We start from the raw sequence: 59,045 nt of genomic DNA, 5'->3' as shown, positions 1-59,045 counted from the left end.
ACATGTTCGCATTTTTGGGCAAGCAAAAACACAATGGACCGCACGGAGTTAACACCTCCCGTGTAGGTCAACTCATCAAAGTGACTGTAACAGTGAATGTGCAAAACTGAAAGATTTTATTTTACGAATCACCTGTAAAACAGACAAGGAAGAATAGGCTACAATGAAAAGCCGAAGAGTGGCACAGGGACTGAGAATAAAGCATTGCTTCTGAAACTCCAAGGCGAAATCTGGGGATACCAGGTGACCATTTCGTTCGCCTACAGCAGAATACTATTGCACCTGTACTTCGTACTGTTCGTGGGTTTCCTATCAGGCCTACATAGAAGAACCTTGGATTGCTTTGATGAAAAAATATCAGATTGTCGCAGAGGGTGTAATCAACAATACTCCGAGGCCGGTCAAAACTGGCTCTCTGAAACGCATAAGATAGATAGGAAAATATTTATTGAGCAACATCAGCATGTGGCAAATTAGTCATACCTCCGATGACTAGCGGAGTTATAGCCACTCATCCAACTCAACAAAATGAGACACAGGGACTCGTTATGAACGATTGTTACTTCTCTACCGAATCCTACTCTGTCACGAAGAACGGAATCGCAAATCGGCTAACGTTACGCGCCACAGTCGAGATGGTTTTCTCTGCTTTGCCACTACGCGAGGCACGTTAATACTTATGTATATATGATTGTACCTCTGTCTTCTTTTACGATGCCTATTATTATATATTGAGGCTTCCGTATTTCTTTTGTTTTTACTTGGAGAAAGTTATTAAACTTCATTTTATTTCCATCCGAAATACTTTTATGAACAGATATTTTTAGTTAAATTATTAGTGAAACGTTTGGTTTGTTCACTTTCCACTTCGAGCGGAGTAGACGGTACGTCAATTCGTTGCTGAGTATCACACTTCACTGAACTCGTTAACTCTGAACAACGTTGTATGATTGCACGCTCTCCTCTTCAGCACTGTAGTTGCATTTATGACATAGAACAACACACTTGTTGAGAAGCTGTGTATAACAAAGACACAATTTCATACGGCAATGTGACTATGCTAAAACGAAGAATATGTATTTGATATCAGGGAGAAATTGAAGGGGACTTTATTTGTCACATTATCCGGAATTAGAAAATATAGAATATAGGTACAAAGACTATAAAAAAAATAGCATGGTAGCTTAACCCAGCATTACGGTAAGTAAGCATGCCGAAATCGTCACCGCAGTTCGAAAGCTGCAAGAAATGCCCCCGGGCTACCTAAACCACTCTGCGTGCTCCGCCACCACCCTGCCCCCACCCAAAAAAAGAAGGAGTAATCATTGCTTGAGCGACAGGTCACTTTGACTCCAGGCTCCTGTTATCACAACGAAGGTTGGCTCGAAGCTGCAAGGCAATCGCTATCTTAGCTCTCTGACAAATTTGCTGGCACCAGGACGGTGTTGGTCGAAAAGAAATTTGTTTGAAAAGTTGACGCACGGTAATCATTTATTTCAAACGAAAATCGGAAGCAAATATATATATATATATATATATATATATATATATATATATATATATATATATATATATATATATATATATATATATATATATATATATATATATATATATATATATCGACACACTACCACCTGCTGTTCGTAAAAAGCATCTGAGAATCGAGCATTCGTGGCCGCAGTGGCGGCCGCACTTCGCATTTTACATCGGGGTTTTCCTAGCTGCTTAATCGCAAGTTCCCTGTGTGTGTCGGTATGGTTCCCGGCAAAGTTACAGTGGCCACATGTGTGGTGGCTTGACACATAACCTTGCTAAACTTGACCACTTAAAATTCTTCCTACTTTATATACACTTTTATAGCGATAGAAATTGCATGGACACTCCAGGCGCATTTTTACCGTCGTCATCGGTGTAGCCGTCACCGTGATGTTCCCTGTAAAGTCCACGGGCATACACGCCGTCACAGCGCGCCGTATGCTGTATGTGGGAGTGAAAGCGTGCGAGGGTGATCAGACGATCTCGGCTCAATCTCGCGAACGCAAGGGAACAAAGTGGGGAGAAAGCGCTCCGTCTTCCGTCCCCCGGAAGGAACGGGGGAGGAGAGGTGGTTCATTAAAACTTATTTCTGGGCGAGTTGGTGCATACTTTACATAAAAATGGTAACAGCGCAAACACATGCAACCACAAAGTAACAAGGACGAGACACAGCGCTTGTGCCTCGTCCTTGTTAATTTGTGGTTGCATGTGGTTGCGCTGTTACAGTTTTTATGTCAGGGGAGGTAGACAGGGGGGGGGGGGGGGGCGCTGTACTTCGGCGTCCACCACCTATTGTGCGGCCGCGCGCAGTTATGAAGGCATTATTTTGAAAGCGACCTTCTTTGGGGAAAGTATCTGGGTTAGCCGACAGCTCATAGCATTGCGCGTGCTGTGTTCTCACCGCTAAATTTCGGTTAAAGCGATAGACAGCACGAAGGTTAATTCGCTCGCTTCGGCTGCTTCCCTTTCACAAGCCAGCATTTTGACAGCAACTGTCCACGGTCATCGATTGGGATGCTTGCGTATTTGCCATTGCGCGCTTACTCGTTGCTTCTTAATTTGGGAAGCGATAGTTTACAAACTTATATTTCCTTTAACATCGGCTATCTCTATTTATTATGACTGTCTACTAATTTCCTACCGCAACCTTTCGGGCGAAACTGCCACTGTTAATGCAGCTGTAACAAAGAGGGAATTTCACGCTTGCGAAGTACGGTCCAGGAAGATCTGGACCTTAAATCTCACCTAAGAAGGACATGTCCCTGTCGTCGACTAAAGTGAGCCGTCTGTTCATTGAAACGAAAGGCTTCCGTTAGAAACAGCGTCTGTATAAATCGTAAATCTGCCACTGGCGGAGTAAATATACTCGGAAGACTGACACTGTCAAGATTCCATAGCATCCCATCTAAAAGGAACCAAAGTTCACGGTATAGGCTTCGAACATAGGCCACCTTATCGAGCAAGTGACCTGAACAAGTCACTCTCTTTCTGATGCGGTCGGTCACGTTCACATCAAGTGGCGACGATAACAGCCTGCTGCGCTCGTATGTATATGCAGAATTCGAGACAATCACACTCACGTCCACTCCGCCTCTCAAGATACCTTCATTGTCTGTGGCTTCCATTACCCTAGTAAAGAGACTTCACTCAGACTCCCTCATAAATATATTTTGTTGCTTACCACTCACCTAAACTTAGATTCGAGAAAATTCTGCTAAGCCTAGCGTATGTCACTTGGACACAGACTCACCAAAAGTCTACACAGCCGCGTTTACTTCTACTAAGTATCAGGGGTCGGTTCATTACTAAGTGAGACTACTAATGATCGAGTTTACCGAACTGTGGTGCATTGTACTGCGCTCTCAATTGTGTGGTCAAGCATATTCGCAGAACGAATCGGAGGTTGTAGTTCGGGGGGAAAACTGCTGAAAAGCCAGCAAGGCGCACCTTATTCTAAGATGAGTCATCTTAGACATTGGTTTGACGTGTAGATGTCAAGTTCATGCCAATGTGTCAGTTACCATTGAATCTATTTGAGCACGAGCTGCCAATCCGTGTCTATTCTTGCGATGATAAGGAAGGATAAGAGAACCAAGAGCAATTGAAGTCTCGAGTGAAAGAGCATGGTACTTGGTCGCACCTACGGGTGTTGGGCCACAACCTTTATGAAGAGAGTGCGGACTGACGCTTTCATCCCATTCGCACATTTGGCTGTATTCCTTGTACGCTCAAGTCAAGGTGCAGCGGCAACTCGATGTATGAAAGTGAAATTGACATATCAAGTGGCACGTAATAGCGTACCGCGCATAAACAAGAAAGCACTGCGATACACCGCTACATGGACAATATTTACTGTGGCTCTCTCCGACCCCAGAAGTGGCCCAATCCCTGCAACTACGGCAACACCACTTAATTACAATCATCACATTGTAATAGTGCGCATGACTTGGAGTAGACAATTATAACCAAAAGTACACACGCGACGTTTGTTTAGCTTACAATAGAAGCTTGGCAATTAGGACGTACTTGAAAAGCTTTTCAGTAGCCCTGTTCAACCGCACAACAGATGTAACAAATAAACAGCGCAGGAAGAAAACAGGACAAAGAAACAATGCAATATAATATGCTTTTATTTCGGTAACATACCACACAATTTATGGGGGATTTAAGGAAAAAGTTGCTCGCAGCAACTTGACGGGCCTTAAATCCGGTCTGAGGGCAGCAGCAGAAGGAACAGGCACTGATTCAGGACAGACAAATGCAATACATAAGCTAAAAAATGACAAGTTGCCTTAGACATTATGCCAGCAAACAGAAATGCAACGGAAAAAACATTACAAACCATAAAAAACTACGAAATCCACAGTGTACACTAGAGCAACCAAAGCAATGATAGAATCATTAACCAAGTAATCATTGTTAGGAAAGAATAAGACATGATTGAGCCGTTGACAGAGGCTAATATCAAACGGAGATGTGTAACGACAGTCTACCTCAGAAACAGCCACAAACAACAAAATAATTTGTGTTGAAAAATAACTTAAATGCTCATATAAATGCGATATAGGAAAAGAAGTGACATCAATGTTATTACGTTTAGGCGTGTTTAACAGGCGTGGTAAGCGTTGGTGGAACATTTGAAGAGCATAGTTATTTCAAGGGTGCGGCACATACCAGTGTTCAGGGGACCGTGTACTGTATTCTGTTCTGTTTCTAATTAATTGTGCTAACGACATGATGTATGACTGGCTTTGTTTTACTTCTTTACGATAGGCTAGTAACAGCCTGAAATCTAACCGAGAATTCACCGCGAGTAATTTCAACTGTTTGAATAGAGGTGCAGTGTGAGCGTCTACTGGAGCATTACAGACGCTACGTATTACCCTTTTTTTTAAGCAAGAATAACATGTTTATGTTTGTGGCAGACGTCGTACTCCACACGAGACAGCAGTAGTGTTCGTGACTCAGGAAGAGAGCGAGAGCTGGGTTGACCGCCCCTTCTGGAAAGCACCTTGACAGTCAGTGAACAGGTTATGTTTTTCAAGGAAATCTGAAATACGCCGAAATATTATTTTTTCAAGTCCTTTTGAATATACTGGAAGTATAGAAATGGGTCTGTAATTAGATATCACAGTTTTAATGCCTTTTTTAAACACTGGAAGCACTTTACCTGTCCACATTTTCGCAGGAAACACCCCAGATGTCAGGCAGAGGTTGTAAATGTATGCTAAAACAGGCGATATAATGTCTAAGACGTGCTTTACAGGTCTAATCTGTATGCCGTCAATGTCACACGACGTGGTATTACGCAACTCAGAAAATAAATGGACTAGCTCAGATTCAGTAGTAGAATATAAGAAAATACTATCCGGGCACCTGACCTGAAGTAGCGGACGGTAATTCTATGGACACATAAACCAGCTGCATTAACAAAAAATTATTATAACAATCAGAAAGAACCAAATCCGGGATGATAATGCCATCTTTAAATATCTGAATATTTGCAATGGACGACGACGCTCGATTTAGCATAACATTTAGCTTTTTCCAAGTTTTGCGACTATCATTTTGACAAGACATGAAGTATTCATATTCATAAGAGGTCTTGGCTTTCCGAAGCTCATTTGTTAGCTTATTTCGGTAGCGTTTAAATATGTGTAGATCGGCTATATTACGCGACTTAACAAATTTGTTATAGAGCATGTTTTTAAACTTTATGTTGCGAAAGAGGTCGTCCGTGATTTATCGTTTGCGAATGTGCGATGATTGCTTGAGTCTAGTTCGCAGAGGAAAGTTTTCCTGGTAACACGAGCTGAAAATACACAGAAATTCCTCATATGCTAACGACAGGACCATTATTATCCGGGTAGCCTAAACCAGCCATGAGACAATGCACTCATCAGCAGCAGATGGCATACCAGTGAGTTAATAACGGGTGCTCAAGAGTTACGTGATGAAACGACTTGGAGCAGTGGCTGCCAGCGGACATATATTGTGTGTCCGATCACCTATGTCATATGAAACGCAATTCCGACAGTAAAGAAATTCGCTAGCACTGCCAATGTAGACGTAGCATGGTATTTTTCAATTGGTGCACATCAGGAATATTTGTTTACGCTTGGTACTGCTCACAAGCGGCAGCACACACTGGATAATAGAAAATTGGGCCAGTTGGTATAGATTCATGGTTTATTGAAAGCGGAAACACAAACAACGAAGTGTGCGTACCTCGTTCTTCTCCGACGTGTGTTAACGCTGTAGTACGCTGTAGGCGAACAAAATGGTCGCATGGCATCACCAGATTTCGGCTTGGAGTCCAAGAACCAGTCTTTATTCTCAACCCTTGTGCTCGTCTTCCGCTTTTCATTTTATTCTTCTATTCCTACTGCTCTGTTTTACAGGTTATACGTAGAACAAGCTCCTTCAGTTTTACAGATTCATTGTGACAGTCACTTTGGTCAATTGACTTACATGTGAAGTGTACATTCTGCAATGGCCATTGTATCCTTGCTTTCCCTAAAATGTAAATGTGTTGAATTGCTGGAGCTTTCTTGAGGCATCGCTATGTTTTAAAATGAAACAAGAGCTACTCTCGCCATTTCCTTCGTAATATAATCGAATATGTGAAATTTTTCTTCCTACTTGCAGATGAAAGTTCCAAACCTCTTAAATTACTATTGCATTATTGTGTCACAGTATCCTCAAGCAGACATCGTAACGCTACTGTTATTTTACTAGCGTTATCATTTCAATATAGCCATCTTGTTGTCTTCATGCCGTCGTCGTCATACAGCTTTTGTCGTTTTGTTGATGTCACTTCGTCGTCGGCATGTAGTCGGCGACATGCCGTCATGCTCACAGGTGATCTTGCAAAGTGACTGCCATAGCAATGTGGGCCGATGCCAAAGAAAGTGTAGGTCGCACACAGCCAAAGCAACGGAATTCTCAGAATTATCAGTGAACTTCTCAAATAAAGTTGACTTATTTAATGTGGTGTCTCGCTGCATTTCCTGAATGCTAATCGCATTATTATGGAAGGTCATCCTAACAAGGGTTCTTGCGTAATTTATTGCTTAGAATAACTTTGTTTTCTTTCAATAGGCCTAGATATGCGTTTATAGTTCATCGGCACTTACAAGGGATTGCGAACATCATATATGTTGGAACTATTCCGCAATCCTCAAGGTTTTCGTTATATTTTTAAAGCACTTCGTGTGGTCCTGTGTGGCCACCACTCTGCTGCACGTAAGTAACACTAACAACATGGCATAAGTATTCCGCACTGCAGAATAACAAGACTTCAAAGGTCTTCCTACGTGTACACATCATATTCAATTTGAACAAAATCTGCGCCTCGGTTAATTTACGACAATGACCGCTATCGCCTGAAACCACTGCAGTCAGCTTTGAGAAGCAATCACATCACTCACTAATTATTCATCGCACATCTTTACGCAATCTCGAATTCGTGCTGAGTGAATCAGTGAGGAAAAACTTCATTAAAAAGAAATAAAAGGAGGCACGATGGTTGTGGCCCCCATTCCAAGGCTTCATTGGCACGAGCAGTTCTCGGACATTTTAATATACTGATGTTCTTCTTACATGTTTAAGTCTACACGCTATCACCCTCACTCTTCAGCTACATTGTTTTGCGGTATTATATACCTCTTTGAGCTGATACGAATTTTGCTCCTCACACGAGTTAACTCCAGCATGCATTGCTTGCTCAGTGTCGTCCTCGTCAAATTTTATATCGTTTTCACAGTAGTCACACCTAAGTCAAATTTTATTATTTTTCTCCACCTCACACATGATGGTCTTTTCATGCTTCTGTTTCAAATTAAAGTTCCACCGGAAAGGAAAGAACACTCCCGTGCGATCCCACCATTTCTCACACGTAAAAATGAAATGCGTAAGGCTTTCCGCAAATTTATCATATGTGTCCCGGGACACACAGGGGTGGCAGGGAACCAAGAGGTGGACAGGATAGCTCGAGAGTACGCTAATTACCGAGCATCCGACGTTGACAGCCTCGAGGAACCCACGCCTGTACCCGAGAGGGCTCGGTCATTTTAGACAGTTACAGAGATAGCAGGAAACGGTACCCTCCAGAGCTTCTTCCCTTAGCAGGGAAGAAGCTGTCGCATGGAGGAAACTACAAACAGGGTCGTACCCTATTCTTAACGTGCTAAGTAAAATGTACCCCACACTATACAAGGACAAATTCCCATGGTACAATGACAAACCCACATTACACCACATAACATGGGCCTGTCAACAAACTGACGTAGTTCCAATCGTATCCCACCCAAGTGCGGACCAATGGCAAGAACTGGCGTCCAGCGACCGCTGCGTAGACCAGCTAAGTCTAGTCCGCCGCGCGCGAAGGACAGCAGAAACCACCAGAGTCCGGGACTGACGGCAGCCGACCATCGTATTAAAGGATGAAAAAAGTAGTGGGTGAAGACTTCCGGGGAGACACAAGGAGGAAGACTCCCCTGGAGAATCCGCCCTAAACGCAGAAGCACACAATTGCTAGAGCTCAATAAAGTTTTCACTCACTCACTCACTCACTCGTTTTCTACCCGTTATACCTTAACGGTGGTGCGGGTTTGCCCCTCCTTTCTTTTTCCTTTCCTTTTCGACCAAGGGGCCACATAAAGCCACGTAAAAAGGTAGTGTCACATCATCTTAAAATTCTGCACCCCGAAGGTCCCAATGTGCAAAGCACATACGCTCTCACTTGGAGGATTGACCACGCAATGTCAGGCTGGGCTAGAAGGAGAAGAAGAAGAAGAACTGGTGCCAGGCCCTTCTACAACCGCCTCTCTCTTTCTTGGTATTAGTTCCGCTGGCAAGACACGGCCCTTACCACCCATCGGGGGCCACTGGCCTTCTCCAGTCCCGACTGAGTCCAGTACCACGGTGCCACTTCCAAGAGACGTGCCATCAGGACAACGCGCGAATCCCCGGTGCCCACCACCGTGACGGAGTCGGTTCGCCATCCACGCCGCCCGAGTACTACACTCCGGTGACCGCGACTCGCCAACTTCCCAGTGGCACCAGTGGTGCGCAGCAGCTCCCTGCTCTTTCTCAAGACTGCACCGTGAGCACCATGCAGTACTGCATGATCGGCCTCCGGCCCACTAGCTCCTTCGTCAGCGCGGCTCCGGCCGTCATTGACGCGCCTGGATGTCCCCTGTCGCCGCACGACATCCTGTTCGAACAGGTACGCAGCTCTATGCAGTGTAACATCACAATCTTTTTACAGCAAAGCTGTTATGGGCGTGTTCTCCCAGGATCGTGTCCGTGTGTCGTCACATAACTCGAGACTTCTCCTCCGGCGTCCGCGTCAGACGCTGCTTGCGTTCTTGATGTCCAGTACGCGCCGTGATTGAAGCGGTCGTTCTAGAATAAAACGCCATCACATGGGCCAATCCTGAAGTCAGTGAAATGCCGGGCCGACCGGCGGCGGCGGTGAAGCAAGCGTTAAGCACTGCCCGTATGTGGGCCGATCCCAAAGACAGTGCAATGCCAGGCCGGCCTGTGGCGGGGGTCAAGCAGTTCGGCCTGGCATTGGTCAACCGGGCGTTAGGCACTCTCTATACATGGGCCGATCCCGAAGACTGCGCAATGCTGGGGCGACCTGCGGCGGAGGTGAAGCAGGCGTTAGGCACTCCCCATGCCTGGGCCCATCCCGAAGACAGTGCAATGCCAGGCCGGCCCGCGGTGGAGCTCAAGCGGGTCGGCCTGGCATTGGTCAAGCGGGCGTTAGGCACTCTCCATGCACGGGCCGATCCCGAAGATAGTGCAATGCCCGGGCGACCCGTGGTGGAGGTGAAGCAGGCGTTAGGCACTCCCCATACACGGGCCGATCCCGAAGATTGCTCTATGCCATGGCGACCCATGGGGGAGGTGAAGCAGGCTTTAGGCACCCTTCATACGTTGGCCGATCCCGAAGATAGTGCAATGCCGGGCCGACTCACAGTGGAGGTGAGGCTGGCGTTAGGTACTCTCCATACGTGGGCCGATACCGAAGATTGCGCAATGCTGCGCCGACCCGCGGCGGAGGTCAAGGGGGCATTAAACACTCGCCATACGTGCGGCGATGCCGAAGATACTGCGATACCGGCCCGACCCGCTGCAGAGGTAAAGCAGCCGTTAAGCACTCCCCGTACGTCGGCCGATCCCGAAGATTGCGCAATGCCGATGCGACACCCGGCGGAGGTGAAGCAGGCGTTAGGCACTCCCAATATGTGGGCCGATCCCGAAGTTGGTGAAATGCCGCGCTGACCCGCGGAGGAGGTGCAGTTCGCCATTAAGGGTCCCAGAAACACAGCTTTGCTGGTCATCCTTCTTCACGAAGTAGAGGGACACTGAGTTTTTTAAGCAAGAAATGCTTTTAGCTCTCGTTGTCGGCGACCTTCAATTCACCTGAGCCAAATCCTTATCCTGGCGCTCAAACGGGATCATCCAAGCAAGCTGTGAGAACAAAACGAGATCATCCGGGCAACCAGTCAAGACTGTATTACATATGCTAGTTACATCCCAAACAAGTTGCAAAAATGTTGCTTCTGAGTCCTTCCAAACCTTTGTTCACAATATCACTCAAGCTTTAACTGGTAGTACGCTGAAGTTTTAATTGTTATTTCCAATAGCGACATTCAAAAGGCAGATACACGGCACTATACACTTGATTGTCATCTTTCATCGCTGCGCCAAAGTTACCGGTGCTCTATTGGACGCCAGCTGTCCGTGAGCTTCGCGGCGCGTCCGGCCTACAGCCTACAGGCTTAGCGCTTGCATGTAGGCTCCCTACGACCGGCGCCCTAATAGCGCCGGTAGCGCCCCGTCCATAACCGGTAGCGTACAACGCACCGCTGCTGACTCTTTGACCGAGTCGAAGCTGGCAACGAGATTCTGTCTATGACAGGAAACAATTGTGTCCGTATGGACCAGTGTACACTATGGCTTGGCGGGGTGTGGTGGGGCGTTACGAACATGTACTACACATATCTTAAGATTCTGGCTAGTATGATCTCCAACCAATCTAATTTGCCGGTGGACATTTGATGCTTACATCTGCGCTCGATCACGGGAGAAGCAGCTTTGTTTTTTTTTTTTGGCGTAGAGGAGAGGAACAGTCGTTTCTGGCGTTTCTACTCCATGGCTCCAATTGTTCGGCGGCATCAAATTAATGCTTCACCCCAAATGCGTAGACACCATTAGTGACTAGCGCAAAGCAGACGAAATGTCTTGAGGCAATGAAATCACATTTAAGGATTTACACAATTTTTAGAAAATTGCGCATATTCAAGACATACCAAAGCGACATCTTCGGTATCTGACGAAATTATTATGAAGTATGACGTTGACAGTTTCCTCTACGAAGCCGTTTTTTTTTCAGCCAGACTAACGCAAAAAAGGAAGCATGAAATGGCGTAAAACACAAGACCGTGGCTTTCAAGCAATAAGAGTGATCATTTATCGTTTAGACTGTTCAAGTCAACCTGTTGCAGTCGCGAAAGTGAACACCTGTGAACACGAGAATATAAAACTACACTCTCTCGCTATTTTTACTTACGCGAGAAATATCTCACAGTCGCACTATGTTTCAACTGCAGCGCCTCTCCACGGTGGACATTCGCCCACAGAAATTGCCCCAGCAACCGCTGCGGCACCCATAGGACGTTCCATAGACACCCCATTCAGTACCTGAATATCCATGTTCCTCCAAAGCAGACTCGGGACCTCATGGTTCGAGTACCATTACGCAGCCTGGAGCACCGCTCTGTACGACGAATTTGGAATGGCTGCACGGTCGCATGCTCATTAAAATGTGTACATTAAATGTTGTTGTCACAATGAGATGAGTTGTTTGCTCTCCCCTTGAGGATACAATGAAACACTGAGAAGAATATAGAATTCTTCTTCTCTGAGTACGAAATTCCTTTATACCGAGATCAATAATCGGATTTTCAATGTTATCTTTCATTCATGCAATAGACTCTGCCGGCGATTAACGTAAGAACGCAGCATCACAGGTCGTAGCTGTGAAGGCGATGTCATAAAGTAGCTTCCGTTACGCTATCTTTACTCTTAAAACGGGATATTCTAACAACGTTGGGGTTGTGCCACGCGGGATAACCTCACACACAGTACGGTAGCGCAATGCCTACACCACGTTTCTTACGGAAACACGCAGAAAGATCAAATTAACCGAAATCTACTGTGAGGCAAGGAATACCCTTTCCGTGTCACTATTTCGACGCATTTTGCTCTATGTTTCAGTTCGGCCAACTGCCCACATTCCAACATGACATTTGACGAGTCCGCGTATCACACAACAATTTAGTGCAGTTGAACTCGGTATATGGCGGAAATGCAGGATACAAGGTCTGCGGATTACAGCATAACTAATCTGTGCCCTTCGTTCACGAACAGACAAACGTGTGCGCCTGACTCGTTTTGAGCTTTTCATTTCCCGCTGTTTCGCGACAGGTAAATCACTTTTGAATTTCTTGCGGCCTGACTGAACGTTCTTATAGACTGGTTGGGGGAAGCCGGCATTACAATTGTAACAAGGAAAATTTTGGAGATAACGGCCTAAAGTGCATGTTTTCTTTGAAATATTCAGCTCAATGGATCCCATGTATGTAAAGGAGCACGAACAAATTGCGTTTTTTCTTCTTTCTTTGTCCACCCAAAGCAGAGAAAATAAGTTAGGTGTGTTGCATTCATTAAATAAATATAAAACCAACGCCTTTTACAAGATCTTTAGTTTCGTCCACCATTTATGTAAAGTGGTATATTCCAATATAAAAGAAAAAGCTGAGAAGCGACTTTGCTGCTCGTTTTTTCGCGAATTTCGCGAATGTGCCATGAAGGTGCCATTCGCGAATTTCGCGAATGGCACCTTTAAGTCATGAAAAGCGAACCATAATTATGTATATTAGATTACTCCAAAATATATCCCTTAACTTTTATCAGGGTTTCTGCAAAACCCTTATAAATGTAACATTTTCGCCTAAACTGAGAAACTCATTTATCAAATTTGTTTGCTTTAGATTCTCTCAGCAAACAGCACTGTCTATTTCGTCTAGAGGTACATATGTGTGAAGTTGTGCATTAATTTTTTAAAAGTTTCGAAACTATTGTAAGAACCCAAATTAAGGAATGAAGCTTTATATTGCTACTGTTTAAAGAACAAGAACTTTGCTCCTGAATGTCATAAATTTCATTTAAATGTGTTGAGCCGTCTCCTATTGAGAGCATGCATATCTTTGTTTTAATAGAAAAAACGGAGTCAGCCCCAAGATAGAGCTTCCTAGCTCTTCAGTACGTACTTCTGCGGTGCAATACTGCTTCCATGCTGGACACAGCGCATGCTCTTTGGTCACCCTTACATGCCAACGTACTCACCTCGACATGAACAGCAACCTCCTGTATCCTAGGTAACTCCGGTAGGCCCCATTTATTTTGGCAGTGCTGCCCTATCGAATCGAATCATGGAGACATGTAAATAAAACGCTAGCAATGACTTTCAGAGCAAGGCAAAGGGTAGACTTAACAATAAGAAATAGCGCAGTTGTGAGGACAAGGAAACATTGTTATTAAGTAGTTTGTTGCTCGCAATTTGTTATCCTCTATCATGTTTCGCGTTAGCTCGAAGTTTCAGTTGCAAAAAAATTACTCGAATGCGTGTGTTCCTTTTGGGCACAATATACCTGATATTATGTAATGACTTTAAAACGAACCTTTATTTGCCTACCATGCCACTGAGTCAGTCCATCTGTCGATCTCTGGTCGGGTTCTCGCCGAGTAGATTCAACCTTTGCGTAAAAATAATAAGAAGCATGTCGAAGTTCGGCCCACCAGCGCAGCCGGATTTGAACCTGGGCCTAACAACGCAGACGCACCTGCCCAAAAGCGCACGAGTACTTCTTACATGCCAACTCCAACTGTTTCAGATGGTCGCGACATATTGATTATGATGAAAATTTTTGGTACTAAAGTACATTCCCACAACGAGATATTGGTCAAAAAACGAGTGGTACATATCGTGCCCCCAACTTGCTCTTTGAGGTGATGACCGCGTGTTGACGATAATTGTGATTTCCATACTAGGGTATGTACCCACCACAGGCAATCAGCAAAGATGCATGTCCGCTTGCTGAATACAGACTCAGATGGTGATTTTTATATCATGGCACATACCCGCAAGGAGGGATTGTCCAAAGTGGACGGTACATACTGTCATCAACTGGTTCTTTGATATGAACATCGAGTGCTGATGATTATAATTTTCATATTATGGCACAGTCCAAAAGAGGCTATCGGCAAAGAAACGTGATGGCTAATTCATTATGGTAAAGATACAAATATGGCAGGTACCTACGACGGGTGGCTAGCCAAGAAGATAAAACTGCCGCGTGTTGACGGTAACCTTGCTTTCAGGACCCAGGGTCGGGATAATACTATTCCAGTCCCAACTTCATTACAAGTTTCTTTTTCGCGCTTCAGGATACGAACGCCACTCCGCTAAAGTTATTACCAGAATTGGCTGTTTCATAGCAGTGGCAGATAATGAAGGAATATTCCAGTGATCAGAAATCTGTTCATCTTTCCTGCGCACATGCTTGCACGCGTTTCGTCTCATTTTTTTTCTAACTTCTAAACAGTGGAACAGCAATGGAACAACCTACCCGCCAAATCTGTAATGTTAACTGCTCTTGAGAACTCCAAGACCTTCGCCGAATAAGTAGTAACTTATTCCGCACACTCATATAATGCCCGCATATAATATAATGCACTTTCACGTGGCCCCTTTTGGTACTAGTAGATAGATCAAACCAATAAACGACGTCAAGGAAAGTATCCGCTACTTACCTACGTGTTTGATAGTTTGCCACAACACATGGTCTTGGAATACAATTGTTAAATAATGATTTGTAGCGTCACAGTCGGGATACCGTCATCAAAGTGAATTTCACGGTGATACTGCTTCTGCACAGGCCGTTGGTAGTTTTACACGTAAATGGCGACTACGCTCAAAAGTTATCACTTTCCTAGTTCTTTTTAACGACGAGAGCATACGGCAGATACCTGGTGGTCCGTTCGAGTTACAGAACGGGTGCCAAGAAAACGAAGTACAGTCGAGAACGGCAGAAACTACCTGGAGTGATGAAAGTAGGAAATTTGCAGGCGCAAGTTGGAAGCAGCTAGCGCAAGTCAAGGGTGATTGAAGAACGTTGGGAGAAGCCTTGGGAGAAGTCCTGTAGTGAACATAAAAAGTTGACAGTCACTTTAGCATACGCTAAAGAGGATGAAGGCGAAAGCCTTCCCGCTCACAAGACATTAAACTACTTGATATTCTCATTCGAGTCATTTGTCACTTCCTATTACTTGTTTTCTCCCACCAAAGGTCAGGGGTCAGAGTCAGTGAGTTAACTCTATAAATAACTGTGCCTTAATTAATTAACTTCATCCTAATTAACACTGAAGGTCATGGGTTCGACAACGACCAATGGTCGTGAGTTCGATCATGAATTGTGGCATCATACATTTTGGCGCCATTGAACTTTGGTCCCACCAATGGTCCTGGGTTCGAATATGATAATTAACTTTGCAAAAATTAAGCCCAAAGGCGGCGGATTTGCCTTTCACGGAATATGGTGGGCTCAAGGACCCTAATTACCTATGTCTTAATCAACTGCACCTTAATTTCGCCTTAATTAATACCAATGGTTGTGAGTTTGACCAACAATGCCGGCACTACAAATTTTTGTGCCATTGAATTTTGGTTGCATAGATGGTCAAGGGTTCGGCTCCCAGCAAAAGTCGTGGGTTCGGGGTCCTTAAAGTAACTGCTTTATTTACACAAAAGGTCGTTGCTTCCCCTGCCAGCAATGGCGGTGTGCTCGACTCTCATCAATTTTGGCGCCATTAAATTTTCGTTCCATAACGCGGGACGGTCAAGTTTTCGGTAACGCCAGCGAACGGTCTCTTCGACCCATCAGGCACTTAACTCTTCGCCTTAAGATAGGCTGCTGCTGCTGCTATTGATGATGATGACGATGATGATGATGATAATGACGACGACGACGACGACGACGACGACGACGACGATGATGATGATGATGATGATGATGATGATGATGATGATGATGATGATGATGATGATGAAACAGAAGAATAAAAGCTAAAATGAGCATGTCCTGCGTTTGTGTTACAACGGTACCAAGAATTTTCTACGCCCCAGCTACTTCATCGATGATAACTCTCCAGTAGACTGAGCACATGCTGGTGGGCGAGTTGGTTATGCATGATTACAACGAAGGCGCCAAATCAAGCAACGGACGAAGGAAGGAAACACGAGACAGCCACGTAGCCGCCAACGTGGTTGTCTCGTGTCTTCTTCTTTCGAACGTTGTTTTATTTGGCGCCTTCGTTGTAATCTCCGGTAGAGGCGTCTTCCACGCTGAGATGCTCCGAACACATTCTGTTCGCGTGCGCTCTACATAACGCCGTGCTTTCTGCGACCATGGTCATATTAAAGGAGATAAAGATGCAGCTAATAGTCCAAATCACTCTTCAGTTCAAAAAGAACTGGAGTCGTTATTAGGGCGCGCCAGTGGCCTATCTATTGATATTTTGTGAGTTAGAGTTTTTAGCTAGTCAAAACACCTAACGTTATCGTGCAATAGCGACGCTGAGAACTATCCTAAAATTGGACAGATTTTTGTCAAGCCACACCACATTTTGCAGTGTGACTTCGTTCTTCACGTGGGCTGCCGCAGCGCTTAGCCTCGCATGTTCGTACAGTTGCAAACAAATGGCTCAAGTCATTATTCAACGAAATAGTGGAAGGAATTTTTGCAAGTTAGAGTAACAGTTGCCGCGAGCTAAACAATGGCTTTTTAGATGACAGCACACCGCTGTCCGAGGTGGCATTGTTAGGTATCTCACCAGCGCAAAAGGTACCAAAGGTAACGGCACAATACCGATGGTTAGCAGTTTCGTTCCAAGCACGACGGGAAATAGAACTCGGCTACTGTTCGCCATCAGTTCTAGGCCTCAATGACGGTGCGAATGTGCCCAAGGCGAAGGTGTCAACGGCTGCTTGTGAAGCGTCCATCTATTCGTATTTTACTCGAGTTGTTTTTGTCATGCTGCAATCATCAGCATCAACGAGTGCTAACTCACTCGTGTACCAGCGCTCTTTTTCGCGTAATTTCCAAGCTGGATCGCTGTCTACGCAAAAAATGAAATCGCTGGCGCAGCACAAATCAGCTGGCTGCCGCTCAGCTTCCTTATTTCTATGCATTTTTTCTGAGCCCGGAAATAAGCGGTTCTGCAAAAAAAAATGCGAGAACACCTTAACACTGGTTATGGCGTTACATCGCAAAAGCAATGATGTCCATTTGAACGCCTGTGAGCAGTCCATCAACTCATCAACTTCTACCGGGCAAGTGAGCGCGTTGAGGCGCTTGGCCCACGCCTCGTGAATAGCACAAGGCCTGTGCGCTTCGATCCGTGACATCATGCTACCGCGCTCGATTGCCATAGTATCTAATGGGGACGCTCACGAGTAAGCCGCAGTGATTTTGACGTCACCGTTTCGTCACGTAGGGTTTAGCAATGTAAATTTAGGTCCAAGTAGCACGATAGCACCTTCAACAGAAGTGGAGTGATTGTGATGTCGAACACCGTGACGGGTTGGTTGAATGTTGAAGCGGTGTAGCGCATCACATTCCCCTGTCCTGCGGGAAGTGGTACATTGGCCGAATAGGACAGTGTTTGACCAACCGATTAATGGACCACAGCGCTTGCTTGAAAGGGCAGCCGTCGAACCTGTGCCTACATTGCAAAGAATGGAAGTGCCAACCGCTGCGAACACAAACCAAGGTACTGTCAAGAAACAGAGATAGGATAGCCAGGGAGATTGCTGTAGCGTCCTCTATTCATAAATCCGGTGACATGTGCGCAGCAAGGCCATCGGTGAGTCCACACGAACTAGAAATTGATTACTTAACCACTAATCTTTAAGCTGCTAGACGTGTTTATATATGCCAGGGTATATATTTTGCGTGCTTTTTCAAATAAAGCATTGTTGCTAGTCTGCGCTCGTCCGCATTTTCTGTCTCATCCCTGTTAGTTTGTGCCATTCTTTCTTGAGTATGGATTACGAACGCGCGCAACAGTCAATGTATCTAAAGCACGTGTTCGTACCCTTTCACCCACTCTGTTCCGCCGAGGCGCGTACGTGACATGGCGTCGCAGCCATGGGGAGTTTAGGAGCCGTTACGCTGCTCCGGATGACAGAGGCCGACTTTTTCACTCAATGGGTGATTCCAAACCGTCGCATCAAAATCGCAACCTAAACTAGAGTTCTTACGGTGTGGATGCCGCCGCTTGCCGGAACTTCGATGATGTCAACTGCGACGGCAACGCCTCGAATGCTTGCCTCGTACCCATTGCTGTCTTGCATATAACAAAGCCAAAATGAAAACGTAAATGCTTTATGCAGCGATCTCTGTGAAATCCGTATAGCCTCCTACTTGAAGAATACCGCTGCTTGACGACAAGGTCTGCATCCCCCACTGCATTCCATTTGCAGGCGGGCGCCTCCAGCGGACCCAGCACGGTCTGCTTCTTATGCACGGCGATGGTGCACCTCACGGTGGCCGCGGCGGCCACCTTCTACGCTTTCGACATGGCTAAATCATACACGGAGGCGACCACTGCCTCCTCCACGAAGGCAGCGCAACCACAAGTGGTGTTCTACTACAACGTGACGGCGCAGCAGGGAGCTGGCCTCGACATCGCCGAAGAAGGCCACGATGAGGCCACAGACGGTGAAGTCGAGGTGTCGAACACGCAGAGCGCGTGACTGCCAGTCGTCTTGAACGCAGCACTGGCGATTCGAATTACGCCATTTTTCATTCGGTATTACCAAACGACTTGAAAAATCTTTAACCAAAGCTTTTGTCTGTATTCAAATATATGTTGCGTGCTTATGTTCTTTCTGTGGTCGTTTTTACCTTTTTTAGTCCGATGCTTGCAGCGCAGTGTGCTGGCGCATGATTGCCCTTCAATGAAATTTAGTAGTAATGGCTCCACATAACCATTTGATACAGGAGCACCAATTTGGGTATCAGAGGCCCGTATTCACAACAAGTCTCTGGTTGGAATTTGTGCATAGCATCAATTTCGCGAATCGTCATGCTGGAAATATGAATAACAGACGGCTGGCCTATGGCGAGGTGCACTTCTGAATGAAAAGCTTAGGGAATTCTGCATCATGGCTAGAAGTACTTCAAGATAAGTTGAGAGGGAGAACACAGAGCATAAACACGAGTAAGTGATGGTAACACGAAAGAATGCTCGCATACGAAACCAGCAACAGGATTATACGGGCCGGCTGCATTTCTTCTTTTTTTTTGGACCACGCAAGCTTTTTTTTAATCGCCTGTTGCAGATACCATAACTGTAGTCCTTAAGCGGGATTACTCGGAGCACCGGACATTACTCTCACATGAAAGTTAAACGCATAATCAACTAATTACCATAATTCATAAATTACCTTCTTTTTATTATTTTCTCTGCGGCAATCATCCAAATTTACAAATTGCCGCACGTTAGTTTCTAAGCGATATCCGGTTGAAACAAACTCAAAGGATCGCATGGGTTTCGAGATCTGAAGCTTGCGGTGAAAATGCTCTCTTGTTCCGCTTTCTTGAAACCGCAGTTCTATGCAATGAAGAACAAAAGTAACTGGAACACCCATTTATTTCGTCGCGCACTTTGACAATAAATAGCTCGAAACTGGTGCCACTCTGAAAATAACTTCTAATTCTGAAGCTACAACTCGCAAATTGCAATATGCCCCAAAAATAACCTAAATAGTAGGTTAATTAACCTACTATGCATAACAATTTCTCGTGCATGTAATGTGGGCATCTTTGACTAATATAGCTCAATGACTAGAATTATGCTATCTTCGACTAGCGACATTAAAAAATTATGTATGGTCTAAAAAAGCGCCCGGTATGCAATGCTGAAATAGTCGGACAAGTTGTGATAGGCACGTAATGTAAATGGTCGTGTACTGAAGCGTCGGTGAAGCTTATAAAAAGCACCACTAAATCACAATTATTTCGCAGTGTTGATTGGAATGACTGGAATGGCCCATCTCATAACGAGGGTCTCGAATCTGGCAACATTGATCCCTTCAGGTAGCATGTGTGGCTTTTTTGAGCGGTTGCCTTCACCCGAAATAGATCACGTTCTCGTGACGCCTGTGGCAGAAGGAATCTTCCGCGTCCGCCGCCGGGGTCTGTGAGTAGTGGCACTGGCTAACCCTCGCAAGGGTCTACTAGGAAACATAAATACCCAAGAATGTGGGCGGGGAAACGACGCAGCGGTAGCTCAATAGGTAGAGCGTCGCAGGCGAGATGTCGTTGTGGGATCTTCATGCACCTGCGTCCAGTTATTTCTTGATCCACTTTGATTTCCATTAGTTTATCGTTTGTTTATTTAATTTATTAGGCAAAAGTAATTTCCCCTATGTTGTCCTTGGTGCGGAGTTTGATGTTTATTTCTGATAACGGCTTCCAGCCTAAAAGCGGCTGTACCATCCCCAGAGTAGACATCATACCGGTGCTTGGCATGTTCATCGAATACAATGGCAGTAACAATATGACGCGCAACAAGCTCACAGCCAAGACTGAGAACATGATCAGACTTATCAACAGAGTCTCGAATAGGCGTGGAGGAGTGCAACTAGGAGTGCACAACACATTGGACGAGTTAATCGAGGCCCAGGAGTCAGCCCAGCTGGTCCGTCTATCCTGTACCCCGGCTTTATAGAAGATCCTGCCGGTTCTTGGGATCAACCCTATCCTCTTGGAAGAGCGGAAATATGAGATTTCACAAGATCAAAGGAACAACATGTGAGTTGCACGGTTTCCCCGTTATGTTAATCCTCAACACAATGTAGACAGACGCAGGGCAAGAGCCCTCGCCCTACTCAAGCGTGCCAAGCACGATCCCAACATGGCATGTTTTGTCGATGCAGTCCAATATGGACAGTCGTCTAACTTCGCCATTGCCCTCGTTGATCACAACGGACAGATGGTGAATGCGGCTTCCCTGAAGTGCTCAACACCAACCAGAGCGGAGCAGGTCGCAGTTGCTATAGCACTCCTAGACAACAGCAGATCACAAATCTTCACTGATTCGAGATCGACGGTCAGGGCTTTCGCTTCAGGATCCATCGCTGAGGAGGCTCACAAGATTCTCAAGAACAAGATCATCTCTCCGCACACCATCACGTGGTTTCCGGCTCACCTCGAACCCCAGCTTGACTTGTCTCCCAATCTCAATGACATCGCCCACTCCCAAGTGCGCGCACAAACCCACCGCGCGGGAGCAGGATCGAACTCAGACTCCGGGGTTCTCGAGTTTCGGGACACTCTCACTACTTTCAGCAAGATTACTACGCACTATCACCTGGGCAGGAGGAGTTATCCTCCCCCTCACCGCAAACTGGATAGACCTCTGGCGTCCACTTCACGCATGCTTCAGACTAAGTGCTATCCAAACCTCGCCCTTTTCCACACGATCACTCCAGAGGCTTTTAGCTCTACTTGCCCCGACTGTGGGGTTGTTAGCAATCTCGCACACATGCTCTGGCGATGCCCCTCGTTACAGGGACCCAATCGCATCACAGAAGAAGAATGGAGCTCTGCCATCCAGAGCTCAGAACTTTCACGTCAAACCTGGGCTGTCCAGAGAGCCCACGATGCGGCGGTTCGGCTCGGCCTACCAGTCCCCACGTGGGAGCGGCCCGCAGCTCTGTCCTAGGGCAAAGCTTCTCAGGACCTTCTAATTAAAGTTCTTTGTCTGTCTGTCTGTCTGTCTGCCTGTCTGTCCTTGGTGCCAGTGTTTGTTGGCTTCTTTTGATATGGCTAATAAAAATCGGCCATCTCGGTTAACCCCCTTTCTTCCCATCCCCCACAAGGCACTTGTCATTGCTGAGCACCGTAATCATCAGCCGCACATTACTTCTACAAAAACAAAAAGGTAACGTTGTTGGGTTACGGTGTTAAATAAATATTTGCTAGTTCTTCCCTTTCATTCCTCGTCTATTAATTTGTAAACTTCAAGTGCAAAGAAAAAAATAAGAAAAACAAATATTAAACATTGATGATGATCATGATGATGATGATGATCTTAAGGTGTTTGGAACATACCCCCTTACGGGGATTGGCCAAGAGTGGGGTAGATTCTACATATCTTTATTTATTTTTATACAAGAATACTGCAGAGTCTCTTGACTCCACGCAGGAGTAGGCAGAAATGGAAATACATCCGAAATCCAGAACAACAGCAATAAAAAAACAAATACAATAAATCAAGACATAAAACACTGCATATAACACAATGCAGTAGGCACAAATAGAAATACATCAGAAATTCGCCACAACAGCAATAAAAAGCAAATACAATAAATCAAGACACGAAACACTGCATATAACACAATGTAAGCACCCTTTACCCCTGAATTTTCAAGTTTGTAAGTAAACCTTCGACACTTGTTCTGTCTACAATATGTTTCGGTAATTTATTCCACGCACGTATATTTTTTTGGAAAAAATGAATATTTAAAAGTATCGTTTAGAGCATTGTATTCCTGTAACATTTTCCCCATATCAAAACGCGAACTTGTGCGCAGAGTATGAGGAGTAATTAAATTGGAATTGGTGACTTGTGTTATGTTGTTATACATTAAGCACAAGTATTTTAATCTGCATTCGGTACGTCTAGCTTTAAGTGTATCGATACCAAGATAAGCAATCATTTCTGTCACGCTGTCAGTGCGCTTATATCGGTTGCAAATGAATCTAGCCGCGGTTCTCTGAACTCTTTCTAATTTGGCAACGTTGTTTTTTCTGTACAAGGGTCCCATATACACGAAGCATGCTCAAGACATGACCGGACCGACGCTTTGTAGGCTGCTAATTTTACGTTCATAGGGGCTTTTGAAAGCCTTCGTGGAATGAACCAGAAAAGTTAAAAGCTTTAGGGCAGACTGTATGAATATGAAGGTCCCAACTGAGATTTTCTGTAATAGTGACTCCGAGATACTTAACAGCAGGTGATTCCTTAAGTACAATGCCATCCACAGAATGAGAATGTTAAAAAACGATTTTGTTCCTGCATACACGGAGGACTAAGCACTTGTCAGCGCTTAAGAACATGTCCCATTTCTTGCTCCAGCCTGAAACTTCTGCGAGTGTTTTATTAAGCGTAGTTTGGTCGTCTACATATTTAACCAAGGCATAAAGATTGCAGTCGTCCGCAAAAAAGGTTTATCTTAATACCACTGTGTATGACTTTCACAATGTCGTTAACATGAATGAGGAATAAGATCGGTCCCAGAACTGACCCTTGCGGTGTCCTTGATGTCACCTGTAAAGTCTCCGAGCAGTACTTGTCAACTTGGACATACTGATACCGATTTTGTAGATAAGCTCTAATGAATTCAATAAGCCTGTTATTCAATCCGATGGCGTAGAGTTCCTGTAATAGTTTATTATGGGGCACTTTATGAAATGCTTTCGCATAGTATAAAAATATAGCGTCGATCTGTTCTTTATTATTAATCGCGAGGGCAAAATCATGACACGTGCCAAGCAGCTGCGTCACTGTCGACAAACCACGCCTAAACCCGTCTGGCCATCTGATAACAGTTTGTAATCTTCGAGAAATACTGTCAGGTGTCGGCAGGTTATATGCTCTAATATTTTGCAGGTTTCATTATCGAACACTCCAGCATGTAACCAGGTCTCTGTCAGCAACATAACGTGTGGGCCGAGGTCATAAAGGAACACTTCAAATTCGGCTATTTCATTCACGATGTTTTGCACATTAAAAGACAGCAACCGCAAATGACAAGTTTTATTTTCCTGTCACTTCGATGCCCCATTTGCGGCACTTCACCGGGTGATCATTCGATCATTGCTGGGTGCAGCCTGGCATCCATTGTCCTGTGTTGTGCCGCCGCTCAAATCTCTGCCGGACCTCACAAGCCTGCGTCTTTTATTCTTGTCCTCATACCACACGTACGTCACCTTGCTGAAAACTAGCTTATCATATTTCAGATACACTTTATCTTCAGGCGTGCGACAGTCTTTAACAGACAACCATAGCTGCTTCCTTATTTTATGGATTTTGAGTGAATAGTCTTCCGACAGCGAATACTCAGTGTTCTTTAGTTTCTTTGCATTTTTCAGAAGCTGCATTTTTTCGTTGAAATCAAAACAGCGCACTATCACTGGGCGCATTCGATTTCTTCGCTTTCTGCCCAAGCGGTCCATGCGCTCAAGGCTACTTACTTTTATTCCCAATTTCCTTTCAAATATTTCTGCCAAAGCAGCATCCCTGAGCGAATCCTCTGTCTCGGTTTCTTACTCCTCGACTCCATATATAATCAAGTTATTGCGTCGGCATCTATTTTCAAGGTCATCAATCTTTTTAGGAGGAAAGCAGTTTGGCCAGTTAAGTGTGAAACAAGACGTTCACACTCTTCTACCCTAAGTACGGTCTCTGGCTATGCCAGCAATTTCTGCTCAATTGAAGCCAGCCTTTTATTAGTTTCAACAACGTGAAACTAATAAGCTTTCCCGGATAGACTTAAGTTCATTTGAAGATGCCTTTTGATTATCTAGAATCGCTGCCAGTTGCTCAGGAACCGTAGGGCAAGGGTTTATTTCTATGTCTCCACTTAAAAGAAGAATAATAAAGAACAAAGAGTTAAAAAGTTCGCCACACATTCACATAACACCCCTGGGCAAGGGACCACAACCAGCCCCAAGGAATCGCTCTTAAAGTCATTACTACTCGATCTTCTACTAACCTGCGCGAAAAAGACGAGCCAGGTTAGCCGCTTCTGCGTCCTTTGCTTGGTCCCTTGCCCACTGCATCCCTTAATTGGACCCTTCATTCCAGAAATCCATAATTTTGATAATTAAATGGAGCAAAATGCAACACGATTCAGTGAACAGTCAGTATAACAGAACTCACGAAAGAAACAACGTATGTGTATATATATATGTGTGTAAATGAGGCAACAAGGGAAGAATGAAATGAATAATACAATTAACAATTAAATCGGTTTAATTCAACACTGAATTTCTCTGTGGTGAGGCATACATTACTGCGTGAGTGTCCAACCACAGAAGCTCCGATAGACAGAAGCACCGGAGTGTTCAATGGCAGGCCGTGCTTTCGCATTGTAATTTGCAATGTCCTTTTTCTCAGGCAGGACCAATGGCGGCAGTCAATAAGTAATGACCAATTATTGCATGAAATGACACACATGGGAATTTGGCAAATCAGATCGGCGCATGTGTAATTTAGTGGTTAGTCTCGTTAATATCAAATCTGCTTGTCTTCTTTTGCAAAATGTCTTCCTCCAAGGGAATTGTAAGTGGCACAGTTCTGTTGATGACAGATTTGATTCTGAAGTCAAAAGGTTACATCTACAAAACCTGGTTGACTTGATAAAACCTTATAAAAGCGCCGTTGGAGTAAATGAAAACGCTTAGGTCGAAAGTCTGAGTTACCTTAACCTATACGTTTCTCTTAACATTATGTCTAATTACCACTTTAAACTTACTTATTATTTATTTTTGATTATGTAAAACTGACTACTAGATCACGCAGTATTTTATTTCATTTTGTGAATGCTTTTACTCATACCATCATTAGAATTTTTTCTACGATAACACCACCCCGCGCTTGACGCTACAGTGGGTCATTGTTCGAGGGATCATCATCATCATCATCATCATCATCCAGAAGACTGCCAGCGGAGGGAGTGCTTTTGTGTTGCCACTTGTGACCGTTGCCTTGAATTTCGACGCCCGCGTCTTCAAAACAAGAGCCATGGCATCCGCAGTAGCCACTGATAGGTCCGTCATGGCCCCGCCGCCACGACCACCGCCGCATGAATCGCCGCACTTGGCCACGGTACCCGCAGGGGCGCCGCCCGTGGTCCCGGCGTACGTGCCCCCAGCGGAGGACTTCGAGGACGACGAGGACGAGGTCGAGGAGGTCATGAAGCCCCACAGGGCCTCGGCTAAGGTTAGCGTTCTCTTATGGTACTTTCGACTGGTTTCTGCCGCGTTCGTAATCTGTTTCTTTACTCACGGACAACCTTCTACGGCAATGAAGGGGAAACTACGGGGGCGAAGATTCTGCACATGGTTTACCGCGCCAAGTTGTCTGCCAGCGTTTGACAGTGCTTTTGGTTGCTTGGAACAGACGCTGAATCGACGCACCTTCACGTGCGACAGTTTCGCGTTTGCCCAGACGGGGAAGGGTAAAGCCGCAAAATAAGTAAACTTTTACATTCAGTGGTGTGTTTTATTTTATTTAACTGTTGCTGATAAGGTGGTTACGTTTTCTCTTCCCCAGCTTAAACTAACGTGGATGAAAACACAGGATTCTTCTCAGAAGCGCTCTCACTTGTGCGCGCTTTGCCGCTGTAGCTTTCCCTTCATTGCCACAGAATGTTCTCCGCGAGTAGAGTGATGCGCAGGCATCTTCAAGTTAGAGAGAAAGAGAACATGGCCGAGCTGAACTTTTAGCCACTCCCTGAGCAATCGGAGGAAACACGTGACCCGAATTTCTTCGGACGGTGGTTGCGTTCGAAGGGGAGAGCGCCTCTGAGTGTTCTTAGAGGCGATCTGAGTGAAGTAACGTAATCTGTTTCCAGCGCTCTATTCCTACCACCATAACTTAAATATCACCGCTAGAGCCCTATAGAATGCTCAAAAAAGGACAATCTAATATTTTAATAATTTGAGGTCAAATTCACAATGCTTTTCGTTCGTAAGTACTGTTTCCTATCCGGCGACTGCCGTGGCTAGTGATGTGTTCACCATCGAGATTGCCTGGCCTTTGGTCTAGCAGACAAGCTCAGCGTAAGAGTTTTTTTCATGAATGCCAGCCCTGGGGTGCTGTGCATAATTCCCCGGGCTTCTCGCTCCCCTGGGTTTCTTCGACGGCAGCCAGTGAACAAAGACAGCGTGCCTAAGCAACGCTCAATAAAGTGTCCAGATAAAGCCACGTTTGTCAACACGGAGCGGCACCCTGCGCTCGCCGCTTCCTTGTTTCAAACGCAGAATACTGCGCAAGGTTACGCACCAATACCGCGTACGGTTGTCAGTGCAATAAACAGTTTTATAAAAGCGTTTGCAACGGAACGTAGACGCATTACGTACAGCGCCATCCACTCCAGTGTAGAGCACGTGAGCAGCCGGCTTTGCTTCACTTGGCGACACCTTGTGGTGGTTGCGGGGTCTGAGGTAGTGTGCTGAGGAGCATGCATGGCCTACTAGACATGCAGATCTGCTTTGCAAGAGTGTGAACATTAAAAAGTGCCCTTGTTTAACCGAACAGGCGTTCAGCCTCAGGGTACCTATGGCATCGCAATGACAAACAATAACGCGTTTCGGCTGATAACACAGGCCCTGCAATTGCACAACAAACGATGCGTGCTGTCTGGCTGTTCCGAGATATGCGGTTACATGAAAAAATGATAATGCGAACAGTTGTGTAAGAAAGAAATTCCAGACGGTATTTTTTTTACACCGTGTTTTGCTTACCTTAGGCGGCTACCGCTATTACGTTCTTTTGTATTTTGGCTCTATCTCATTAAGAGAACACAGCGTGACCAGCAATTGCCGAACAAGAGAAAGCTTCAGCTTACAGTGAACGGTTCAACAAGGAGACTTGTTTTCGTCGTTGCTTACCTTGATAAGCCTTCTTGTTGAAACGTTCGCTCCTCCCGGAGGTTTTCCTGTTTCGGCCAATGAGGACGACTTGAAATATCCATCTTTCTGTGGCCCCGTTGTGGCGTTTAGTAGCAAACAGCACTAAGGTCGATACCATGGCCATTACGGCAACGGTGACCGCGTGTTTCGATCAGCAGGGGGCCACGACGACTTGTACTGTTCAGAGTAAGCATGAAAGCACTGCAAAAAAAACTACTTTATTTATGCGAAAATCAGGAGCGCGCAATAGCGTCTATATTCTAATGGAACATTCGTCCCCAAAGATTCCATTTCACACTTACGACCCTCGTGGGAACTGAGTCGTAGAGCTCATTCACGAGGTCTGGCAGCTATCGGAGACGGGGTACCGATACTCTTCATATTTTTTTTTTATTTATTGAATACTGTGGACACGTGGTCGAAGCAGGGAGGGCAACATATGCTACATGCAAACAAAATCAGATTGACAAAACAAACAGAAGAATGAAAAACAAGAATAGGAAGTGGATTCAATTTATGCAATTCCATTCGGTTACAGTTCGAGGAAAGAAAGGAAATATATGTGTTTGTTCTTGCAAAGTAAGGGGATAATGCACCATGTCTGCGGCGGCGTGTAGTTCTGGTCGATAGCTGCGATAAATGTTCAGATGGGTCAAAGGCTAAATTGTTAGTGTGAAGTAGTTTAAGGAATTCAAATCTCTGTTTTTTTTTCTTCTAAGTTCGAGAGGTTCAAGGTTGTTAATTTCCATAAGTTCGGTGGGGTAATCTCATCTGGAAAATTTGTTAAATATAAATCTGACCGCTTTTCTCTGAATTCTCTCAAGACTATTGATATTAGATTTTGCGTATGGATTCCAAAGTATGCAAGCATATTCCAGCTTAGGTCTAATTAGGGAGGTACCAAAGCTGGTCAGCGGTAGCGGTGGCTGGCCTGCCTTTCAGGCCAGGTTTAATTTCATTATTCCCTATACATTTTCTAGACATTTAAATGAGGACTTTTCGCACGCCATTTCAGCCTTGTCGCACCTAAGTTGTCTAGCATCTGCTGCACTGCCTTTGATGTGTGGATTGGTGCGTTGTCCCGATGAAGCCAGCAGAGTCCATCCGCGAAGGAGCCATCAAGGACGTGCGCAATTAGCACATTTTTCAAAAGGTCCGTCTACCCAGAAATCAATGTAATGGTCCCAAACCTACGTGGCTGACCGCGCCCCACACGTGGACAGGGTTGCGCCCGCTTGAACGAGTACCCCCGACCCCGCCGCTCGTTCCACGTGCCCCGCTCATCGTGGCTTCACGAGACGTGCCATAGACACATGCATTTAACTCGTAGCTATTACGCTCCCATATTTGACAGGTCGAAATTTTAGTAAATCATGCATGGACAATATTGAAAAAGGAACAAAGGGAAGTGGTTGAGGCTCATCAAAACTTCGCCGAGTAAGGCAATTTCCGAGACCATGCGGTAAGAAAAGAAAGTGTTAGTTCCGATGTTGAAGTACAATCTTTATTACACGTCATAACTGCTTACAAGGATGAGAGCTTACACCGAAGACGTTTTCATTTACAAGCAGGGTTGTTCATGAAAGGAGCATGGACAAACTATACATTGTTCACATTCAATGACAACGGTAGGAATATGTGGCAGGGTGGCAGTTGCGCGGACGCCGCCCACTTCTCTGCTGCTCCCAGCGTGTGCAGAGGCCTCACCCGTGAACAAAACCGCGTGCAAGTTGTCCGGGCACGAAGACTCCACTGCAGACGCAAATTCAAGACGCCTGTTTCGATGTCTCTCCTCCAGCATAGATTTTGGGCCGATTTTCTTCTCGCTATACCGGCTTAGCGTAGCTTTTTCTTGGTTGTCGTCAGACTGATATTTTCGACTCCAACATCTTCCCTAATTTCCTGCGCACCGAGGAAGGGATCGGTACAGCTGCTGCAACGGTTAAACGGTCCTCATCTTCTGGTGTCACCCGCTGACGGCGGGCACGGGAAGCGCCACTAATTCGTCATTTATTATACGTGGTCTGAAGTACCCTGCTAACTGTGCGCGTATAGGGCTCCGCGTAACTGCGCATATCGCTCTTTGAGACAATGAGCGCCCGATAATTGCAATTGCAGGTGGCTCTCCCGCTGTGAGACGCATAGCCATGGCGAAATATATAGAATTCGGCCAAAAGGTTTTATTTTATTCTTTTATTCTAGATGGCAGGCGCGTGACCTTGTCATCTCATTGGCCGTTTACATTATCTGGGGTGGTGAAGAAATGCTTTTTTTTTTATCATACCAAGTTCCGTGACGAATCGCACGCGCTACAACTCACGAGCGTGATTCTGTTGCGACCGGGCGTAGTAAGACGCCGCCCTCGGGTTATGTGCACAGGCTGCAGAACTAAGGCGCTTGCCAACTTCATTTCTCGTTTAAAGCAACATGCGCCGATCTGCATGTTTATCAGACCTCAAACCCCGTAACCGCCGCAAGGTGTCGCCCCGCACGCAGTGCAAATCCGGCTGTTCGCGCGCACTGCACTGGAGGGGACGGCGCTGCATGTATAAAGAATAGCGTTGTCCTCACTGCGCAGGCTGCGAACGTTACTGGGTTTTTATGATTTACATGCGCTGTGACAGCGTACATTGTTTGACGAGTTTAACGTTTGTAATGACCCGCCTTGGTTGCTTAGTGGCTGTGGTGTTGGGCTGGTAAGCACGAGGTCGCGACACTGAACCCCTGCCGCGGAGGCCGCATTTCGATGGGGGCGAAATGCGAAAACACCCGTTGTACTTAGATTTAGGTGGATGTTAAAGAACCCCAGCTGTTCGAAAATTTCGCGGATTCCTCCACTATGGCGTGCTTCATAATCAGATCGTGCTTTTGGCATGTCAAACCCCATAATTCAATTTTAAATGTTTTTAATGGAGAGTTTTAGAATAGGGACCCCAAACGTTTTGTGGCCTCAAAGAAATAGCGTCGAAGCCACTGCACATGCGCGAGACGCAAACTGCGTTTGGGTTTTGCGTTGGGAACGCTATTTCACCGCTTTAGCGAGAGCTAAAATAGCCGCTCCAAAAGCTTTGGGTCAGCAAACGTTGCGCCACCTATCGAAGCGACAGCTCTAACCTAGCACTAAACTGGGTTCGATTCGTGGTAACACGTAGCTAGAAGTGACTGCGGTTATCACTTTCTCTCAACTAGCGTGTGTTATGAAGATTGATTCATTAATCGCCGCTGATTCCGAATTCGATTGTGGATTTTATAACTCGTAGGCCTAACACGGCTAAGCTCGGCTGGTGAAGGCACATAAAGTTGTTTGCTCAAAACTAAGCGCTACTAATTGTTTGCTGCTTACAGAATAACCTCTAAAATGTAATTAAACGTGAATACACGCAAGTCAAAGTTACTATTCCTATCATAAAATGGTATATTCTATATAAGTATTTCTGATAGCCTCTTCTAAAACACTTCACTCTTGCGTGCCCCAACGCTAACACCCGCAAAGCTCTTTGGGGCCACAAAATATAGGGGCCCCTATACTAAAGCTCTCTAATGTTTACGCACGCAAAGAAATAGCGTTGTGACACATGGGGGGGGGGGGGGCAGCATCCTTGGCTCCCGCTTCAGCGTGAATTCTCGTAATGGCTACGGTCTCGCTCTCGTTGATCGCCGGTAACTATTGATATGAGTTTTAGCTTCCTCTAAACTCACCGGAAACTTTAGTAGCGAGCGCATAGCGCATGCGCATCCGGCGATCCTGGAATCCGTATATATCTAACGAGACCGGTCCGCATAGCAACAGGGTGTTTGCTAATGGATTTCATTGGCTTGGATACGCTTAGAAAGAGGCACCAGACAAAGCCCTGTTTCTGAGGTGTTCCATGAGCTTGCGTTCCCGTACCTTACACTAAAAGTCACGAAAGGACGCTTACCGTAACGTCCCGCAGGGGCGTTTGCGTTTAACACACGTAAGGTGAGAAGCGCTATCCTAAAACCGTTTGTCATCGCAATCTTGCAATACCATGACTTCCCCACAATGCGCGCGCGACGCAAGCCGCTTGCCACGCCTTTCACGGGTGCGTCATAGGCGCGTCTCCTGTTTCGGTCTTTGTCAGTTTATCCACCGTCGAATGCGAATCGTGCAGAAGGGGCGCACTCTCGCGCCAGCTGTTTGCTTTTATCGGGAGAGCAATTATATGGACACTGCAGGCGCATTTCGGCCGACCTCTTCGCCGTGATGTTCCGGATAATGTCCGAGGGCAATAACGTCGACGCGGGGAGCAAGTACGCCTTCTTTCGTCGCACAAAATTGGAGGACGCTTAAGCTTCGCCTTCAAAAGTGGAACGCGACAGCGTTCCTGCCGACCCGCCAAGGGGTGTAAGACAATGGGCTACGGCGCAGCGACTACGCGCCCCGCATCGGACGCGGTGAGCGTCGAGCAACGCAGCGTTCGGCGCGGCAACGAAATGTGCGCCTGAGCAAGCGACGCACGCCTGAGCCTTAGAAACAGCTCGTTTCTAAGGCAACACCGAGTTCACTAGAGGCGCTTTTGTACCGCTTTGAAGCATGGAACTCGTGGCTCAGTGGTAACGTCTCCGTCTCACACTCCGGAGACCCTGGTTATATTCCCACCCAGCCCATCTTGCAAGTTGTTTTTTATTCATCAAGTGCCTGTTGGGATTTATTGCTCACGGCCAACGCCGCCGACACCAATACCGACGCCGACGACACCGGCTTTTCTGCGACACGAGCTCCTTAACGCTGTCACGTTAAAAAGCGACGGGAGGAGGGGAGCGAACGAGCGGGCGCTCTACACCGGCGGCGGCTGTGTAGGGCGCGGCCACCGGGCCCCATTTTTAAAGTTATCTGCGATGAATACAGAGTATAGTTGCACCAATGGCTGATCGCTTCGTGTGCGCTCTGTGTTCGCTGCTTAGTTCGCGTCGAAGAACAGGATTGTCAATTCACTCGTTGCCGCTGCCCCCGCGCTTTATCACTCCAGCCTGCTGACAGCGAGTGTGCGCTGTCTTCGAGTGAGAAGTGTTTATCTTTGCATGTGTGCAAGTGGCACCATGCTTGTTGATTTAGTTAGCGAATGTTTACAAATTTATACGGCGGATAAATATACTATTCTTACTTTCGTATAGCTCTCTACTAATTTCCTATCGCTATCGACGCTTCGCCTTTCGTCGAAATTGCGACTTTTCTTTCAAATAGGTTAAAAGATAAAAATGTACATAGTTTACTTGCACAGATAGTGAACTCGTCGGAACTATAAACAAATAAAAGTAGCAACCACCGGTTTCATCACGTGGCTCCGTTTCTTTCGGCCGCCTATAAGACAAAGTCCAAGTGACAACTCAAGAGGGAATCTACATAGGCCAATCAAACTGGAGGTGTCACAAGTGCTGGATTCTGTGTCTTGATACCATGAGCTTCTTCACCTGAGGACGTCGCCAGAGGTCGCCCGGATCCCGAACTTTGCCAGACTCGGCTCTTCCTGCAGCGCAACCCTGGTCCCTTCGAAAGGTTGCAGCGGCGAGAAGGCCCCTACTGAAAACGAAGCTGCTGCCGCGTGCGGGAAGCGGCTATTCATTTCGGCAACAATTACGATAGCCTAGATTACGCGTATGCCAGAGTATAGCGTATCGTATTTCTTAGCTTGCCACGGTCACAGAATACGACAGCGCTTACATGTGCCGCACCTCCCTTCGTCCCAAACAAGCCTGAACGTTTCCGGTGAGTGCGCTTCGCCGATAAACGAAGCAAAGCACATGCAAGCCTCAGTCTTAATGCCTACGCATTCTACGGTTACTTTCCGCGTAAATCTTGCCGTCCGTCCGTCCTTCTCTCTGTATTGCATGAGAAGATGCGCTCCATAAGTATACATACGGTCCTATGGATATATACGGGGTTACCATTTCTATGTTGTTTGGAATTTTTAGTGAACCGCCCGTTGCAAATAACATATTTTAAGAGGAAGCTTTAGCTCGGGTGTTTCCATATAAATCCGTGCAAAAGGAGAATTCGTTTTCCTAGGCAACCACTGCTCCAAATTTGACGAGGTTTGTTGCGTTTGAAAGAAAACTTGAAATCTAGTGACCTCTGGTTCGAATTTTTGAATTAAGTTGTCAATTTTTTATTGAAGATTGGAAAAGTCGAAAATTATCAGAAAACCAAGCTATCAAGTTTACAACCCTGTAACTCAGTAATGTTAAATGATATCACAATTCTGTGAACTGCATCTAGTAGTACATCTTAAGCGGACAAAATTGATATGCTGCACATGAATATAAAAGAAATTAGTAATTTGAAAATATTGCTTTTGCAGAGCCCTTGTACACAACGTAACGAATTCACGGAAGCTATTTATTGACATATAGAATTTGTCCCCTTTGAATCACCTAATGGATGCCGTTTACAGAACCGTGATATCTGTTCCTGATGCAGAGCTATTAATTTGTAAACTTTGTGCTTCTATTTTTCTCAGACATTAAAATTTCTGAAAATATTTTCACAGAATTTAGGCCCTAAATCAAAAATTCCACTTCCAACAGTCACTAGAATTCAATTTTCTCTCTCAATCAATCAGGGGTTATCTTACAAAAACGTTTTTGCGCTTTACATGTATTGGAACAGGCCGCGTCGCAGTTGGGTCTGAGCTTCCTTGATCTGGATTGTTCAGAGAGGTGGACATTACTTCCATGAAAAAATTGAAATACATTTCCAAATTATTTTTTTAAATCACTAATTAACTTCCTAATCAGTTATTTAAAACACATATTGCACTTCACTATTTGCAGCTGGTGAGCTTGTCAGGCGTATGCACTTGGAATGAATTTCTAGAATGCCACCAGTTTGGAGATATGCGCCATCAAACTCGCCGTGAAAATGGACTATTGGTACAATTACTTTTTAACGCGACAGCGTTAAGGAGCTGATGTCGCAGAAAAGACGGTGTCCTCGGCGTCGGCGGCGTTGGCCGTGCGCAAAAAATCCCGGAAGGCTATTCATAAATAAAAACAACTACCAAGATGGGCTGGTTGGGGATCGAACCAGGGTCTCTGGAGTGCGAGTAGGAGACGGTGCCACACAGCCATGTGTTCTGTTTTTTTCTTACTATCTTGTTTGAGTGGCATCTCCGACGTCTATTCGGACAGAATGCACTCAGCCATGAGTTCGAAGGTTCAAGCGGGACAAAAGCGCCTCTAGTGAATGCGGTGATGCCTTAGAAACGAGCCATAGAAAGTTATACTGCGCTGTATATAGGTAATTATGAGCATGTAATTTACAGAAGTCGCAGTTAAACGAGTAGCGAAGTACGTTTCCGCTACATTTCTTCTGCGCTTGGCACATACGCAGAGCAGCCTTGTGGCAAACACAGAAGACCCCCTCCTGGCAATGTACGGCGCTGCCCCGACAGGTGGCGCGCCACTCGCCCGCTTCTCCACTTCGTCTCGCTTGAGCGCATTGGGGCCGTGCGAGGACCGGTGCGAGGATGCCCGAATACCCTTGCGTTTAATAAGTTTTCTCGCTCTCTCCCCTCCAAACATCCGGCGTGCGTCACTCGAACCCCCCTGTTTAGGCAACGCGACTCCTCTTTCCGCTCCTAGTGCGATTCCTACGTGCAACGTCCGATGCGCGGGCCGCCTCTGGCGTGATCGCTGCGCCGCAGCGCGTCTGGTGGGAAAGCGTCCCCTGCGATGTGTGCCGTGCTGCTGGCGAGGAGTCATGCGTCTGCGTGGTGCTCCCAAGCGAGATAGAGGACGATCCCATCGAGGCGTCAGCCCCATGATCACGTCCGCCTTTATTGCGCGTCGTGGCACGGCTCTCCGTGCCGATCACGACGTTTGGCTCGCATACATCGTTTCTCCCTCCTAGACACCGAGTTCTTTGGTTCATTGCGCATGCTCAGGCGCATGTTTCGTTGCCGCACCGAACGTTGCGTTGCTCGGCGCTCACCGCGTGACTGGTGGATGTAAAGTCCGATGCGGGGCGCCTCGTAAGTTGTGCTGTGGACTTAGAAGTGTTGCATATGAAAACTATGTCTTTGCGTGACTCAAGAGCATGCCGAGCAAATGAGTGGGCGGTGCGAACGGGGTGCGATAATGCTATCGCGTTCCACTCCTGAAGGCGAAGCTTAAGCGTCCTCTATTTTTTTTGCCAGAACGCGCTTTAATGCAATGAAGGACATAAGTAAATGGAACACCCATGTATTTCGTCCCACAGTTTTGTAAATATTATGTCCAAACTGCTGTCATCCTGAAAATTCATTCAAAAGCTTCCTGGCTACAATTCATAAATTTCAATATTTGCCGTAAAGAAATCATCGTAGAAGTTAACTATACAATTTTTGTTAAGTAGTTGAATATCTATTTCGGTTTCTCGCACTAGTAATGTCCTCCTCTTCGAATAATCCAGCTCAACCCCTAGAAATGTGCTATCTGGCACAAGGAATTTTTAGAAATTCCGTAAAACTTAAACAAGGTCACGCTGTATATGAGAATGCTTTGTGACTGTGTACTACTTCATGATTATGACTATACGTAATCAGTACTGAAGAGATATTAAGAGCAATTAACCTTTTCAGACACTGTGTACACAATTGTGTACAGCAAGATAGTTCATCAACATCAAAAGCACTCATCAAAGTAATTATATTTAAAATGTGTCGCATTCTCAATAAACAGCGTTCCTCCACCTCTGCGATGCTGGCACAGCTCTTAGTGCAGAACATAAAATATCAAAATATTCCAGTATTATCGACAGAAAAGCAGCATCACCGAGGTCAGCGCTATATTTACAACTTGTGTACCACAGTCAATAAATATTCTCACAAATCTATCGTGGTGGCTCAGTGAGAGGAGTTGAGGTGCTGAACCCGAGGCGGTCGCCTCAATAATGTGTGTGTGTTTGTGTTTACTTCGCGCAAGAAATAAACGCTCATGAAGTGAGCTATCAATGCATGTTTAAATGTTAGCAAAATCATTATCGTGCTCATTATTTTAGTCATTCAGCATTGTTCTAGACGCGTTAAGACATTTCGGCGGCATTTTGACGTGGGCCTTGTCACCTGTACATCGCTCAACATTGAGGAAGCTTACGTACATGAAATCGCAATATATTTTCTAAACAAAACAGTGTAGGTTCAATGTAGCAACCATATGAGAGAAATATGAACATAGTTATAATAGCACAAGGTTAATCTGACCTAAAACTAACAGATAACAACAGAGCATTCGAAAGACTAAACAAGTGTGATAACTAAACGCATCGGCATATCGAGCCACCCTCCTAACGACCGCCTTTAGAGCGTCTCTCGTGAAGCTGGCGTTGTTTCTGGACGTCAAACCCCATCTTAGAATCAAGAAAGAGAATGCAGCACGTACAACCAGTTGTAATCTATACATATACAGTGAAGATTTGTATGAGTGCATAAAGAGTCGCAGCACAAATTTGTGTTTATTGAATGCCTGCGCAAAGGGACATGGAAGGCTTTATTCGGGAATTCTTGAGACGCTAATGCAATACCGCTGCCACGGATGCGTGGAGGCGAGCGTCATCTGGTGGTTGCGCAATGAACACAGCGGCTGTGATGTCGCGCGTCCCCTCCGCAGTGATTGCTTGGCCTGCTCGGATAGACGACAGCCATGCAGCACCCACGGTCACGAAAACTCGTCCACTTTCGCAAATAAAAACTTCGCTTTATCGATCAAACAATTTAGGTCTCAGATAACATTATTCGCAGTAATACTGGTAACGTTGGTCGCAGTCATCGCGTGCATTTTGCACGGCCAACCACTGTGAGCAGCTGTGCCGGATGGGCCGGGTATCTTAAACGTACTGATGCCCAGCGTTTAATTTGCGTTACGCTCATTTTGATGGCTCTAAATAGTGATGAAATCGCGTTAAAGAAAACGCAGCAATAATTCTGGTGTTCTTGGTTCGCTGGAGCGAGAATTAGGCTGTGGATAGTTTAGCAAATCAATAATTTATTTGCTAAACTCACCTGCCAGTCGACGCTGGTTTTCGTTTCGCTGGGGCCCTTTGTACGCGCATTTAGTATATGTTTACGCAATTAGTATTTTATATTTTGTCGATGGCTACAAATGCACGAGAACAAGTGATTGCTAACGCCGTTCGAGCTCTTTGAGGTTAATTTACTGCGCTTAGCAGTTACGAACTATAAAAATCAGGCCTTTCACGTAAAACCACGCTCCGATTTCTCGGTAACAAGTTTTGTTTCATGTCACTAGTTCGATTCGAGCAAAGAACTCCACACCTATCATAGCTGCGGCTTACTACTGCAGTACAACAGCATAGGGTCGCCCGTAAAGAAAAGAAAAAAAATGTTTCTGTAACGTTACGACGTTGCTAACCTAGGGCCGTATAACGTAAAACTATTGCAATATGTTTTTATTCCAATCTCCTGACGTCAAATTTGCGTAACCGCCGACGCAAGCATCGCGTAGTCTGTTCTGTGATTGTCTGTTCGACCAATCACAGTAGTCTGTGATTGGTCTGTTCAGACAACCCGGAGGGTTGTCTGAACAGACCAATCAAATGCTCCCCTTGTTCATAAGAGGTCACTTTTGTTTGTTTGAAAAACGAATAACAATGCCTGCAGTGAGCGGCTTGTCTTATCTAATTGGCTCACAAGAGACGAGGAGCATGCTCAAGTGGAGAGGGATTCGATGGGGCCGAGCCACTGCACTGAATATCGATAACAAGATGAAGAGGGTGGTGCCGGCGCCTGCGATTGATCCGTTTTCTTTTACTTAGCTTGCGGTGGCTCGTCGACAATCGCGGCGGCATGCAACGTTAGCTTAAAAATGACGCTAAAACGGATCCTCAGCAACGAAGACTTGGTAGAACGAGGTCGTAAACGTGCCGAAATTTCTGGAAAACGTTACACGCCCACGCAAAAAGTATTATTACACGCAAATACACCCATGTTCTCCGGCAGGAGCGAGTAGCCAGTGCCGGAGCGATCGGCGGCATCCATCTTTTATTCCTTTCGGAACGGGGCAGCCTACAGCTATTCAGTACAAAATTCAGTTTTGTTCCACATATTAATGCATCTTTAACGCGCACGCGTCACTTTGACGTGGTAAGTTTTTGCTGTTTTGTGACGTCGCGTGAGAAGCAGGTGAAGTGGCTGCAGCCCGAAAACTTTTGACCAATAGCTGATGGCTCATGGCAAGAAGGCGTCGAATCAGAAATAACTATTTTTGTTTTGCTTGGTCAAATTATGCATAATCATTGTGTGCCCGTCATATCAGATGGGGAGCTATCGCGGTTTTCGTGACGTTGAATGACAGGCAGGTGAAGTGGGAGTGGTTCAAAAACGTTTTTGACCAATCGCGGTAGGCTGATTGCAGAATCGCAATAGAAAAGCTTGGAATAGCTATACGTCATAGCGCCCCTAATGTTCACAAAATGGTCTTTGTGGGTCCCAGTGACGATAGAACCAGCTAATATGACATTTGCTTTCTGAAGGTATGTTTGGAAAATAGTTTTTTTATTTTCTAAGCTCCTTTCCTGAGGGTTCCTTAGTGTCTTTCGGCAAAGTACTTGTCCTTGGTTGTTTTTATATTGGTCTTTATAAAAGTATTTCCTCAGTTTATGGAGCTTAGCTTAAGTGAACACTTCTGGCTCTAATTTTAGCATTTTTCTTAGCCTTTTAACATTACGTTTGACATGTATTTACGGCAGCACATCAAACGTATAGCAAGTCAGCCTAATTAGCGATACTGGATTCGTCGTTCCTACCCATCGCACCATCTTCGTTCTCTTCGCAATAATCTTTCCGCAAGGTAAAAAAAAAATAGTGGCAGAAACTCTAATGGAACAATAATGCATTTCACGGCGCATTGATGTCCATAAAGTTTCTAGCCGCAGGCTATGCTTCGAATACTGGCCTAATCAATATATAGCGACATATATGTTCTTCATTACTGTATTGACACCATACTGCACAAACACTGGTGTGTGCCACTGGTTTTAAGGTTGGTCACACCGAAAAAAGTGCTTGTGGCTGGAATTTCTTACCCTTATTGATAGGAGGCGGTCTTTGCAGAAGCAGGCTGCATACGTATGTTCATACACAAGAGACTCACTTGCCAGACCGCGCTTGTCTATTACTTTGCTTGTATCCTGTGTGGGCGCAGAAATTCAGCAACCACATTCGGCACTTACTTTCTCTACTAATACCTTCACACTGGGATGTGATTGCACGTCACTGCTGAGGAAATGCACCACGAAACCTCGCAGTGCCCATTTCGTCGCTCCGCGGGGCTATGGGTATAATTCCTGGGAAACGCGTGACGGCACGTATTCGAGAAGCTCTGCGTTCACGGTGTCTCACACTGGCTTCAATCCACGTTGTTTTTCTTTGAAAGTGGACCTCGCCTCCAGGGCACAATCCCACACCTCGCAGAGCCCTTCTATCCTTCGCAGGTTTTTTGGCAGATGACCTCGTCAGCGACTGTGTAGTGCTCACGAGACCATTTTAGTAAACCTTGCAAACCCATCTTGGAGTTCTCACCAAAGAAGTGAGCGCATTAAAAAGAGCAAGCACGTAAATATTTCGATGCTATTTTTGCCCTGGATTAGGCAAGCATTTAACCCTAGAAATGACGCAGCCAAGCGCCAGAGTGCCTTAACTTACTCTAGTACTTTTTTCTACGAGCCGCTCGCCGAATTCACAAAGCGTTTCTTTCGTAAGTGCTGTTTGCCATGGGCCAACTGCCTACCTTAATCTTATGCCCCGCATCAGGACTGGCTGAATCTTCCTCTTACGAAAAATTCTACCCTAAATTATTTTTGTCAGTAGGCACAGCTTCAGTTTCAATATCGAGGAAATGTACGAGTCGTGACGTCACGATACAGTGTCTGGCTCTGATCATGTGATCCCTGTGGCTGCCGCATGCGAGCGCCACCAATGTAAACCCGCGAAACGCTCGCATCTTTTTGTATGAGAAACACCGTACATAGCCTAATTGCTGTATGACGTCAGCAAACATTCCTCTCGTGAATCATGACTCCGGGTCTAGTATTTCCTGACAATTTCATTATCAAACTACGATAACTTATGTTTCCGAATCCTCATACAGGCTAAGTGTGTTGCTTTTGCGTGGTACAGATCTGTGGCAGAGTTTTACAACTTGTAAAATACCGGTCAGCACTACTTGGTTGGCCTGTAGTGCCGGAATATTCTTTATTGGCTTTAATCATGGCATCATGGCTTACTGCATCGGAAAGCTTTTTGAAGTGAACATGCCTAAGCAACGACCTGTAGCAAATGAATTTAATGATGCTGGCCGGCGTCTCACTAACCCTCCTGATATAGCTAACGCATTCAACAAGTTTTTTGAGCGGTGACCTCAAACCAACCGACTCATATTTCGCACTATGCTCGCTGCTCCCAATCATTTTATTTACGACCTACATCACCGGAGGAGGTTTCTCGTGTTTTATATGGTCTAAAATGCACTGGCCCAGGGTTAGGCCTCATTCACCCATTTAAAATTAAACTGGTCGCCCATGAGCTATCGCGTGTTCTTGCTACCCTTATAAATATTATGTTTGCCAGAAAAATTTCTTCCCTCTGTACTAAAACAAAGAAATGTTGTGCCTGTTTTTAAAAAAAGGAGATCCAAGCGTATTAGGTAACTATTGCCCGATAACGGTCCTACCCTTTTTCAGTAATCTAATCAAGAAACTTTTTGCTGACAGCCTCATGAAGTACCTTGAAAAATTCAACCTTTTGGCACCACATCAATATGGTTTCCACCTAATTTTTCCACGGAACTTGCTCTAATAGAATTCGCTGACCACATTAAAAACTTCATTGACAACGTGTGCTGGGTCGCGGCGTTACTTATTGATTTTACTAAGGCATTTGATACAATTAACCACACTATACTTTATTCTAAGTTACAGTCACTGGGTATCACTGGACCTGCTCTAACCCTTTTACAGAATTATTTACATGACCGTACCCAGGTTGTCCAATTCGCTGATGCCATATCGCAGCCAATAACTACTAATCAAGGTGGTCCCCAAGGATCCATTTTAGGCCCTCCTCTTTTTCTTTTGTATATTAATGACTTGCCTTTATGTCTTAACAATTCAGAAAGCATACTTTACGCTGATGATACAACTATATTTGCTGGAGATAAATACCTTAATAATTTAACAGCGCGACTAAACAAAGACCTCAGAAATATCGCGTGTTGGTGTCTTGACAATGCGCGGCAAATAAACGCCACAACGACATGCTTCATGATTTTCCATACTCATCATATGCAAACCTCATTAGTTCCGAGTCTTAATCTGGATAACCACATAATTCATCCATCTGATACGACCACATTTCTTGGCGTCGTTCTTGGCTCGCATCTGAAATTTAACAAACATACCAGATTCCTTGTTAAAAAGTTTGTTTTGGCTTTCGTGTATTAATCAAATCTCGACATCACTTTCAGCAGCACATCTTACGGTCACTGTATTACGCATTCATACATAGTCACCTGATATATTGCTTCACTTCATGGGGAAACATGTATGAAACACATATCTCATGCCATGATCACTTACAAAACCAACAGTACGCCTGATTACATTTAGTCCTTAACTCGCAGCAGCCCTCCCACTTTACCAAGATCTAAAAATAATTCCCCTCACTGGTTACAGCTAAAACTTGGTCTTTTAATTTATCGCCTCCGAAATCAAGGCAATGTCATTAATAATATTTCTCTCCCCCCCCCCCATCTACTCAACCGTAAAAATACAAGATTATCGGAACAAAATAATATGTTATTACCTAAAGTACGCACAAATGACGGCAAGCAGACGGCGCTCTTTCCGGGAATAATGTTTTGGAATTCATTGGCCATGGACATCAAGTGCATCCATTCAGAACACTCCTTTCATAAAGCATTGAAAATTCACTTATGGTCAAGAGCCTGTTAGTATAAATACCCTTTATTGATAATGAACCGGGCTTTGTTTTTTACACTTTACATTATGTGTAACCGTCAAGTACTTAACTCGTTTTATCTATAGTTCTCTGTATAATGATGTTCTAATGAAGTTATCTATTCTCGTTATTTAATTTATATTTGCTGATACTGTTTCACTGATCTGCAACACCACTGCCTGTCTGTATTTGATAATTTTTTTGTAATTGGCACAGGAGATCCCCTCGCCAGTTTAAGCTCTGGGATCTCCTTCTGTACTGATATATACCATATACTTTCCTGTATTCAACTATTTTGAATAAAACCTTCAAACCTTCTAGAACACCCAGCCCGTCGATCTTGCTTCTTTGTGGTCTGTTGGTGGTTTCTCCTAGGAGATAGAGGCTATAAGATGTACGGAGACCGCGCAGAAAAGCAGTCTCAAAACAGATACTTCATCATGGTATCTAACTTATAAAATAGGGACATATATGAACTTCTGTAAACATTATTTTCAGTGCCCCTTTGTCCAAGACATCACCCTCGTTCTAATCTCCAATTTATCATCGATCAACTCCAAAGAGAGCACGATAAATGACGAGATAATCAGGCAGCGGTGATCTATAACAGGACTTTACACAGCGTCAATATTAGTGATATGGGCAGACGTCTTCAGGCCTCTCTGAAGTCCTTCCTCCATATGGGATCTCTGTCAACACCACATTGTTCTATTCATGGGAGACTCTGGCCTTCATCAAAGCTGCTGTTAACGTTTCTCCTTGTCTCATAGTGTTAACCTAATGCTTGTTGTGTGAAATCTTTTCTACGTCATGGGCCTGAACATGACATCGGGAGCGCGGACGACCATCCGTATCGCCTCGGCGACTCCGCCTATTCTTATCAAAGCATAGAGACGGTTTGCTACAGAAACAGTCGAGGTTTCCTAACGCCGTTCAGGTTATGCCACCCTTTTACGCACTACTCCCGACGTTTGGGCCACGGATCTTTCTTGTGAGTTGGGTAGCTAGCTAAGAACGAGGCGTTGATGACTGCTTTGTATGCCATCAGTAGTACTGGGTCTGTGCAATTCATCATAAAGATTTTCTTCTCGTGGAAAATAGGTTAGCCTGGCCGAAGTGAACAAAACCATCAGATGTAGTTCGCGCTTGAGTCATGTTGTCGATTTTCGTAGTCTTTTGCCGTATTTTCAACTCGACCGACTAGCGCAACGTAACACCTTATTTATTTTAACATTTTTTTTACAGCTGCAGTGCGTGCCACTTTGTGACCACTTCAAGAAGGATATCAAAACAATAAATATTTACACCCAATGCAGAAAAAACGTAGCTAATAACCCTGAACTTCGCGTAGGCTGCTGCCGACTGTCGCTGCATTGACACGAAACAAACGCACCATCATTATCGCATCTGAAATAAATTCTGCGCCTCGAACTGCATGGAATAACATATTAGATTACTACAGTTTAAGTTTTGCCAGCGGACATGATTTCTTGTGTGGTATAGATGGTGTGGCCTCAAGTTTCTTGTACTGGAGCTGCACTTTGCGAAAGTACCTTTTCTAGATTTTAGTTCATGCTCGCTTGTTCTTTCCACCTGTCGTATTTCCTTGCACTTTCAAACATGCATAGCAGAGGTACAGTGTCCTATTACCTTATCCGTGACGTATAGGGCATGACGATGGGGCCACGTGTTCATTTTTTTAACCGTCCGTCGACTGCCGCATTTCGATCATCTGAGATAGAAAAGGGGTCGTAGATGAAATCACTTCAGCCCATGAAAAGGCGAGATGGGCGCAAAAATTTTGTGCACTGTCCAAGCATTCCAGTATAGTCCTGTTGCAGTCCCATTGCCCGTAGAGTTTTCTACTGCTATTACTAGATGAAACTCTGAAAACAGTGTCTACAGAAGCTGCTAGTAAGGCGGAACAGTAAACCTGGGAATGAGTGGTGTTGCCTTCATTTTTAGGGCTTCGGATGGTTTTGTCGCTTTGAAATTCACTGTTTTAGACAAATAATCGAGCTATACACTGAACAGTACACAATGAACATGCGCTGGCGCTGAAACATTTTGCCTTCTTGCGTTTAAAAATATGTAATTTCTCGAACCTATAGAAACCGTAATAAATAACGCCACAAGAACTTCCGAAGACACAAGCACCAAAGGTGCACAAATCCGTGTATTGTGGTTCGTTCCTGGTACAGCTGAATAATTGCAGATGCAACTGCAGAAGCCAAAGCACCATCTACTAATTATTTATAAGAAACTGAAGTTATGCCGTAAGCGTCTGGTGTCTTGAACGACAGTGAAACCCCACGCGGTACGCGCTTGATACACGTGAAGAACGTGTCAAAACGCTGCATAAACGCCGTCAAGACCCTTCATTGCTGCCGATATGCCGGTCTTGAGGACTCCGCTTTTTCTTTTTTTGCGGCAGGGATTCCGCCTGGGCATTATCCTCGCCGTGGCACTGGTCGTGACCCTGCTGTCCGCGGCGGTAAGCTTCTACTTTTTCGGCCAGGGCAAGAAATCGGTGGCGCAGACTGCCCCCTCGCGCCACTCGGAGACACCGGCGCCGCCAGCGCCCCCAGCGGTGCACTAAAGGAACGCGACGCAGCAGACGGCTCGGCCCGGCGCGCTCACCCTGGACGTCGACGCGGAATCGAGCGTCGAGCCGTCGTCGTCCACGGACACCGCGTGACGCGTCGGCTGTGGCCCGACGCCAGGGGCATCAGCCCTTTCGTTATTTTACTTTCGATTCGTCTGCTCGACTGAATGGATATTAGTAATAAATGACATCGGTGTTGAAACACGCGTCTTCTGCACTCAAGATAAAATGCTCGCAGCGTATCGTTTGAAACTTCTGTCACGGGGCACAATTTACAAATTCACAACACGTTCCGCTTGCTTATGTTTCTCGATTTCTTGGTGTATTATGGCAGACTCGACAGGTTCTTACCCACGCACCAATTGGGCTTGCAGCGATGCGGAGTCCTCTCGTCATTGGGAACTCGTTTAATTCCTTATCATAGCCCAGAGCGTACAGATTGTATGTTTAAGACAGTGTTTTCTAGAAATGTAATTGCTCTAAATTGTTGTATTTCCATAGCATTCTCAAATAGATCAGATTGCCTTATGATGTCCTTGTAGTGTGCCTTTTATTTATTCATGAGCCATGTGATTTTATTAATAAACATTCATTACATGTAAACTTTTTCATTCATGTTTTGTTGCATTAGTTTTGTTGCATTAGATTGTAGCACGCCTTAATGCTTATTTGTCACAGACTTCCACAATCCCCTTGTTCGTGCGCCGCCTCCTCATCACTCCGACCCACCCCCCACCTTCCGGATTGCAAGGACTCGTCGGGCTTTGGGTACTTAAATGTAAATACATACACGGGATACAGAGCACATGCGTTGGTCGGCAGAATAAGCTGAACTCCCACTCGGACTCACACGATAAATATATTTTTTTGCTTAGGGACCTTGAGGATTCGGGCTCACCAATGTTCTAGTCAGCCAGGCTCATTCGGAATTATACTTACCAAAATTCTACTTAGCCTGCGTCACTTGGACTCAGGCTCACTAAAATTTTAGTCAGCCTTGCTTATTCTGACTTAGACACTAGAATAACGCTCATCCGGGCTCATCCGGACTCAGACTCACCAACAGTCTGCTCAGCCGGGGTCACTGACACTCATCGAAATTCCACTCAGCTAGACTTGCTCAGATTCAGACTCATGCGTTGCTACGAGTCTGATTCAGAGTGAGTGCGAGTGAGTCAACTCACGACTGAGTTATCCGGCCTGTGGGTATACCACACGCTTAAGCACAAGTTAGGGTAGGGCGACTACTCGAAGTTTCCAGCGCTAATGAGATATTGAGCCCCAACGGTTTTTATTCGTATTCTAAAAGGAACTATTCGGCATTTTCGGGTAATCAAGATGACCAAATATTTCTTGACAGCCCAATGAGACATAAGTCTGGTTACTGCTCTTCGTCCGCTAAACAAAGTATCGCTAATTATCCGAAGTGAAACAAAGGCAAACGTTTTTGAAGCATTGTATTAGTACAATGAGTATTTCAATCTTTCTATGCGGTTTTATGGCGGAAGCCACCATGACAACCGACGATTTTTGCCTGTAGTCTACCATGTAGTATTTTTGTCAACCTAGTCATGTAGCTTTCTTTTTTTCTACGCTACAACTATAGTGACGTTTTCCTTGAAAGGGCCCTTCTTTTACATGAGTCTACGGCGTGCAAGTACTTCAGCAGCACTTCTTTTTCTTTCTCTATAACTCCCGATATTTCTTCAGCCACTTATTGTCTGGAGTTTTCGGAAAGCTAGTAGACTTTCAATCTTACAAAGCTTGTTTGCAACCAGGCTTTAACGATAAGGAGCTATTCGTGTAACTTTTTTCATGACAATCACTCATTTCGTGTTTATGCTTTCTTTTTTGCTTGTTTTTCTCATCGCGCTGTCGTGTCAAACAACACAAAATTAAGGGAAGAGCCTTAACCGCAAACAACCAAGCTACACAGCCAGAAATTAAAAAGCATTACCCACGACCGAGGTATCGTGTTAACCCTACATTCATAGTGTATCCCATAAACCGAAGGGAGCCGCTAGCAAAGACAATGTTTAGGGAGCTTTTTTTTTTGCCATTAAGAAGCTAATTACAATGTGTAGGCAGTGGAACTGGGACAAAATCAAAAATACCATTAACAAATCATTCTGGCCAGAAAATGGGCGCTAGTTCGTTGAACACAAAAAAATATGTGGTGTATGTTATCTGTAAGATTATGTGAATATTAAATATTTTGGAATATTTAATCGAATATCACGCTTCTCTCTATTCGCTTCAGCTCGCATTTCAGTGCTGTAGTAGACGTTTCCGAAGTGTTCGAACGGAACGAACATACGTTTTCTCCCACCTATAAGCCGCGCCCTCAATTACACCTCCTTGTAAAGGAAAGAAAGAAGCGAAATCGGTCAGTATAATAGACGAAAATAACTGCGCAACAACGCCCAGTGCACTCATCTACCCTGGGTTTGCAACGAAATGCATTGGTCTTCACGTAATTTTTATTTTTATTGCATAAGAAGGCACTTCTGTAAAAAAAAAAAAGATAAGTGGAACAACAGTGACTTTTTTACCTCAACTTTGACAACTGGCGCTAGTTTCAAGATTAGTTCCAAGTAGACGCACCTCGCCAAATCACTGACTTCAGTTGGTGTATTGCAATATGTACACCAAAGTAATCGATTGAAAACTTGATCTGTAAAATTTTGTCAAATATTTAATTATGCATTTCATTTCCATCGTAACTAGCACCCCTTCAAGTTATCCAGCTATATTAGCCAATTTGTGCTATAAACTACAGAAAATGTTGAAGAATGTTGTTAACGTGTTTTAAAAGAAGTAATTTTTATCCAGGCCGTCCCTTTCCCAGTAGCTTTCTTGCTTCAAAAATCTTAGTACTCACATAGCATTTTTTCAAACTGTTCATTTTGTGTGTACATTAAGGTCCTGGACTTCCTCACACAACATACTACCAAGTTTTCGAGGAGTAGAAAAATTGTGTTACAAAAGCTTTTCTACAAACCAGTTTTGGCTTTAGATTCCAGGTCTATGAATCGTGGTGTCAAGGCACAATAATTGGTCAAGTGGCAGCGTAGTTTCTCGGCGGTTCAGTTATTTAATTATTTATTTATTTATTCATTTATTTATTTATTTATGCATTTATTTATTTAGTTAGTTATTTATTCATTTATTCATTTATTTAGTTATTTAATTATTGTACCTTCAAGGCCCGAAGGCGTTACAGAAGGGAGTGAATGAAATAAACAGCACTTACAGATGACAGGTTATAAAAATAATAAAAGAACATTCAAAAATGCAGACTAACAAATGTATTCTTCAATAGTAGTTCTAAAGTTCTAAAATTAAGCAATTGTTAACAGAAGCCATCTATAATCACAGCTAGCACGCTGGCTCCAACACTGGGATGGTAGGCGCAACGGTTTATGAATCTTACATAATGCGAGAAACGAAGGTAAAAGTAACGTACAATAACAACCCGAAGGTTTCCTCAGTTTTTGTGATTTTACGTGAAAAACATGAATGCACATTTTCTTTGTCTTTTTGATTTTGACCTGGCTTAAATGCTCTATTATACGCACTTTCAGGCTCCTCAAATACTTTTCTTGAAGGACCCTGGTATTTTCGAGCCAGCCCATTGTTGAAAGCTTTTTGAAATTCTCTGGTTAGCGTGATGCTGTGCCTCCGCTCAAAGAGAGGACTTTGCCTCCATAATGTAACCTTACAGGAAAACTTGGCAACGCTTTTATTTCTTTACTGAGGTTTCTTTATCACGCAAAAAAGAACAAAAGAACCGAGGGCTGAAAGGAATGACGCGGCCACAGCGCTGAATTCCAACGTTTGGTTTATTTTTCGAAGTGGTACATGTGTCTATAGGAAACAGATAGTACCACACGTGGGCGTGCTTGTACCAGTTTTGTATTTGAAGAACAGCAAAGAAGTATGTGTGTCGGGAGTTAACCCAAAAGGAAGAAGTGATATATTGGCTGCAAGATTGAGAGACCAGTCTGTTTGCTGTCTCCGTCGAACCACTTTGTCCGTCTTGGTAGAAAATCAGATTTTTTTTTACAGAGTGTTTGATTGAAGGCGTCCACCTGTCCACCCAAGCTAGCAATCTTCGTCGCTTCAACAAATTCAAGAATTCTCTGCGTCGGACTTACTTCTATATCGCGCTGCATTGCGTGAATATGGTAACGCACCCACAGTTCCTGCAGTAATACCGCACATACACGATGTCTCCAACACGCTGAATGTAAGAGTAACCTTTTCAGGGCCAAGCAACCTTTCTAGCCTGTAAAAACGCCAGTCTCGGCGGCTCCAAGAAGCCAGGTTGCCAGAGAAAGCACAAAGAAAGCTTCGCTAAATGTAAGAGTAACATTGTGCAAGAGTTACCGTTGTCTTGTGGCAAAAAAAAATACATTGGCCAAATTTTGCGCAACTGATAAGCTACATGAGCCCGCAAATCTTGAACTAACTGTACGCACGGCCAGCCTGGCCTTCACTGGAGAAACTGGGAATGCGTGGCCACATTCACGCAACGCAGCGTGATAGGAAGTCTGACGTAGGGAACTCGCGAAATAGTTGAAGCGACGAAGATTGCTCATATAGGTTGGCACGTATGTTAGTGCGCCTTCAATCGAACCAAAAGAATCTGACTTGCTAAACAAGAATTGAATTCCGGGAGTATACGTGCCAAAACCCGACATGGTTGCTCAGTGACTATGGTGTTCGACTGCTAAGCAAGAAGTCGCGGGATTGAACACCGGCCACGGAGGCTGCGTTTCGATGGGGGCGAAATGCGAAAACACCCGTGTACATAGATTTAAGAACCCCAGGTGGTCGAAATTTCCGGAGTCCTCCACTACGGCGTGCCTTCTAATAAGAAAGTGGTTTTCGCACGTAAAACCCCATAATTTAATAGGTGCCAAAACCAAGATTTGATTATGAGTCACACCGTAGAGGAAGACTCCGGATTAATTTCGACGGCCAGGAGTTCTTTAACGTGCCCCCATTGCACGAAATACGGGCGTTTTGCCTTTCTCCACCAGCGAAATGCGGCCGGGAGTGCATCCGTCGACGTCCTGCTTAGCAGCGTAAGACTATAACCGCTAAGTCACCACGGCGAGTATCTAGACAAGACGCAGATAATGATTGCATGGGGGATGAAAAGAAATACCGGTCTCTTTATCTTGCAGCTAATATAGAACTTCTTCATTGTATCTTAACTCCCGACAAACATACATATTTGCTGGTCTTCAAATGCAAAACTAGTACAAAAAGGCCCGCGTGTGGTGCTATCTGTTTTCTATATACACATGTACCAGTTCGTAAAATAATCCAAACGTTGTATAGTTACCGATGTGTCCACGTCGTTCCTTTCAGTCCTGTGTTCTTTCTTGTGCGCTAAACAACGTGGTGACTATGGAATACCAACGTGCCCAAGCATACGCTCTGTCTAGTTATATTTCATTAGCTTTTGTACGGTTAAAGGCGACAAGCTGGAGTGGCGCCCTCTCGCGAGTGACGTCATTGAGCAGGACGCCGCCAGCTCGGGCTCGTCCGACTGCCGCGGGCGCTCTTTCCTTTCGTGCATGCTTGGTGTATTGGCGGCTCCAGTCATACTTGCGATGCATATATGTGCAGCGTCTGTCCATAAATTTTGCATGAAAAATATGTCTGCAAACTCAACACGCGAAGTTGTGTATGATGATCCACTAAACAATAACCTTAGAAGTTAGCTGTGAGAGACATTGCACTGCACATGAAACAAAAATCCTTGTATTTGGTGGCAACATCATGTAACCGTATTAGGAGGACCCTGCCCAGCGATGCTTCCATCATGACACTCTGGCGCGTGGTTATAGTGAAATATGGCCACTTTATTCACGCGTAAAACGAAGAGTCTGTGCACGGTTTGTATGGAACAGTTTTCTACTACTTTCGCCGTTCTCTCAAACAAGCACCCACGGAACGCAGTGCTCATGGCTGGTAACACGACGTGTCATGAGTATTATGTATCTACTTCACGAACACCACAACAAAAATCACCTGAAAGAAAAAAATTTAGTGCTGGATGTTGAGAGTCAATCAATTGCAAGCGATGAAATATTTCATAATATCCCTCAGTAGTCTTTATCGACAGAATGGCACACCTCTCACGCGACAGAAGCAACCGACTATGATTATGACGAGGCATGCATTGTTCGCGATACCCATAAGTTCACTACAACTTCGCATTGAAAACATGAATCAGTTTTTTGCAGCGCCAATAGCAATGCCTAAAGTATTTTCGAGGCATTACAGCGCAGCGTCGGCTGCCTTGAAAAATGAAAACTCGACCATCTTCTGCCTCCTCCTCTCCCGGTCCTGCGTTGTTTACTTATACAAACTGAGAACTATTCGCTTCGTCATTACATAGAAGAGAACCAAGCATGGCCGCCTCATAAGGAAGACACCACAAAGTTTACATGAATTCACTTGATTTTTTGAGCTCCACTGGGGAATAATATCTTCAACATGTCTCATACTACTAATGAATGAGGCTCCGGCTTCTTTCGCGATGCAGCCACAAGGCCCAAATGACATATTTCACTGAAAATTTTGGGTTGAGCGGCCTGTATCACTTGCCAAACAGATTTGTCATGTCTGTTTCTCAAGCAATGAGCACCTGTAAATTGCTCGAGTTGAACGTGTAGCACGGTAAAGGGGAAAAATGTTCCTACATTTATTTCCGCGTGCTGCAAACACTTGTAAGGGTCAATTAGTATTGCTTCAAATTTCCGCTACTTAATATTAGCCATTGAAGAACAGCCTAATTTTGAGAAGCAGTTAAAGAAGCAAGTGGTGTGGCACAATGTAAAGTGCAGTGTGAATTAAGTCCTCGTGTTACTGCCGAGCGTTTCTGTGAAGGAACGCGATAATACTGTATTATACCATCAACTACTCGTCGTGAGTGAACTTGTTTTAGCGGGTTAAAATAAAAGTAAATGTCGTAGAAGTCACATATAGCCAGCGTTTGTGATATGCTGCTTGCCCGACGGCAGTTACAGTATCCTAACAGAAATTTTATGTGCACTTTTCTTGCTTTTATGCTTCTATTATTCACGTGAGCTACGCTACGAAGTCCAGATCCGCGCATGAAAAAGCCGCAATGCGCTGGTCTGAGCTCCTTCGCTGCCACTCTAGCGTTGACTTTGAGAAATATATTGTAATCTGGGAAACAAGCTCTAGGAAACAGGCACAACGTTACGTTGTGGGAAAAAGACGCCAGATCCCTCGCCGTGTGGGAATCAATGTTATGCGAAGCAGTGTGCGGGGAGACTACCAAGTTAACGAAACGACCATGAGAGCACCAAGAAGTGGGTAACTGTTTCATGACCTTCATGAAACGGATGTTAAGACATGACATTTATGTTCGTATACACTCCTGTGATACTCTGCCAATCTAGGTACATATCAAGTGAACGAAACGACCATGACAGCACCAGGACGTAGGCGCCTGTTTCATGACCAACATGACACACGCGTCATGACATTCATGTCATGACCGATCATTTATGTCCCTCATACGCTCGTGTTATGCTATGCCAAGTTTGGTATCTACCAAGTTAACGAAACGACATGACAGCACCAAGACGTAGACGGCTGTTTCATGACCTACATGACACACAAGTCATGATATTCATGTCATGACCGATCATTTAGGTTCCTCTTAGGCTTTTGTCATAATATGCCAATTTTGGTACCTACTAAGTTAACGAAACGAGCATGAGAGCACCAAGACGTAGGCGGCTGTTTTATGACCAACATTACACACTTGTCATGATATTCATATTATGACCTATCATTTATGTTCCTCATATGCTCTTGTCATACTATCCCGATTTTGGTACCTACCCAAATTAACGAAACGACCGTGAGAGCACGAGGACATAGGCGACTGTTTCATGACCTACATGACGCACATGTCACAATATTCATGTCATGAACACAAATTTATCTTCGTCAAGCACCCTTGTCATACTATGCCAATTTTGGTACATACCAAGACGTAGGATGCTCTTTCATAATCCTTACGACACGCATATCGTGACATTCATATCATGACCTATCATATATGTTCCTCTAGTCTTTTTATACTAAGCAAATTGGGGTACGTATCAACTTAACGAAATAACCATGAGAGCACCAAGACGTAGGCGGCTTGGTGCTCTCATGGTCAAACAAGACAGGTCGCACACACTGCAAGCCGAACCGAACTAACGTAGCACCAAAGTCCAAAATCAAGAAAGGGGCTGACAGATTGAATAGCACACTGTGGTATAAAGTTTGTAAACAGGGATAAGGTGCCTCAGGCCAGCCTCAGGTAACTAGGCCAGCCTTTCTGAGGCACCTTATCCTGTTTACAAACTTTATACCACAGCGCAGCACGTAGAATTTCCCAACAGAATTTTATTTGTCATTATTCTCTAACCACTTGTTCGCAGATGTAAGTAGTTCGGTCATTATCCGCTGGTCTCTCAGAACATCCTGTTTATGGTGCCTCACTTCTGATTTTTCACTGCGCATGAACGCTGCTCCGCCTCACGCTTCTGGTTTAAATCTTAAGCGCACTCCTCGATTATAGGCATTTTACGTTGATGCATGCGATCGCACTAAAAAACGAACGGACGAGGTGCGGTCCATGGTGCAAGGAACCAAAAGCCCCTACAAGTGCCGTGGCATACGCTGTCAAGAGTGCGGAACTACGCGTTCGTTATCTCACGACCTCACAAGTGCGCTCCCGTATGTGTTTGTGTTTGCCACTCGCCTCATTGCGTCTTTCGCGCGGTTCCGCCCAAAGCTGTTGTCAAATGCTTCGAAAACACCCTCTCTTACAAAGAAGCCAAGCTTCATGACTGTTCTGCCGCGCGTCAAACAGCCTTACCGTCAGCCGGTAGTCTGCGGTGTGTAGCATTGTCACATAATTGCGTCATTCGGGGCGATTTCACAGGATATTGAGAACCAATACTCAGATATCTCCTCGGATTTTCTTCGTGAGTTTTGCCAAGTAGCCTCGGTCGCTCGCACAAAAACGATAAACAATTGTGAGATTTGAACCAACGATCCTTAGCGCAGCAGCCTCGTAACTGACGCGTGGTACGTTCCGCCGATGGAGAAGCAGTGGCGGGAGTAAACTACGAAATGAGTAACCATGACAAACTGATAAGACGCAAAAAAAAAAGAAATTGGCGCTGGTGTTTCTTGTTTAAGGCAAGGAATTGCAGAAAATGTGGAAATCAGTTTACAAAGCTTGGTCAACGTTTCATGGAATAAATAACGAATACAGCTATGTTTCTTTTTGCCGCTTTATTTTTGAGGGGGAAAGGAATAGTGTATCCTGCATGGTTTTGCGACCAATCTACAGTGGAACATCACCCAACGGAAATTATATTGGCTTGTTTGTGCGACCTGTTCGCTGCAGCATGTGCTCAAATTCGTCAAGCGAAAAAGAAAACAAAGCACATTTACCGACCATCCTATGAGTTACTGAGGCACTGCACGAGGATTGAAAGACGTGAATTCCGTTTATTGCAGATGGAGTCCAATATAAACATTTCTCAATACCAATCGAATATGAACAGTAAATACTGAATATCGAATACTGAAGCGCACACGAATAGATATGCAGCAATATTTATTTCGATGATGAAGATAACTTATTGGTATCCCCTTTGAAACGGTGCGCAGACAAGTGGACACCTAGCCTGCTTGAGTTAATCAGGTGTGCTATACATGCTTTTAATTGTAGTTGCTTTTGTATACAAACCCTTAATCTGTTTTTTCTTCCTTCCTGAAGGTTCACCTATATTTACCATGAACAACTACCTATACCTGTAACAGATACGGTCTTATCGCTATCTTCTTTCTTTCCACCAATATACTTTTCAGTATAATTTCGTACCACACCAATACTGACTAGCGCAAAAAAGTACTCCGACTGGGTGTAGCTGGTTGTACACACTAAGTTGTCTTATCGCACAAACACTGTGCTTCAGTCTACCTAAAATTTTGGGGTGGCTGAGGCCGCGCCAGCCTTTCGCGTTTGCCTGCATGCGTCATCGGCACACTGCGAAGTGTGACCTTGACTGCAGGACGCCGGCAGTTTAGGCTGCGTTGTGGAAATTCAGCTTGATGCTTTCAGTCTACACGCGAGCTTGAACCCATTCCGCGTTTGCGGTCGGGCACATGATCTGGAGCCTAATCAGCGGCTGGCTTACCACGACGGTTTGCCGTGAGCCAGTTGCTTTGCTTTCGGCTTACCCAGCGACGTTTCGCCGGGTTTCCACCACCAAAGTTACGGTTTAGTGCCACGTCAAGGCAAATATATTCGCAGAATATGCCTGAGTGATCAAGCAGCTGCAGAAATCAGTAGGCGACTATAAACAAATTCGTCTTTGCTTTGTCTCGAGCACGAGTTGAGCGATGCAACTTGATCACCAAAACCAAAGCTGTCGATTACACACGCTTTAACTTTACCGTGTTTGTGAGCTTATAACAAGCGTAATAAATTAAAATGAACGAACGAACAGTAAAACGGGGGTGCGGCGTATGCATAGGGGAATTTTCGACGCTAGGTGTAGCTTTACTTCAATGTCCATTTCGCCTCGTAGCGTAGTTTCACAGCAGTGTGGCCCGCGCTGCCAGGAAAACATATTTAGGCCAAAGTTCGCATCATCGAAGAGGTGGAAAACAGAGCCGGTAACCGAAGGTACGGCAGGGTAGATGAGTCCACTGGGCGTTGAAAGGCAGTTATTCTCGTCTCTTATATTGGCGAATTTTCCTTTTTTCTTTCCTTTTCAAGGAGGTGTAACTGAGGGCGCGGCTTATAGGCGGGAGAAAACGCATGTTCGTTCCGTTCGAACACTTCGGAAACTTCTACTACAGTATCAGTGCCACCCACGACGATAATGGAAGAGAGGATAGTCTAGAGGAATTTTAAATCCCATAAGTAACGCCGGAAGAAGTAAAGAAAGCCTTGGGAGATATAAAAAGGGGGAAGGCAGATGGGGAGGGTCAGGTAACAACAGATTTGTCGAAGGATGGTGGGCAGATTGTTCTAGAAAAACTGGCCACCCTCTCTACGCAACGCCTCATGACTTCGAGCGTACCGGAATCTTGGAAAAACGCTAACATAATCCCAATACATAAGAAAGGAGACGCCAAAGACTTGAAAAATTATGGACCAATCAGCTTACTGTCCTGTGCCTACAAAGTATTTATAAAGGTAATCGCAAATAGAATCAGGAACACCTTAGCCTTCTGTCAACCAAAGGACCGGGCAGGATTCCGTAACGGCTACTAAACAATAGACCATATTCACACTATCAATCAGGTTTTAGATAAATGTGCGGAATATAAGGAACGCTTATACGTAGCTTTCATTGACTACGAAAAAGCATTTGATTCAGTCGAAACCCCAGCAATCATGCAGGCATTGTGGAATGAGGGTGCATACGAGCCGTATGTAAAAATACTGAACGATATCTATAGCTGCTCCACAGCCACCGCAGTCCTCCGTAGAGAAAGCAACAAAATCCCAATAAAGAAAGGTGTCAGGCAGGGAGATACGATCTCTCCAATGCTATTCACAGTGTGTTCAAAGGAGGTATTTAGAAACCTGGATTGCGAAGAATTTGGGATAAAAGGTAATGGAGAATACTTTAGTAACTTGCGATTCCCTGATGATAGTGCCTTGCTTAGTAACTCAAGGGACCAACTGCAATGCATGCTCACTGACCTGGAGAGGCAAAGCAGAAGGGTGTGTCTAAAAATCAATCTGCAGAAAACTAATGTTTAACAGTCTTGGAAGAGAACAGCAGTTTACGATAGGTAGCGAGTCACTGTATTTGATAAGAGAATACCTCTACTTAGGGCAGGAAGTGACTGCGGATACGGATCATGAGACTGAAATAATCGGAAGAATAAGAATGGGCTGGGGTGCATTTGGCAGGCATTCTTAGATCATGAACAGCAGGTTGCCAGTATTCCTCAAGAGAAAAGTGTATACCAGCTGTGTCTTACCAGTACTCACGGGCGGGGCAGAAACATGGAGGCTTAGAAAAAGGGTTCTACTTAAATTGAGGCCGACGCAACGAGCTATGCAAAGAAGAATGGTGGGTATAACTTTGAGGGATAAGAAAAGAGTATATTGCGCGAGGGAACAAACGCGAATTAATGACATCTTAGTTGAAATTAAGAAAAAGAAATCCGCACGGGCAGGACATGTAATGAGGAGGGAACACAACCGATGGTCATTATAAGTTTTACGGACTGGATTCCAAGGGAAGGGAAGCGTAGTAGGGGATGGCAGAAAGTTAGGTGGGCGCATGAGATTAAGAAGTTTGCAGGGACAACATGGCCACAATTAGTGCATGAGCGGGGTAGTTGGAGAAGTATGGGAGAGGCCTTTGCCCTTCAGTGGGCGTAACCAGGCTGATGATGATGATGATGATGATGATGATGATGATGGTGGTGGTGGTGGTGGTGGTGGTGATGATGATGATGATGTCTGACAACGGCCCATATAAGCGAGACAGAACATGCGTTGTCTGGGCAATGCTGACGAGGAATGACGCGAGACGTGGCTTCGAGCTCGCGACGGATTAACTGCGTCAAATTTTCTTGTCCAGACAGAGAGGTTCCAGGAGGCTGTTCCTCACACGATGACGTCGAAGCTGTATTTGGTAGCTTATTGAACGGCTTCGTAATGCGGCGAGTCTTTATCAGTTGGAAATTGCGGCACTCTGATGATCGCGTCCACCGAGTCATAGTCCCTGCAGATAAGTAGGTTAAATGCGTCATCTGCTATACCCTTCAGGATGTGGCCAATCTTCTCGGTCTCGTCCATGTCTTTGTGAACTTTACGACAGAGTGGGAGTACATGTTGAATATATGCCACGTAAAGTTCTGTTGACGTTTGAGCACGGGTCGACAGCTCCTTCTTCGCTGCCATCTGAAGGCCAAAGGGCTTTCCACAGAGGTCTAGAAGCTTCTGCTTGTAGACGTCCCAACTCGTTATGTCATGTTCTTGGGTTTCGTACCATGGTAGCACTGTGTCTCGGAGGTAGAATATCACATTCGCTTGCATCAGCGATGGCTCCCACTGATAATTTTAGCTTGCGCGCTTATACCAGGAAATCTAGTTTTCAATGTCCGCACCATCAATGCCATTGAAGGTCCTTGGGTCTCGCGGCTGGGACAACACGATGGAGGTCAGAGTCTGCGGCACCGGAGGTGGGCAGTCGGACATTGTGGCGCTTTGGCTGTCAATCATCGTGTCAGAGCTCACATGGTGACCACTGTTGAGCTCCGTGTTTTTACCCCGCCCGTTCCCCAAAACGTTGAGAGGAGGAGATAAGCACAAATGTTGTTTATGCAAGGCGAATGCTGAAGGCACCAGCTGACACTAGAACATGGCGGCCGAAGCACTCCAGCAACAACCACACTTTTACGTCGTCGTCTCTTGTCTGCATGTGCTGTTCTGCATCGCGATAATATGTTTCGAGCTATTAATTCCCAAGGTGTGCGACGAAATACGTAATCGTT

At 45.0% G+C, this 59,045-nt stretch overlaps 1 protein-coding gene across 1 annotated transcript; it reads left to right on the top strand.

Moving 5' to 3' along the window:
• The first annotated feature begins 25,895 nt into the window (after window positions 1-25,895).
• LOC142578030 (uncharacterized) lies at window positions 25,896-45,649 on the top strand. Its single transcript, XM_075687454.1, has 2 exons — window positions 25,896-26,190; window positions 45,291-45,649. Exons 1-2 carry the CDS (start codon window positions 25,993-25,995, stop codon window positions 45,453-45,455), a joined length of 363 nt encoding a protein of 120 aa, XP_075543569.1. The 5' UTR covers window positions 25,896-25,992; the 3' UTR covers window positions 45,456-45,649.
• The last annotated feature ends 13,396 nt before the right edge of the window (window positions 45,650-59,045 follow it).

This window comes from Dermacentor variabilis, chromosome 4, assembly GCF_050947875.1.
Source record: "Dermacentor variabilis isolate Ectoservices chromosome 4, ASM5094787v1, whole genome shotgun sequence".
Taxonomy (NCBI): domain Eukaryota; kingdom Metazoa; phylum Arthropoda; class Arachnida; order Ixodida; family Ixodidae; genus Dermacentor; species Dermacentor variabilis.
This window is presented reverse-complemented; position numbering and strand designations above follow the sequence as displayed.

Coding starts and splice junctions, on each gene's coding strand:
- LOC142578030 (XM_075687454.1), top strand. CDS start 25,993: ATGGCATCCGCAGTAGCCACTGATAGGTCCGTCATGGCCCCGCCGCCA. Junction 26,191..45,290: donor CCCACAGGGCCTCGGCTAAG/GTTAGCGTTCTC, acceptor TTTTTGCGGCAG/GGATTCCGCCTGGGCATTAT.